The sequence below is a fragment of the Bufo gargarizans genome, chromosome 9, assembly GCF_014858855.1.
Source record: "Bufo gargarizans isolate SCDJY-AF-19 chromosome 9, ASM1485885v1, whole genome shotgun sequence".
Lineage (NCBI taxonomy): Eukaryota > Metazoa > Chordata > Amphibia > Anura > Bufonidae > Bufo > Bufo gargarizans.
Genome location: NC_058088.1, coordinates 28,123,468 through 28,195,556, shown reverse-complemented (window position 1 = coordinate 28,195,556; position 72,089 = coordinate 28,123,468). Strand labels below are relative to the sequence as shown.

The following is a 72,089-nucleotide window of genomic DNA, read 5'->3' as shown; positions in this document are numbered from 1 at the left end:
ACTTCTCATCCCTCATTCCTGGGGTGGAGAGGACGAGCAAAATGGTGCAACACCAGAAGGTCCTTGTGGGAAAAATTGCTCCAAAAATTTCCAGCTGACAACGCTGGCTGCAGAGTACGCTTTGAAGGTGCTGGCTTGCCCCGCCGCCAGCGTTTTGTCAGAGCGTGTATTTAGTGCTGCTAGGCGCCTGTCAACTGAAAATGCTGACCGGTTGACTCTTATAAAAATGAACAAGGCCTGGATTGCCCCTGACTTTGCAGTAAGCAGCCCTGCAGGGTGAGGCGGATGGTAAGATCACAGGGGTAGTTACTAACCGAGGGTAGTTATAGTACTCACAGTCTTTTAATACCCTGGGCAGGCCTACAGCAGTGATGGAGAGGCTGGCACAGGGGATATCTGGGGCACTCTCTGTGTATAGGGACCAGGCCTCATGGTAGATGAGGTGCCTTGGATGTTGCAGGTGTTTTTAATGTGCCGGTGGCAAGATCCCTTTAGATTCGTGACACCAGTGCCAGTAACGGTGGCACACCGATTTATGGTAGGAATAATGGAGGAAACACGATGTTGTGGTGAACCAAAACTTCTGTTTACTGGAACAGTTAACTATATACAGTCTTTGGTCAAAGTTCCATATATAAGAAGCAGTCACAAGCAGGCTTTACATTAATGACAGGCACAATGTTCTTGCAAGATACTCAGAGGGTTAAACACTTACAGATCAGGCTGCACTTTTCCTCAGAATCCTGTCTGTCTTTATCCCAAGGCCTGTATGCCCTATTGCTGGCTTTATCCTTGGTTAGGGAAAACTTCCTCAGGTATATGTCTCCTTGCTTTAAATAAATCCTTCTGCCCTTCAGCTCTCAGGTTGGCTGGAATAATGGCTCTGCTCTGTACTCTCATAGGAACTTCAGGTTTCTCAGGAGGTAAACCCTTCCCCTGGTGACAAGCTAGAAGCCTGGGCTGTCTAGCTGCATGTCAGAAGCTCCACTTCAGCTGCTGCCTAGCTAAAGTCCACACTGTCTTCTGACTACACACAGACTCCTGACTCTCTCTCCCTGAGCCTGACTATAAATACTAGGGGGTTCCCTAGCTCCCTCTACTGGCTAGGAGGAGGAACTACACCCGAACAAGCCTGATACACAGATAACAGGAAAAATACACATAAAAACATTATATAGAATACAATGACCCTGTCCCGCACGAGGTGGGAACAACGTGGCCCAATTGACCCTTGTGTAGCGCCCACATTTACCTAGTGGGACACTACAACTTCTCTACTCCACCAGAGGAAAGCGGCTGAACATAAAGGCACTCTAAATGTGGCGTTTATGGTGTATTGAATACACTGTATTCCCATGCACCCCTTCCACCACTAAAAAGGGTATTTGGTTCAATCTCCCTTTTCTCGTCCTCCTCCTCCATCATATCAACATGCTTATTAGGCTCCCCTCACTCCTAATGTTTTAAAGGATCAGCTCAGCAGCAGGCCCTCAACCATAATGTTTTAGAGGGTCAGCTCAGCAGCAGACCCTCACCCCTAAATTTTTAGATGGTCAGCACGGCAGCAGGCCCTCGCACATAATTTTTTTTAGATGGTCAGCTCGGCAGCAGGCCCTAGCCCATAATGTTTTAGATGGTCAGCTCGGCAGCAGGCCCTCGCCCACAACATTTTTTAGATGGTCAGCTCGGCAGCAGGCCCTCGTTTACAATTTTTTTTTGATGTTCAGCTCGGCAGCAGGCCCACACCCCTAATGTTTTAGAGGGTCACCTGCAGGTCATCAATCATAATTTTTCTAGGGTGTGTATGATGCCCTCCTTTATGTGTAATAATGGGTGTATTGGAGTGCCGGTTCCTTGTAATTTTTGGCAGCCCTTTCACTTGCATAGGCTTTATGAGTGTAGGAGTCCCACTATCTGGACTATTGTACCACAATATGAACGAGGCCCTCCTTTATGTGATATACAGGTTATATCGGAGTGCCTCTTCCTTGTAATTTTTGGCAGCACTTGCACTTTATATACAAGTAAATATACAGGAAAGAATGTTTCCTAACAATTGTTCCTATTAAAATCGTTTTTTATCTTCGGTTTGGTGTTTATTAATGTCAGTCTGTAAAAGTGGCGCACTACTCGGACAACATCGTTCCCAGCAGCGACCTGGGAGTCCAAGATGCATCCAGACATCCTCCCCATGCTGTTCCCGAACCATTTCAGTGGTGTTTCCATCAATTTCTGACCTTTTCTTATGAACCAGACACCAGACACCCTCCCCTCTTCAGAGCAGGGGGTGCCTGGTTTAATGCTTGGGTTCTCCAATTGACTTCCATTGTGCTCGGGTGCCCGAGCACTTTGGTGCTCGACCAACACTAGTTATTACCACATAAAGTGACACATGTCAGATTTGCAAAAATCCGCCTGGGATTTAAGGTGAAAAGTGGCTCGGTAGTGAAGGGGTTAAAGAATTTTTGGGGATTTGTTTTGCTCTCTTTTGCCACCTGCTGTTTGTTTTTTTTGTTTTTTTGCAGATTTTATCTCCATTTTACAGATTTCATTATGCCCTTTGTAAAGGCTACAGATGACCCCTCAGAATCATATTTTTTAAATGCCCCTTTTTTGTAATTTATTGTCCTTTTTACAGTACCTATAGGCCATGGGGGGTTTCATTTTAGCAGTGTAATTACCCAATGTGGATTTAAAGCTCTCTCATTTATCCTCAGTATTATGTGACAGTAGCTGCTCCCAGTCCTGAAATGCTGCCTAAACCCGGGGAAATTCTGTGTTTTTGGTCTACCAGCCAGAGTTTGCTTCTTATAGTTCAGGGGGAATATAATTAGATTGTGGTCCCTATTACCTAGTGTTTCTTGAACAGTAACATTTCCAAGAATCTCTGCATCATTAGAAATTACCAGATCCAACAGAGCATTGCCCCTAGTGGGAGCTTCTACAAACTGGCCCATAAAGTGGTCCTGCAGCAAGTTGAGGAATCTTCTCGCCTTTGCGGTTGATGCAGAACCGTGACCCCAGTCAATGTCTGGGAAGTTAAAATCTCCCTATTATGACCACTGTACCAGCCTGTGCAGCCCGCTCTGTTTGGTTATACAGTTGCATTTCTATCTCCTCTGTGATGTTAGGGGGTCTATAGATTACACCAAGTATTATTTTTTCAGTTTATTTCCCTTTGTAATTCCAACCTTAAGGTTTCAGCATCCTCACCATCCTCACCCACAATTGCCTCTTTCACACGCGGCTTCATATCACTCCTCACATACAGGCACACGCCACCACCTTTTCAGCGTGATTTAATGCATGAATCCCCATGCTGCGCACACGCCACATGCACATAGAACACATGTTGCACATACCACTTACACTAACCATGTTACATAGAAGAAATCACACATACAGTAGTATTCATTGTATTCATGCCACACAACAAATCACACGTACTGTATTTTTGGTCCATGGTACAAAAGAGCAGCCCTCTTATTCAAAAGTGTGAAAACATTCAAAAGTTTTTGTCACCGAAGGTAAGGGGATGAATTGTTATTACTCCTCCTGCCTTTAAGGTACGATTTCTATATGTTTCCCTTTAATAGATGTTTTATTGCTATTGCCTTGCACATGTAATGTAAATATAATGTATACATGCACAGTATGTTAAAGGATAACTGTCACACTTAGACCCTAATTTCAATTTTCATATATGTAGTTACTAATAACATGATATTCCAGAATCAGTAACCATTAGACTGACTTACCCCATATTTAATAAAATTCAGCCCTTAGCAACCAGTCTGCATAAAACTGCAATCTCACTATTCAATTAAGATGGCCGCCACTGCCCTCACCCTGAGGCTAATCCCGCCTGCCCTCACTAGCCAGTAACAATAGCCCCCCAAAAGTGTCAGTAACCAGAGCCCTCCCCCCCTAAAGGGTTAATCTCCTGCAGCACAAAGAGGTCCTCTTAGCACACGTTGCTTTCATTTATACACTGGGCAGATGGCAGATCTCCCTTCCCTGGTCTGCGCTGCTGCAACTCTGCATTCTCCAGCTCTGCTGAGTGAGGGAGCGTCTGCCAAGCGCAGGGACAGGGAGAAGTGCACACAGCCCAGGCACTGTTATCAGCTGCTGGGGAGGACCTGGCTTTAATCATTTACTTACAGTCCCTGGCTGTCAGTAATCTGACCTTGCACGCTGCGTGCTTCTGCGTCCTCCATCCTTCAACAGATAGACGGACCTGCCTAGCAACCTTATTTTAAGCACAGGTAAAAGTAGGCAGTACAGAGAACAAAACTGTGGAATTAAGGGGTAATTGAATACACAGTGAAAAGTTTAAATAGGGCCACCAAGGAGATATTAATCACCACAATCCAATACTCCCAAAAAAAAATATACGACATCAATATCTGTAGGGGTCTGACACCCAGCAACCACATTGATCAGCAGCTTTCCGCCAGTGCTGGAAACTAAACAGTAGACAGAATAAAAGGGGGTCAGTCAGCACATCCCAATGCGCAGATGCACACTGCCATGGCTAGAAACACAAAGAAAAAAATATAGAATGCAAGAGCACTCTGCAAACCAAATAAAGTACAATAATGCCATAGTTATAGAACATTTTCTCGAGGTAATGCTACGCTTATTTAGAAAATATGAGATTATTGGCAAATACATGTTGTACAAAATTATTTGGGCCCGTCTGCCAAACATCAAGGTGATCTCTGTAAGACGGGAACCTATCACTAAATACTACCTGTTATGTGCTATAACCGCCACAATATAATTCAGGGAGTGCAGGTTCTTCATGCATGCTGGGTCCACTCTGCTTTTTACCATTTTTGGTGCCATAATGGCCTCCATGGTCTCATTTTAATTAGTGTATGTATGAAGCTGTGGCCTGCTGTCATTGCATTCACTGGAAGCCATCTGCCACCAGGAAAGGTATAGAGTAGGCTCAGCATGCATGTTGGTACCTGCATTCCCTGAATTTAATGGTGGGCATTATAGCTGTCACGACCCTTGGTCATGGTCGTGACTCCTTGGGAGCCGCATGCAGTTACCCGCGGTTTTGGTGTGGTGTCAACCGCAGCTGGGGGCACTTAGGGGTTTGCCTCAGGTGCGGTTGCCGCGGATAACAGGCATGCGTGCGGTTGCCCTTGGCAACGTGTTTTATGTGCACTCCCTTTGTCTGTTTGTGGTGCACTAGGTCATGTGTTGTATGCACGGAGACACCTTCCTTCACCTGCGGTTGTCCCCGGCAACGTCTGTTGCTGTGTGCATGTGGTGACAGGGTCTCGGCCTGCTGGCTATTCCCCAGAACATGGTTGCCACGCAAGGTGAGTGATGTGTTGGTTCCATTTGCCTGTCACTGCCATAAGGTGTTTTCTGTTTCCCCTTGTTGCTTGGCCATTGAGACTCCTGCTCCTCCGTGCCAAGGAGGAGTAGGTCGTCTCACCCAGCTCCTAGGTCAGGGATCTGCGGAGGGTCAGCAGGGATCCGAGGTTCCTGAGTATGGGCCCTCCTACCATCAAGGTCGGCCCATGCAGGTAGGAGACAGGGTCAGAGTTAGGGACGCAACAGGAGGTGACCTGCTCCCTAATTCATGTGTTGTTTGGCCAAGTGGTAACCCTACTATCTCCTGGCACCGCACGGCTGGGGGTTTCCCCCACACCCAGCCGTGACAGTATGACCAGAATGGCTCCTCACCTGGTCTCCCTCGAAAGAGGGTGAAGCATGCATCGCCATAGGCCGATGGGGTGCATGCGCGTTCTCCGGAGGGAGAGCGTTATGGGGTTCACCGTTAACGGCGCGGTTGGTGGCTTTTCCCCGCCACCTTGCTAACCGTGTCCGTGTTGGTGACCCCTCGTCCCTCTCAGGGTTCCTATCTCTGGTCGTCTGCTGGCAGCATTCCTTTGGTGTTCCGGCAGGTGTGCTGGTTGGGGAGTGTCTGCTGGCAGCGACCTGGAGTAGGAACGTCCTCCTGAGTTGGACGCGGTGTCCAGTGTTCCTCCTCCAGACTGCTTTGTTGGCTGGCGACCTGGGACTGTTGTGTACGGTCCAGGTCTGTTGGCGGCAGTTCTGGGGGGAGATACGGGCATCTGTCTGGCAGTGCCTCCAGAGTTCTCTCTTCCAGTCTGCTTTGTTGGCTGGCGACCTGGGACTGTTGTGTACGGTCCAGGTTTGTTGGCGGCAGCTCTGGAGGGAGACACTGGTGGTTATCAGGCATTGCCCCTCCCCCCCTCCCTGTTGTTTGGTCCCACCAGCTTCCCTTTTCGGTTGGGGGGGGCTTTGAGGGGAAGGAGTGTCACGACCCTTGGTCACGGTCGTGACTCCTTGGAGCCGCATGCAGTTACCCGCGGTTTTGGTGTTGTGTCAACCGCAGCTGGGGGCACTTAGGGGTTTGCCTCAGGTGCGGTTGCCGCGGATAACAGGCATGCGTGCGGTTGCCCTTGGCAACGTGTTTTATGTGCACTCCCTTTGTCTGTTTGTGGTGCACTAGGTCATGTGTTGTATGCACGGAGACACCTTCCATCACCTGCGGTTGTCCCCGGCAACGTCTGTTGCTGTGTGCATGTGGTGGCAGGGTCTTGGCCTGCTGGCTGTTCCCCAGAACATGGTTGCCACGCATGCCGTTGCTGGCGGTAACAGGTGAGTGTGTTGGTGTGTTTTATGGATTGTGTGTACTTCCCCTTTTAGTTGGTGTTTTCCCTTTCCTGTGGTGCTGGAAGGGTTAATTCTTTTCCCAGTGTGTGTGATGTCACTGGGTGTGTTCTGACCGGTGGGTGTGGCCACTTAGGCCTATATAGCCTCGTTCTCTGGCTTGGCTCAGTAGGTTGCTTTCAGCCAGGCATGGCTGGAGCAGCCTCCTGTGTGTTACCATCTACCAGTGGGGGCCTCCCTTCTGGTCATAAAACTATGTTTCACGGTGTTATGAAGGTGTGTGTGGGGTCTACTTATTATTGCAGCTTATGGTCCTGGGTTCCTGTGTGATGTCTGGTGTGTGCTGTGTCCGTTGGTGTTCAGAACTGCAGCACCTGCACATGGGTTCCAGGGTTTGTTGTCTGTGGCAGGTGAGTGATGTGTTGGTTCCATTTGCCTGTCACTGCCATAAGGTGTTTTCTGTTTCCCCTTGTTGCTTGGCCATTGAGACTCCTGCTCCTCCGTGCCAAGGAGGAGTAGGTCGTCTCACCCAGCTCCTAGGTCAGGGATCTGCGGAGGGTCAGCAGGGATCCGAGGTTCCTGAGTATGGGCCCTCCTACCATCAAGGTCGGCCCATGCAGGTAGGAGACAGGGTCAGAGTTAGGGACGCAACAGGAGGTGACCTGCTCCCTAATTCATGTGTTGTTTGGCCAAGTGGTAACCCTACCATCTCCTGGCACCGCACGGCTGGGGGTTTCCCCCACACCCAGCCGTGACAATAGCACATAACAGGTAGAATTTAGTGTTAGGTTCCCATCTTACAGAGATCGCCTTGACGTTTGGCAGACGGGCCCAAATAATTTTAAACAGTAGATTGAGCTGTAAACAAAAAGCTACTCCCACTTGTGTAGTGGCTGTGTCGCTGTACCGCAGCTCATCTCATATACTGCTGAACTGCAGTATGCTTGGTGAGTGTGGATAGGTATAGATAGATAGATATAGGTAGATAGATAGATAGATGTAGGTAGATAGATGTAGGTAGATAGATTTCATTTATTACATTATTTTAGTAACAATAAGACAGGCAAATATTAGCCAATTGATCATTTTATTTAATTGACAAAATCACAAAATATAATACATATATCATTATTCTAATACATGATCAGACTCCCCAGGGACACTGGTTTGCCCTTACAAAATAAAATTCTTAAAAAAAATCTATATAAAACCATTTTTAACTGGATTTGTCAGGTCTCTTATATAATATATGATCTCATTCAGAATATTTTCATGCAAAAAAATGAATATTTATAATTAGGGTTGAGCGAACGAATTGACTTTGATCCGAATTTCCCCAAAAATTGGATTTGCCACAAAGCCGAATTTCTTAACGCTTTGTGGTAACAAATCAATTTTTTCTGAAATGGTGGTCAGTAGGGATGAGCGAACTCGAACTGTATAGTTCGGGTTCGTACCGAATTTTGGGGTGTCCGTGACACGGACCCGAACCCGGACATTTTCGTAAAAGTCCGGGTTCGGGTTCGGTGTTCGTCGCTTTCTTCGCGCTTTTGTGACGCTTTCTTGGCGCTTTTTGAAAGGCTGCAAAGCAGCCAATCAACAAGCGTCATACTACTTGCCCCAAGAGGCCATCACAGCCATGCCTACTATTGGCATGGCTGTGATTGGCCAGAGCACCATGTGACCCAGCCTCTATTTAAGCTGGAGTCACATAGCGCCGCCCGTCACTCTGCTCTGATTAGCGTAGGGAGAGGTTGCGGCTGCGACAGTAGGGCGAGATTAGGCAGATTAACTCCTCCAAAGGACTTGATTAACTGATCGATCTGCAGCTGTGGATCATTGAGCTGCTGATCCTCAATTGCTCACTGTTTTTAGGCTGCACAGACCGTTTGTCAGTCTCATTTTTCTGGGGTGATCGGCGGCCATTTTGTGTCTTGTGGTGCGCCAGCACAAGCTGCGACCAAGTGCATTTAACCCTCAATGGTGTGGTTGTTTTTTGGCTAAAGCCTACATCAGGGTGAAGCTGTCACACCAAGTGCATTTAACCAGCAATAGTCTGTTCATTTTTTGGCCATATACAAAATCAGGGGCAAGCTGCGCCTGTCACCAAGTGCATTTAACCCTCAATGGTGTGGTTGTTTTTTGGCTAAAGCCTACATCAGGGTGAAGCTGTCACACCAAGTGCATTTAACCAGCAATAGTCTGTTCATTTTTTGGCCATATACAAAATCAGGGGCAAGCTGCGCCTGTCACCAAGTGCATTTAACCCTCAATGGTGTGGTTGTTTTTTGGCTAAAGCCTACATCAGGGTGAAGCTGTCACACCAAGTGCATTTAACCAGCAATAGTCTGTTCATTTTTTGGCCATATACAAAATCAGGGGCAAGCTGCGCCTGTCACCAAGTGCATTTAACCCTCAATGGTGTGGTTGTTTTTTGGCTAAAGCCTACATCAGGGTGAAGCTGTCACACCAAGTGCATTTAACCAGCAATAGTCTGTTTATTTTTTGGCCATATCCCAGTCTAATTCTGTCACTAAATCCATACCGGTCACCCAGCGCCTAAATACTAGGCCTCAAATTTATATCCAGCTAAATCTGTCCCTAGTGCTGTAGCTGGGCGAGTTATTTAGTGTCCGTTCAAGCACATTTCTTGTTCTGGGTTGAAATACAATTCCCAATTTAGCAATTTCATAATTTAGTGGTTCCTGCTATATCAGAGCTATTTGAAATCTATCCCAAAAAGGGTATATAATATTGAAGGTGCACATTGGGTCATTCAGAATAACTTCACACACACCCGCTACTGTGTATTTCCAAGTCTAATTCTGTCACTAAACCCATACCTGTCACCCAGCGCCTAAATACTAGGCCTCAAATTTAAATCCCTCTAAATCTCTCGTTACCGCTGTACTGTTGTTGCTGGGCAAGATATTTAGTGTCCGTCAAAGCACATTTTTTGTTCTGGGTTGAAGTACAATTCCCAATTTAGCAATTTCATAATTTAGTGGTTTCTGCTATATCAGAGCTATTTGAAATCTATCCCTAAAAGGGTATATAATATTGAAGGTGCACATTGGGTCATTCAGAATAACTTCACACACACGCTTCTGTGCATTTCCAAGTCTAATTCTGTCACTAAATCCATACCGGTGACCCAGCGCCTAAATACTAGGCCTCAAATTTAAATCCCTCTAAATCTCTCGTTACCCACCGCTGTACTGTTGTTGCTGGGCAAGATATTTAGTGTCCGTCAAAGCACATTTTTTGTTCTGGGTTGAAGTACAATTCCCAATTTAGCAATTTCATAATTTAGTGGTTTCTGCTATATCAGAGCTATTTGAAATCTATCCCTAAAAGGGTATATAATATTGAAGGTGCACATAGGGTCATTCAGAATAACTTCACACACACGCTTCTGTGCATTTCCAAGTCTAATTCTGTCACTAAATCCATACCGGTGACCCAGCGCCTAAATACTAGGCCTCAAATTTAAATCCCTCTAAATCTCTCGTTACCCACCGCTGTACTGTTGTTGCTGGGCAAGATATTTAGTGTCCGTCAAAGCACATTTTTTGTTCTGGGTTGAAGTACAATTCCCAATTTAGCAATTTCATAATTTAGTGGTTTCTGCTATATCAGAGCTATTTGAAATCTATCCCTAAAAGGGTATATAATATTGAAGGTGCACATAGGGTCATTCAGAATAACTTCACACACACGCTTCTGTGCATTTCCAAGTCTAATTCTGTCACTAAATCCATACCGGTGACCCAGCGCCTAAATACTAGGCCTCAAATTTAAATCCCTCTAAATCTCTCGTTACCCACCGCTGTACTGTTGTTGCTGGGCAAGATATTTAGTGTCCGTCAAAGCACATTTTTTGTTCTGGGTTGAAGTACAATTCCCAATTTAGCAATTTCATAATTTAGTGGTTTCTGCTATATCAGAGCTATTTGAAATCTATCCCTAAAAGGGTATATAATATTGAAGGTGCACATAGGGTCATTCAGAATAACTTCACACACACGCTTCTGTGCATTTCCAAGTCTAATTCTGTCACTAAATCCATACCGGTGACCCAGCGCCTAAATACTAGGCCTCAAATTTAAATCCCTCTAAATCTCTCGTTACCCACCGCTGTACTGTTGTTGCTGGGCAAGATATTTAGTGTCCGTCAAAGCACATTTTTTGTTCTGGGTTGAAGTACAATTCCCAATTTAGCAATTTCATAATTTAGTGGTTTCTGCTATATCAGAGCTATTTGAAATCTATCCCTAAAAGGGTATATAATATTGAAGGTGCACATAGGGTCATTCAGAATAACTTCACACACACGCTTCTGTGCATTTCCAAGTCTAATTCTGTCACTAAATCCATACCGGTGACCCAGCGCCTAAATACTAGGCCTCAAATTTAAATCCCTCTAAATCTCTCGTTACCCACCGCTGTACTGTTGTTGCTGGGCAAGATATTTAGTGTCCGTCAAAGCACATTTTTTGTTCTGGGTTGAAGTACAATTCCCAATTTAGCAATTTCATAATTTAGTGGTTTCTGCTATATCAGAGCTATTTGAAATCTATCCCTAAAAGGGTATATAATATTGAAGGTGCACATAGGGTCATTCAGAATAACTTCACACACACGCTTCTGTGCATTTCCAAGTCTAATTCTGTCACTAAATCCATACCGGTGACCCAGCGCCTAAATACTAGGCCTCAAATTTAAATCCCTCTAAATCTCTCGTTACCCACCGCTGTACTGTTGTTGCTGGGCAAGATATTTAGTGTCCGTCAAAGCACATTTTTTGTTCTGGGTTGAAGTACAATTCCCAATTTAGCAATTTCATAATTTAGTGGTTTCTGCTATATCAGAGCTATTTGAAATCTATCCCTAAAAGGGTATATAATATTGAAGGTGCACATAGGGTCATTCAGAATAACTTCACACACACGCTTCTGTGCATTTCCAAGTCTAATTCTGTCACTAAATCCATACCGGTCACCCAGCGCCTAAATACTAGGCCTCAAATTTAAATCCCTCTAAATCTCTCGTTACCCACCGCTGTACTGTTGTTGCTGGGCAAGATATTTAGTGTCCGTCAAAGCACATTTTTTGTTCTGGGTTGAAGTACAATTCCCAATTTAGCAATTTCATAATTTAGTGGTTTCTGCTATATCAGAGCTATTTGAAATCTATCCCTAAAAGGGTATATAATATTGAAGGTGCACATAGGGTCATTCAGAATAACTTCACACACACGCTTCTGTGCATTTCCAAGTCTAATTCTGTCACTAAATCCATACCGGTGACCCAGCGCCTAAATACTAGGCCTCAAATTTAAATCCCTCTAAATCTCTCGTTACCCACCGCTGTACTGTTGTTGCTGGGCAAGATATTTAGTGTCCGTCAAAGCACATTTTTTGTTCTGGGTTGAAGTACAATTCCCAATTTAGCAATTTCATAATTTAGTGGTTTCTGCTATATCAGAGCTATTTGAAATCTATCCCTAAAAGGGTATATAATATTGAAGGTGCACATAGGGTCATTCAGAATAACTTCACACACACGCTTCTGTGCATTTCCAAGTCTAATTCTGTCACTAAATCCATACCGGTCACCCAGCGCCTAAATACTAGGCCTCAAATTTAAATCCCTCTAAATCTCTCGTTACCCACCGCTGTACTGTTGTTGCTGGGCAAGATATTTAGTGTCCGTCAAAGCACATTTTTTGTTCTGGGTTGAAGTACAATTCCCAATTTAGCAATTTCATAATTTAGTGGTTTCTGCTATATCAGAGCTATTTGAAATCTATCCCTAAAAGGGTATATAATATTGAAGGTGCACATAGGGTCATTCAGAATAACTTCACACACACGCTTCTGTGCATTTCCAAGTCTAATTCTGTCACTAAATCCATACCGGTCACCCAGCGCCTAAATACTAGGCCTCAAATTTATATCCCGCTGAATTTGAATACAATACATTGGGCCAAATAATATATTTGTTGTTGTGGTGAACCATAACAATGAGAAAAACATCTAGTAAGGGACGCGGACGTGGACATGGTCGTGGTGGTGTTAGTGGACCCTCTGGTGCTGGGAGAGGACGTGGCCGTTCTGCCACATCCACACGTCCTAGTGTACCAACTACCTCAGGTCCCAGTAGCCGCCAGAATTTACAGCGATATATGGTGGGGCCCAATGCCGTTCTAAGGATGGTAAGGCCTGAGCAGGTACAGGCATTAGTCAATTGGGTGGCCGACAGTGGATCCAGCACGTTCACATTATCTCCCACCCAGTCTTCTGCAGAAAGCGCACAGATGGCGCCTGAAAACCAACCCCATCAGTCTGTCACATCACCCCCATGCATACCAGGGAAACTGTCTCAGCCTCAAGTTATGCAGCAGTCTCTTATGCTGTTTGAAGACTCCGCTGGCAGGGTTTCCCAAGGGCATCCACCTAGCCCTTCCCCAGCGGTGAAAGACATAGAATGCACTGACGCACAACCACTTATGTTTCCTGATGATGAGGACATGGGAATACCACCTCAGTATGTCTCTGATGATGACGAAACACAGGTGCCAACTGCTGCGTCTTTCTGCAGTGTGCAGACTGAACAGGAGGTCAGGGATCAAGACTGGGTGGAAGACGATGCAGGGGACGATGAGGTCCTAGACCCCACATGGAATGAAGGTCGTGCCACTGACTTTCACAGTTCGGAGGAAGAGGCAGTGGTGAGACCGAGCCAACAGCGTAGCAAAAGAGGGAGCAGTGGGCAAAAGCAGAACACCCGCCGCCAAGAGACTCCGCCTGCTACTGACCGCCGCCATCTGGGACCGAGCACCCCAAAGGCAGCTTCAAGGAGTTCCCTGGCATGGCACTTCTTCAAACAATGTGCTGACGACAAGACCCGAGTGGTTTGCACGCTGTGCCATCAGAGCCTGAAGCGAGGCATTAACGTTCTGAACCTGAGCACAACCTGCATGACCAGGCACCTGCATGCAAAGCATGAACTGCAGTGGAGTAAACACCTTAAAACCAAGGAAGTCACTCAGGCTCCCCCTGCTACCTCTTCTGCTGCTGCCGCCTCGGCCTATTCTGCTGCTGCCGCCTCGGCCTCTTCCTCCGCCTCTGGAGGAACGTTGGCACCTGCCGCCCAGCAAACAGGGGATGTACCACCAACACCACCACCACCACCTCCGTCACCAAGCGTCTCAACCATGTCACACGCCAGCGTTCAGCTCTCCATCTCACAAACATTTGATAGAAAGCGTAAATTCCCACCTAGCCACCCTCGATCCCTGGCCCTGAATGCCAGCATTTCTAAACTACTGGCCTATGAAATGCTGTCATTTAGGCTGGTGGACACAGACAGCTTCAAACAGCTCATGTCGCTTGCTGTCCCACAGTATGTTGTTCCCAGCCGGCACTACTTCTCCAAGAGAGCCGTGCCTTCCCTGCACAACCAAGTATCCCATAAAATCAAGTGTGCACTGCGCAACGCCATCTGTGGCAAGGTCCACCTAACCACAGATACGTGGACCAGTAAGCACGGCCAGGGACGCTATATCTCCCTAACTGCACACTGGGTAAATGTAGTGGCAGCTGGGCCCCAGGCGGAGAGCTGTTTGGCGCACGTCCTTCCGCCGCCAAGGATCGCAGGGCAACATTCTTTGCCTCCTGTTGCCACCTCCTCCTTCTCGGCTTCCTCCTCCTCTTCTTCCACCTGCTCATCCAGTCAGCCACACACCTTCACCACCAACTTCAGCACAGCCCGGGGTAAACGTCAGCAGGCCATTCTGAAACTCATATGTTTGGGGGACAGGCCCCACACCGCACAGGAGTTGTGGCGGGGTATAGAACAACAGACCGACGAGTGGTTGCTGCCGGTGAGCCTCAAGCCCGGCCTGGTGGTGTGTGATAATGGGCGAAATCTCGTTGCAGCTCTGGGACTAGCCAATTTGACGCACATCCCTTGCTTGGCGCATGTGCTGAATTTGGTGGTGCAGAAGTTCATTCACAACTACCCCGACATGTCAGAGCTGCTGCATAAAGTGCGGGCCGTCTGTTCGCGCTTCCGGCGTTCACATCCTGCCGCTGCTCGCCTGTCTGCGCTACAGCGTAACTTCGGCCTTCCCGCTCACCGCCTCATATGCGACGTGCCCACCAGGTGGAACTCCACCTTGCACATGCTGGACAGACTGTGCGAGCAGCAGCAGGCCATAGTGGAGTTTCAGCTGCAGCACGCACGGGTCAGTCGCACTACAGAACAGCACCACTTCACCACCAATGACTGGGCCTCCATGCGAGACCTGTGTGCCCTGTTGCGCTGTTTCGAGTACTCCACCAACATGGCCAGTGGCGATGACACCGTTATCAGCGTTACAATACCACTTCTATGTCTCCTTGAGAAAACACTTAGGGCGATGATGGAAGAGGAGGTGGCCCAGGAGGAGGAGGAGGAGGAAGAGGGGTCATTTTTAGCACTTTCAGGCCAGTCTCTTCGAAGTGACTCAGAGGGAGGTTTTTGGCAACAGCAGAGGCCAGGTACAAATGTGGCCAGCCAGGGCCCACTACTGGAGGACGAGGAGGACGAGGATGAGGAGGAGGTGGAGGAGGATGAGGATGAAGCATGGTCACAGCGGGGTGGCACCCAACGCAGCTCGGGTCCATCACTGGTGCGTGGCTGGGGGGAAAGGCAGGACGATGACGATACGCCTCCCACAGAGGACAGCTTGTCCTTATCCCTGGGCAGCCTGGCACACATGAGCGACTACATGCTGCAGTGCCTGCGCAACGACAGCAGAGTTGCCCACATTTTAACCTGTGCGGACTACTGGGTTGCCACCCTGCTGGATCCACGCTACAAAGACAATGTGCCCACCTTACTTCCTGCACTGGAGCGTGATAGGAAGATGCGCGAGTACAAGCGCACGTTGGTAGACGCGCTACTGAGAGCATTCCCAAATGTCACAGGGGAACAAGTGGAAGCCCAAGGCCAAGGCAGAGGAGGAGCAAGAGGTCGCCAAGGCAGCTGTGTCACGGCCAGCTCCTCTGAGGGCAGGGTTAGCATGGCAGAGATGTGGAAAACTTTTGTCAACACGCCACAGCTAACTGCACCACCACCTGATACGCAACGTGTTAGCAGGAGGCAACATTTCACTAACATGGTGGAACAGTACGTGTGCACACCCCTCCACGTACTGACTGATGGTTCGGCCCCATTCAACTTCTGGGTCTCTAAATTGTCCACGTGGCCAGAGCTAGCCTTTTATGCCTTGGAGGTGCTGGCCTGCCCGGCAGCCAGCGTTTTGTCTGAACGTGTATTCAGCACGGCAGGGGGCGTCATTACAGACAAACGCAGCCGCCTGTCTACAGCCAATGTGGACAAGCTGACGTTCATAAAAATGAACCAGGCATGGATCCCACAGGACCTGTCCGTCCCTTGTCCAGATTAGACATTAACTACCTCCCCATAACCATATATTATTGGACTCCAGGGCACTTCCTCATTCAATCCTATTTTTATTTTCATTTTACCATTATATTGCGATGCTACCCAAAGTTGAATGAACCTCTCCTCTGCCTGTGTGCTAGGCCTAAATATATGCCAATGGACTGTTGCAGTGGTGGCTGACATGAAGCCTGATTCTCTGCTATGACATGCAGACTAATTCTCTGCTGACATGAAGCCAGATTGTCTGTTACGGGACCTCTCTCCTCTGCCTGGGTGCTGGGCCTAAATTTATGACAATGGACTGTTGCAGTGGTGGCTGACGTGAAGCCTGATTCTCTGCTATGACATGCAGACTGATTCTCTGCTGACATGAAGCCAGATCCTCTGTTACGGGACCTCTCTCCTCTGCCTGGGTGCTGGGCCTAAATTTATGACAATGGACTGTTGCAGTGGTGGCTGACGTGAAGCCTGATTCTCTGCTATGACATGCAGACTGATTCTCTGCTGACATGAAGCCAGATCCTCTTTTACGGGACCTCTCTCCTCTGCCTGGGTGCTGGGCCTAAATTTATGACAATGGACTGTTGCAGTGGTGGCTGACGTGAAGCCTGATTCTCTGCTATGACATGCAGACTGATTCTCTGCTGACATGAAGCCAGATCCTCTTTTACGGGACCTCTCTCCTCTGCCTGGGTGCTGGGCCTAAATTTATGACAATGGACTGTTGCAGTGGTGGCTGACGTGAAGCCTCATTCTCTGCTATGACATGCAGACTGATTCTCTGCTGACATGAAGCCAGATCCTCTGTTACGGGACCTCTCTCCTCTGCCTGGGTGCTGGGCCTGAATATATGCCAATGGACTGTTGCAGTGGTGGGTGACGTGAAGCCTCATTCTCTGCTATGACATGCAGACTAATTCTCTGCTGACATGAAGCCAGATTGTCTGTTACGGGACCTCTCTCCTCTGCCTGTGTGTGTGCTGGGCCTAAATATATGCCAATGGACTGTTGCAGTGGTGGCTGACGTGAAGCCTCATTCTCTGCTATGACATGCAGACTGATTCTCTGCTGACATGAAGCCAGATCCTCTGTTACGGGACCTCTCTCCTCTGCCTGGGTGCTGGGCCTAAATTTATGACAATGGACTGTTGCAGTGGTGGCTGACGTGAAGCCTGATTCTCTGCTATGACATGCAGACTGATTCTCTGCTGTCATGAAGCCAGATTGTCTGTTACGGGACCTTTCTCCTCTACCTGGGTTCTGGGCCTAAATTTATGAAAATTGACTCTTACAGTGGTGGGTGACGTGAAGCCTGATTCTCTGCTATGATATGAAGACTGATTCTCTGCTGACATGAAGCCAGATTCTCTGTTACGGGACCTCTCTCCTCTGCCTGGGTGCTGGGCCTAAATTTATGACAATGGACTGTTGCAGTGGTGGCTGACGTGAAGCCTGATTCTCTGCTATGACATGCAGACTGATTCTCTGCTGACATGAAGCCAGATTCTCTGTTACGGGACCTCTCTCCTCTGCCTGTGTGTGTGCTGGGCCTAAATATATGCCAATGGACTGTTGCAGTGGTGGCTGACGTGAAGCCTCATTCTCTGCTATGACATGCAGACTAATTCTCTGCTGACATGAAGACAGATTCTCTGTTACGGGACCTCTCTCCTCTGCCTGGGTGCCGGGGCCTAAATATCTGAGAATGGACTGTTCCAGTGGTGGGTGACGGGAAGCCAGATTCTCTGCTATGGAACCTCTCTCCAATTGATTTTGGTTAATTTTTATTTATTTAATTTTTATTTTAATTCATTTCCCTATCCACATTTGTTTGCAGGGGATTTACCTACATGTTGCTGCCTTTTGCAGCCCTCTAGCTCTTTCCTGGGCTGTTTTACAGCCTTTTTAGTGCCGAAAAGTTCGGGTCCCCATTGACTTCAATGGGGTTCGGGTTCGGGACGAAGTTCGGATCGGGTTCGGATCCCGAACCCGAACATTTCCGGGATGTTCGGCCGAACTTCTCGAACCCGAACATCCAGGTGTTCGCTCAACTCTAGTGGTCAGGGTAAAAAAAAATACATACTCACTTTATCCATTTGTTCGCGGAGAGTCTGCTTTAATCATCTTGATAGAAGAAACTATGTGAAATCTTGCGCAGGGTGACATTTGATGTCACCACATCAGTGCACTGGCGGGGTGCGGTGACATCATCAATGACGGCCTCTCCACAAGAAAATGGATAAGGTGAGTATGTACTTTTTTTTGCCCCTGATTTACCCCTGAAAGGCCTCAATTTTAATGTCAGATGCCGCAATCAGCAATTAATGCAGAATCTCAAGGGGTTCAATGACAGGTGGGGCACAGCGATTGCCATTCCCCGTGAAATTCGGTAAAGCAGTCAAATCAAATTTTTTAGAACTTCGCTCATCTCTGTTTATAATCTATGATTACCCCACAGCTTCCCTATATAATATTAAAAGTTTTTAGTTTTTTTTTTGGGGGGGGGGGGGTGCAGTATTCTACCACTTCCTGAGACTACATTAGTCTATTGACACTTTTCTATCTGTTAATATTCATTAATTGCAGCTGCTATAAACCACACAGACCCTGCTACACTGTCTGGGTCTGTGTGGTCAAGGAAGAAAGTGTGTGCCACCAAAATTGTCAAGCCAGGAAAGTTCTCAAAGTGAAAAATTCAATAACATTAACATTTAAAGGATAGGTCAGTATCTCATTGGTGGGGGTCTGGCTCCTGGCACCCCCACTGATCAGCTGTTTTAAGAGTCTGTGAAACTCAGGTGACCACCACAGCCTCTTCTGAGGTCAGTGACATCACATTCATCGGTCACATGGCCAATGTGGGTATCAGTCAAGTAAATGGATCTGGGATGCAATACCAAGCACAGCCACTATGAGATTCATGGCACTGTGCCTAGTATGCTGTGAGATCGTAGCCTCTCTTAAAACAGCTGATCAGTGGTGGTGTCGGGTGTCAGATCACCACTGGTCAGATAATGATGACCTACTGTAGCCTGAGGCTAGGCTATCAATGTTGAACTCCAAGCAAACACCTTTAAAAAAAATCTAAACACACAATTTCTCTTCTACAGACTTACATTTAATTAACAAAAACAAAATCAAAAGACACATTCCCTTTCAGGAAAAGTGGATATAGGAATAATATGTTATATATGTACATTTTCTAATATATACAGTACAAGTGCAAATATTCTACATGTATGAGACCTTAAGAAACGCAGGATAAAATCATATATCATGAGGATATAATGGTCATGTTCAAACAGTTCTTGTGCTTTTTGCTTAAAAGAAAAGGTTTGGAGTAGGCAAGCTTAAAAATTTAGCTCTAAATATCACCCAGTCTCCGAGATTCATGCCCAAGGCTACTCTTATCTCTTCATTTTTGCTGTAAAGAAGAGCCTTTCCATCCAGATTATGCTTCTCAATCTTCTCTATATAGTCTTCACAATGTTTTAAATTAAGCTCTTTCATCTAAAATAGAAGGAAAAAACGTACATGAGGTGAATGAAAAATGTTTTCAAGTTACCTTAACCTGTTATTCTAGAATATCATATAATTCAGGACATCAAAAATGATTCCTCAGTCACACCCTCCAGACAACGCTGATTACAAACTGTTTAGTGGGGATGGTGCTTGACATAGGAGTCCTCCCTCTGAATCCTTGGTATGCCTGGCCTAAGAAAAAGTTTTTTAGGCCAAAAAAATGAAATCCGTCCATCCAGTTCAGCCTGTTATCCTCCAAGTTGAACCACTGGCTCTGCTTTTGACCTCTTTTTAATATTGGCACCACACTTGCTATGCGCCAATCCTGTGGAATGCCCCCTGTCAATATAGAGCCCTTAAATATCAGAAATAAGTGTCTGTCTTTTACATTACTTAATGCTCTTGGGATATAGGGGGTGTATGCCATCTGGTCCCAGTGATTTGTCTATTTTAATCTTTTTAAGATGTTGCTGCCCTTCTTCCCAGGTGAAACAGGCCACTTTTATTTGGGAGTTTACTTTTACATTCTGCATTTTATCTGACAGTTTATTTTCCTCAGTAAATACAGTGGAGGAAAAAAAAATATTTACCTTTCTCCTCATAGCTCTCTGCAACTCCTCCTTTATCACTCTGTAAAGTGCCAAAATTTTCAGGTTTAAATATTCTACCATTTATATAATTGAAGAACAATTTAGGGTTAGTTTTACTCTCTTTGGCAATGAATCTCTCTGACTCCAGCTTGGCTGCTTTTTTCTATCTTTTACATATTCTCTTTTTTTCTTATAGTTTTTCAAGGATTCCTCACAACCCTCCTGTTTTAGTGATTTAAATGCTTTCTTTTTGTCATTTATTGCTTCCTTTACATTTCTATTTATCCACATAGCTGTTTTCTTGTTCCTTAACCCTTTATTCCCATAAGGTATGTACCTTTCACAATTAGAGTTTAGGATGCTTTTAAAAATATCCCATTTTGTGGCTGTATTTTTATTTTTGTGGCTGTATTTTTTTGTTATTATTTTGTTATTTTTTTATTTTATTTTTGTCCCAGTTAGTTAGGCTAATGGCTTCTCTTAGCTGGTCAAATTTTGCTTTTCTGAAGTTTGGTATTTTTGTGCCTCCCTGAAGAAGCACTCTTTTGAATGACAATTGGAAGGTTATTACTTTATGGTCACTATTTCCCAGGTGTCCCCCGACCTGCACATCTGTTGTTCTATCAGGTCTATTGGTTAATACTAAGTCCAGTATGGCCGTCCCTCTAGTCAGATCCTGGACCAGTTAGGAATTGTAATTGTCTTTGGCTATTGCCAAGAACCTGTTTCCTTTATGAGATATACAGGTTTCAGTTTCCCAGTCTATATCTGGGTAGTTGAAGCCCCCCATAATAGCAACCTCTTGATTTGCCGCCTCATATATCTCATTTAGTAGTAGATTTTCTGTGGACTCTGGTATATTAGGTGGCCTATAATAAACTCCTATTAGTATTTTATTATTGTTTTTGGCTCCATGTATTTCTACCAACAGTGACTCCACATGTTCATGTCCCTCACTTATATCTTCCAGGAGTGTCGGCTTTAGACAGGACTTTACACCCTCTCTGGTGTTCAGACTCTTTTTTTAAACAGACTGTAACCTTGTACATTAACCACCCAGTCATAGCTATCATCCATCCAAGTCTTAGTTATTCCCACCATGTCATAGTCCTCCTTAGTCATTACTAATTCCAGGTCACCAGTTTTATTAGACTTCTGACATAACACAGTACATATCCTTTGTTTTTATAGTTGAATGTCTTAGTGTTTTTAAAATGTTTTTATTCTAGACAATCCCTTTAATAAATGAGGTCCTAGTGTACAACAGCATTGCAAACGTGTCTGCAAATTTCAGTGGCTGCACCCTGACCCTTTCTCACCACCAGCAATCACTTTTAACCACATAGTTGTGACTGATATTCATCATGATTGAGCATCAACACAACTGAATGTGACTGCACCCAACCCGATAATGCAATGTGGCCACAACTAGCCATAAACACCACCAAATGTGCACATGGCCAACTGTCAGATGATGTCACAGACATGGCGGTCATAGTTGGTTACATGCATATTAGGTTGTGTTTCATGCTAGTTGTGTTCACATTTCATTGCATTAGCAGGTAGGCTGCAGTCATATCCAGTCGTGTTGGTCGGTCATGCACAGCAGACATATTGGTTGGTCATGGTCACAGAACAGGACAGGGATTAAAAAGCTACCAGCCAACCAGAAGGAACTTGCCGAATACAGATTTACGCATCCCCATTGGTTTCAAATAGAGTTATTCAGCAGAACACAATGAGATCTGTATACAGTATTCAGCATATACATTTTGTTCTATTTAGACTTGGGAGACAAACCCAAAATGTTGGATATATATACACAATTTTTTTATTTTATTGTAATACTGCAAACAAAAATAATGACTAACCTTGTCACAGACTTGACTTGTGCTCATTTTCAATAAATTCATTCTAGTCAGCGATTTTTCCTTCTTGAACCTCAAAAAGTTAAAACTACCTTGTAGGAGTTCAATCTTCCTTTGAATGGTGTGATCTAAGTTGACAGTGTATGTTCTTAACTTGTTTGCATCTTCCACAGTGAAATCAGTATACTCTAGTAGTTTGCAGAAGGTATCTGGATCCCCATCCAACTCCAGAAGCTGTTTGAGACTCTCCCTATTAGCATGCAAAGCATCCAGGGACATCTCATAAATGTCCCACAGTTTTATTTTTTCGTATTGAGAATCTTGGCCTTTTCTACTCTGCTGCTCATCTTCAATGCACTGTAGTATCCAGCTGAAGGAACACGGCCATTGGGCAGCCATTATCACCCACTTTGATACCTTATTTGCGCTTATTTCTTGATATTTATTATCTCTGGCCATCAGTCTGAGAGTTATGACAATGGAGTTCACAATCCTCCTCATGTTGATAACATTGTCAGTAATATATTCAAGACATTCGTCAGATTTCAGGTGCTCCAGTGCCTCCCGTATTAACTGATTTGCTCCTTCATCTTTATTACCTTTGCCTGTTTTAACCTCCAAGAGTCGATTATTTTCAGAAGACCTACTTTTATCTTCAGTTATTTTTCTTCTTAAACTATTTTTACTGTCAATTATATAACTCAGATGACCGGACTTAGTATGGTAATTCATCTGGGGGATAGAAAAGGGTAATGTGACAACCCGGTTTAGGAACAGATAGCCATTGTTCGCCATGCCTTTCAGTAGGTCTGACTTTTCAACACATTCAACAATGATACCAGGGTCTACAGCCAAGATGGATATAAATGGTGCATCTTCATTAGAAAGCAGTATATTTATAGCGTTTAAGACTTCGACCACTCGGTTTGGCATGCAGTTGTCCAGTTTAGTGATTTCTATGATGACTCTTATTTTCGTATTTTGGAATATTTCCATCATTTGAAGGTAAGAAGTGATAGTGTCAACCTCCTTCTTGACATCAGCCATGAAGCCCATCTGAGAGCTCATATCTTTCCTCTTCAGTTTTTTTAACACTTTGACTTTCTGAGTCAAAATTAAATTTCTTGTCACTTCAAGGGTCATTATAAACGGTTTTACTGTACAAAGACCAAACATAGATACAAAACTGTATACGAAATATATAGATATTTTATCGTTAGATATCACAGTATTTAAAATCAATGCAAAAACCAAGACTCCCATGAGGAACACACATAAAGTAAGAAGCCACAGTGGGATTTTTAGAAACTCCTTAGAAACCCATTTCTCAGAGCCTTTACTATTTTCAATTTTCTTGTTCTTGTATAATGCACGATAAATACTAAGAGGTATCAGCCCAAATTGATGCTCAACCCCATCACAAAGAGCTGTAACCAGGCCAGCCCATAGTTGGTCACTACCTGTGCATTCCCAGGCACTGAACCTTACGAAGACAAAATGGATACTTTTCAGATCTTTGTGATTTTCTGTGATGACAGGCTTATAAAATAACAAGCGCACAATTATTTTGAAAAGATGAATTCCTTTTAATAGCTTAATTTGCTCATTGACCTTTTTATTCAGTTGAGATATCTTCAGGTGGGCTGAAATACAAATAAATGTATACGTAATCCCTTAATAGATGTAAAGGAAAGACAATGAAAGTTATCATTAGGACACAATTTATTAGTTAGTCAGAGGGTTCATTCAAAGATTTGGTATCAGACGGAAACCCCACAAGTAATGTGTGTCAAACAGGATGAACTAATATACATGGCATTTATAGTTGGTTGATGGGCTGCAAGGGTAGTGAAGAACACAAATCCACTGTAGAACACTCCTGTATTCTATGAGGTCTTTTTGCTTTATAAATGTTTTGTTTGCTTTTTGGATGCGATTTGAGTGTCTGCAAGGTCTAGATGTTAGTGTGTCTCCAAAATTAATTTCTGGGTGAAACTTTGTTGAGTCCAACTTCTCACTGTATTTCTTGTATTGTGTTCGATATCCCACTGGCTGTGTATGGAGTAGGAGGTCCCTAGTGGCTACGCAGGGCTAGCACCACCCTTCCTCTGTAAGAGAAAGTTTCTAGTCAATCTTGTGTGGGCTGCAGTCTGTGTGCAGCTGGGAAGGCAGTGTAGAGCAGAAACCCAGGGAATCTTTCTACTCTATGGATTGGAAAAGCTGAAAAGGACAATTTATCTGCAAGTTCTTGGGAAAGAGACTTTTCATAAAGTGTAGTGGCCATACTAAAACGGATTGTAGAATATTCCTGTTGGAGAAAGGTAAACCCCCTGACACCAGTTTTCCACCACAGCAAAGAGGACAGAAAGGATCTACTATCTAGAAACGGTATTCCACTCAGGATACTGGGGTATCTAAGTATATCCAGAGAAACAGACTGTTGAGGAAGGGTTGAGACGTATGCATATATATACATATACGCATGCAAACACGTGCATGCATGTATGATATATATGCATGGCATTAATGGTCACTTTATAGGAGGATGTGCTCAGATGTGCCCAGCATCTGCGCACATCTGCCCTTAGTGGCCCACAGGGGCTCATGGTGGCCCCTGTGGGAAATATGTGGTCCCTGGAAGGTGTGCCCCCTTATAATGTAGGGGCTGTGGCCCCTTATAATGTAGGGGCTGTGGCCCTTATAATGTAGGGGCTGTGGCCCCTTATAATGTAGGGGCTGTGGCCCCTTATAATGTAGGGGCTGTGCCCCCTTATAATGTAAGGGCTGTGGCCCCTTATGATATGTATATAATCATCGTGCCCCCTGTAGATATATAACTGTGGCCCCTTATAATATATATCCATCCGTGCCTCCTTATAGGATATTCCCCCCCCCCCCCTTATACCTGAAACCAGGTGCATCAGTGTAAATGTGCCCCAAGCATTCACACTGATACAATCTGGTTAATTGCATCAGAATGACCGGACTAAGGTCCGGTCATCCTGAGAACTACAAAGAACTCAGATTCAACAGAATCTCAGTTCTTTGTTGTAATTATCTCCAGCGCTGCTGGAGATAATTATGCATGATAGAAGGGAGGGAGAAACCTCCCCTCCTTCTATTATGCACATTCCGGCATTGCGATTACTATCGCGCTATCCGGAATGCAAGGTGCTGCAGGCGGGAGATCAAAGACTTCTCCCGCCTGTCAGCAAGTTGCGGCCCCGCTGTGCGTGTGCAGAGACGCGCGGGCTGGCGCGGTGACGTCATATCACCGCGCCGGCCCACGTGTCTAGGCCCGTGGAGCGCGCGCACAGCGCATGCGCCGCGACACGGGAGTGCGGGCTGCAGGGTATAAAGCCCGGCAGCCCTGCACTATGAGGGAGAGCCGTGCCGCCCCCCCAGAAGAAAACCGACACCGGCTCCCCCCTGAGAGCGCGATCGGCGCTCAGGCAGAAGAGAGCGGACCCCCCCAATGAAGAGACCTCTAGCGGAGACCCCCCTGATGGGAGAGCGCGATCGGCGCTCAGGACGGAGCGGCCCTCCCTCCGGCTAGAGGACCCTGACCGGCCCCTCTGAAGGAGAGCGCAATCAGCGCTCAAGAGGAACGGAGCGACCCCCCCTGGCTGAACTAAGTATCCCCTCCTTCTTTCCATATCCCCTATCCCACCAACGAACCCCTATCCCACCAACCCTTACACCCTTGATCCCCTAACCCTTACACCCCTGAGCCCATACCACTACACCCCTGACCCCCTACTATTAACCCCTGCATAACCAAACCCCTATTCCCCTGGTTAACCCCTGATCTCTAAACCCCTACTCCCCTGGATAACCCCTTGTTACTATATTTGCAGGGTATTAACCCTTGCATTACTGTGTAGCCCTGCAATACTGTATTTGTGTCGGTGGCCTGCATACACCCCTGCAGTGCCACCGTTAACCCTCGTCATACCTTAGGGATAGAATTAGTCAGGTGGGGTGGGCTGCTAATATTTGTATGTGAGTGTATTGTATAGTTAGTTTGTGGGTGGAATTTGGGAATTGTGTGGTGTAGTTTAGTGCTGTATTTATAGTCCTGTATTGTTAGTGTATTGCGTGCGTAGTGTATTGTTGGTATTAATAAATACTATGGTTTATATATAACTATCTGTGTAATGTGTGGTTATTAGCGATAGTTTAGTAAGGCGCATGCAGCTAGTTTAGTGATTAGTGTAAGGCAAAGTATAGTGAAAATATTGTGTTATTGTTATATAAAGGTATAAATAGGCGGAGTCATCAATAGACGGCTCCTCCTATTTATGAATATTAATTATTGATATTTGCATAAATATTGATGATAATATTCCCCCTTTACACAGACATTGCAACTCTTAGGCCAGAGAATTCACAGGTCTGATCAATAACCATCAGAAGGTCCAGTAGTTTATGATCGTGTCACCTTAATGTAATTTACAGGACCATCACCATCTAAGACGTAACCTTTATTAGATATATCGAATAACATCAACATAATTCCCCACAATTATTGTGTATATGAATCAAGGACTGGAATGCAGGGGTTAATAATCATTGGGGGGGGGGGGGAGAAAACTCTATCCCTATGTCTGACCCTTCAAACTTGGCCCTTCCTACAAAACGGAACACCTGCCCCGATAGGGGCGATCTTGGGTCAGGAACCTCCTAAATAACCCTGGGGTTACCTTGACAAAGGATTGATACCTTCACAGTGTAACATCAGTCCAATTTCAATAGTCCATTTGTATGATAAGTCCAAATAAATAATGGAAAATAAAAAACAGTAAATACAAGAAGCAACTAGTATCATTAATCTATATCTCCATTAGATTACACGAGAGCCATAATTCGGTCTGCTACTATTGGGAAGATGACCCTACATTTCAGCAAAGTCAGTACACTTCAATGTGTAAAACAAGAGGAGAATTCACTAGTAATACTCACTCCTAATTTTGTCAAGAAGATCGTCCTTGCATCTACCCCATGGTATATACAGACCAATAGTCAAAGGACATTTGTCATGGTAAAGAGCTTTGGCCAGCGCGTAGCAGTACTCTTCATCTTTATTCTCTTTTGCTTCAAAATAAAGACATTTTCTTTGAAATTAATGAGTAAGAGCAAAGTGCATTATTGTAATTTGTATTACTACAGATGATTATCGATCAGATGTCTCCATATTTATAATAATAATAGTAATTATTTTTATGAGCTTCATGCTGTTGTTAAGCTACTTCTGGAATAACTTTCATCTGTGTGTTAAAATTACAACCCAATTCTCTTCATAATCTCAGCCATTTGTATTTGTGTTGTAGACGTAGACCATGCAGCTGCTATGGGGCTAATTAAAAGAGAGGGGCCCAGGGATAGTTGATGTTATGTTCTTTTCAATTGGTTTTTACGAAACGATGTAGGCTCCCCTCTACAGGGAAACTGCATGGCTACAAATTAAGAGAGTGAAGAATTGGCCAAGGGCCTCCAAGAGGCATGGGAATGGAAACAAACACCAGTCGATTCTTTTGAAACACAACAGGCATTACTGACCCAACGCCATGTTTTCGGTTTAGGATGAAGGACTTCCTCGTAGAAATTCTTATGCCTGTGGAGAGCAATAGACTTCCTTGTTAGTATGACCAGGTGTTAGAGGTAAGAATAGTTCAGGTTTGATTGATTCAGAATGACTGACCTTACATCCAAACCCACACAAAAATGGACAAGCTTGTATTGAATTTACTTGTAGAGAAGCAAAAATTTTTCGATCAAGATGATCCACCTATTGTGACCCATTCCCTAGATTTTAGCTGTCTCTGGTTTTAGACCAATTTATCATCTCTGTTCTATATTTTTTTGAATGCTGCACAGTTATTATACATTTCCAAACCTATCATAGAGAATCTCTTTAACCTTGATATCAATTTCGAATGTTAGTTGGTTTATCCATCTGTTATACATTGGAGTAAACTTGAAAAGGGCCATCTATGTACCACAATTAGAAAATCAGTTTCTCCACTAGAATGCTTTGTGATATGAGCTCATTAACACGCTGATGTAATTAGGGGTGCATCTAGTACCCATGGCTGTACCCCAGTGAAAAAATTTGATGGGCTACCAAAATGTTAGTGGGGTAAAGGGTGTAAATCGCCCAAGGGGTACTAATGTTCAAGCTCTCTAGGGTTCCACCACAGGAATGACTTCAGTGGTGTCCAATGACATCTGTCCTGGGTTCTCTGTATAATAGATTGATGGATGGATTTTTAAACTGCAGAAAAAAGCAGCCTATGGGTAGGGTCACACAAAAAATTTTTTATTATTTTTTACTGCTGGTGATTTAGCTCCATTCATTGGCGCTAAACCGAGAGTGGGACCGCATCATAAAAAATGAAAAACTCTGTGTTTTTTCCATGAGATATGCTTGGTTGTGTGAACATACCCTTAGGCCAAATTCATATATGTAAGTAGTTTTTGGTGCAGTTAGTTTTCAACCAAAACCAGGAGTGGATGCTTTGATCTAAAAACAAACAAACCGATCTATAATCAAAGCTGAGGTAGTTGCACACATATGCTCGGTTATACCCTTTAAGTTTTATATCATTTAATCTATCAGAGCAACAGCAGCAATGAATGGGAAGATTTCTGCATCTGTGTGATGTACAGGGCTGGTTCTAGCTTTGTTAGATGTTGCTATGTACTCAGGGGTGCACCTAGCCTTTCTGCTGCCTGAGGCAATCCCCCAATGCCAATTTCTTAACCTAACCCCTTTGCCACAATGAAAGCACTCATTGCCCATCGCCCTTACGCTGCCCCCGTCTTGCCCCTACCTTGTGCTGCCTCATCTGGCCTCATTGGTGGTGCACCCCTGTATGTACTACATGTTTGTCTAATTTTCATTATTTACCTCACTCATGGCATAACCTTTTTAAAGGGAGTCTGTCAGCGTTTTGATGATGCCAAACTGCTAACATCACTAGGTAGGGGCTGGGGTGAACAGTCCAAATATACCTTTTGTGGAGCTTTTACTGTTAGGAGTAGTTTGAATGTGAAGTATTTATTCAGCCAGATTCTGCTCCTGCAAGTGCCCAGGGCACAGCTTCACTGTAATGTGCTCTCTGCATTGAGCTGCTTCAAATCCCCTCTCCATTGCTCTGAGTGACACCTCATCTGTAGCATCCAACCAGGAGACCACTACAGCCAGGGCCGCACCGCCAATTAGGCAAGGTGAGGAGATTGCCTCAGTCAGTGCAGCCGTGGAGATAGGTGGGAAGAGGTGAAGGAGGCGCAGGGCAGGGAGAGATGAGCGCTTCCACTGTGGAAGCACTCATCTCTATATGACAGCGATACAGATGGATGCGGCGGGGGTCAGGGGAGAGGCGTCACCCCTCTCCGTTCCTATGATAGGTTGTAGCCTATCAGAGGCCGGTGCAGACAGCATGATGACGTCATAGCGCCGCCTGAGTTATACAGTGCGGGACACAGCCCGGAAGAGGCCTGCATCGCATCGCTGCCAGCCTCACGGAGGTTTTTATTTTTGTATGGCACAATGCAGAAGAGGAGCATTATGGAGGCATCTAGGAAGGGGCATTTCTTACTGGCACATTATGGGGGGCACTATGGGGGGATCTAGGGGCACTAAGAGGTATTTCTTATTGGAACATTATGGGGGCACTATGGGGTCATCTAGGGGCACTAAGAAGGGGCATTTCTTACTGGCACATTATGGGGGCACTATGGGGGAAAGGAGGACAGAAGCACTATGGAAGTACATACTGAGGGCACAAAGAAAGGTTATTTTATATGTGGGGCACTATGGGGAAGGAGGGAGAGGAACACTATGGGGGCATCTATTTGGGTCACTAAGAAAATTGTATTTTATACTCACACATTATGGAGGGCACTATCGGGAAGGGGGAAGTGGAGCACTATGGGGGTATCTACTGGGGGCACTAAGAAGGGGTATTTTATGCTGGCACATTATGGAGAGCACTATGAGGGCATCTACTGGGGGCTCTGTATAGGGGCATTGTATACTGGGGACACATTATGGGTACTACAGGGAAGGGGGTAAGAAGAGCACGATGAGGGCCTCTACTGAGGGCACTAAGAAGAAGTACTTTATACTAGCACACCTTCTGGGGGCACTGAGGGCATCTACTGGGGCACTATATAGGGGCATTTTATACTGGTACATTATGGGGAGCACTATGAGGAAGAGGAGCACTATAAGGGCATTTACTGCGGTCACTATATAGGGGTATTTTACACTGGCACATTATAGGGGCACTATGGGGAAGGGGGAGAGGAGCACTATGGGGGCATTTTATATGGGTATTTTATACTGGCACACATTATGGGAACATTAGCTCAACTGGGGGCGCTAAGAGGGTATTTTGTGTACTGGCAGACGGAACAGGGGCATTTTTGTACTAGTGCACATTATTAGGGGGCATTTTTTGTACTGGTGCTCATTTTAAGGGGGCATTTTTCTACTGTCACATTATAAGGAGAAATATCCCTACTGGGGGGCATTATGGTCAGCTTTATTACTACTGGGAACATGGACTATAGGGAATATGGGCACTATGGAAGCATTATTACTTCAGGGGCGCAGTGGGGACATGTTGGGAGCCCTGTTGTCTTTTTGTCAAAGTGCAGAGACGAGAGATGGGTGACAAATCATCATGGCGGCCTGGTCTGAATGAAGAAGATGAGAAAAGAGAACATCTACATCAGAGGAGATGTCACTGGATGTAAGAAGTATGGTGCGCTGTATTACCCTGTATGTTTTGTAGTGATACACGTAATGTTAGGAGGGAAGGGGTTACGTTGAGAATTTGGTAATGGAAATGGGAGGGGGGGGGGCACTGATTAAATTTTCACCTCAGGCAGCAGAAAGGCTAGGAGCACCCCTGTCTACAGCTGTCAGTCAGAGCAGAGGGGATGGGCTGTGAAGAAGATCAGTGCAGAGAACATCTCACAGTGAAGCCCCTAGTCACTTGTACTGTTCTCCTTAGCCCCTAGCCACAGCTGTCAGAAAAACTGCTGAGACCCTTTAAAGCTTTGGTAGAATTACAAAAGCCTTCTTAAGACATGTCAACAGCTGTGATTGGTGGGCCCAGCACATCCTTGATGGCTACAATGAGGGCTCTATCGAGCATCCTGCTTTTTCTTTGTAAAGTGTTATTCTTATACTATGGATTATCCAAGCATTTTTCTGGGACCTTGAGGAATTTATAGACATTAACACAGACAGTCAAACAGTTTCCATCTGCACCTGTAGGACCTCTAGCTGGGTCCAGCAATTACCTCTGATTGCTGGGGGTTTCTGAAGCCCATAGCATTCAGACGATCATCGGACTGACCACAGTTTAAAAAGGAGCTGTGTTAACGAGACAACCCCTAATTATATTAAAGTGGAGATTCCTTTTAAAGGCTATGGACACCTTTGGGAGCATTTTTTAAATTATATTCTACTCTGTTTTGAAGAAAAATTATTTTGAATTGATTTTTATTAAAAATGTTCAACAGTTTTTGCTCAACAGCTTTCTCTATCAGGGCCTCTGCATACTGTTGCTTTCCTCTTCTCAGTATTTCTATCAGAGAGCAGCTCTGATGGCTCGATCTGTACTTTCCAGACAGCTCATAAACACTCATTATAGCTAAACTATCAGTTTGCTAAGAATTTAGGTTAAATGAGTGTTTATGAGCTGTCAGGAGTTAAGAGATAAGTGCTACAGATCAAGCCATCAGAGCTGCTCTTTGATGGATATATGGTGAAGCAATCCACTGCTGACAGTGAATGCTGAGTGAAGAAAAAAAACATGGCATTTAAAAAAAAAAAAAGTATTGATAGCCCAAAATGATCATCAGTACGCATTGGCAAAAAACTTGCCCCCAAAAGGTGTCAATAGCCTTCAACTAGAGATAAGCAAATTTCAGAAAAATTTTACTTGGCCAGTTTCGGTTTTCCGCAAAAATTTGGTTCGATACTAATTTATTTGTGGCGAATCACGTTAAAAAACAGCTGTTTCCTTGCTGCAAAGAGCCTTTTTTAGTGGTGTAGAACACTGTGCCTTGCAGTAACAGGCATAGGGAGTCTACTGTGGTAGTGAAACAATACTGTGGATCAGTATGACATGCAGATGACAGGGGTCGCTCTTAGAATCACTGCACACTTCACTTATTTGGACAGTTACGGAGCCAAAACTAACCAAATAACTCAAGTATGAACTCAGCCTTACAGGTCAATGTTAGAGCCAGGTATAAAGAACCGTGCAGAGGCCCAAGAACCTACTATAGCATGAAAGAGCGCACTCCTTTTATACTAATTCACTGATTCCACATACAGTGGATATAAAAAGTCTGTTAAAATGTCAGGTTTCTGTGATGTAAAAAAAGGAGACAAAGATAAATCATTACAGAACTTTTTCCACCTTTAATGTGACCTATAAACTGTACAACTCAATTGAAAAACAAACTGAAATCTGTTATGTAGAGGGAAGAAAAAATATAAAAATATAATAATATGGTTGCATAAGTGTGCACACCCTTAAACTAATACTTTGTTACAGCGCTCAGTCTTTGTGGGTATGAGTCTATCAGCATGGCACATTTTCACTTGGCAAGATTTGCCCACTCTTCTTTGCAAAAACACTTCAAATTTGTCAGATTGCGAGGGCATCTCCTGTGCACAGCCCTCTTCAGATCACCCCACAGATTTTCAATGACATTCAGGTCTAGGCTCTGGCTGGGCCATTCCAAAACGTTAATCTTCTTCTGGTGAAGCCATTCCTTTGTTGATTTGCATGTATGCTTTGGGTCGTTGTCATGCTGAAAGATGAAGTTCCTCTTCATGTTCAGCTTTCTAGCAGAAGCCTGAAGGTTTTGTGCCAATATTAACTGGTATTTGGACCTCTTCCAGCTGAAGAAAAACAGCCCCTTGGCATGATGCTGCCACCATCATGCTTCACTGTGGGTATGGTGTTCTTTTGGTGATGTGCAGTGTTGTTTTTGCACCAAACATATCTTTTGGAATTATGGCCAAAATGTTCAACCTTGGTTTCATCAGACCATAACACCTTTTCCCACATGCTTTTCGGAGACTTCAGATGTGTTTTTGCAAAATGTTGCCTGGCTTGGTTGTTTTTCTTCGTAAGAAAAGGCTTTTGTCTTGCCACTCTACCACATAGCCCAGGCATATGAAGAATACGGGAGATTGTTGTCACATGTATCACACAGCCAGTACTTGCCAGATATTCCTGCAGCTCCTTTAATGTTGCTGTAGGCCTCTTGGTAGAATGCTAGACCAGTTTTCTTATTGTCTTTTTATCAATTTTGGATTGACGTCCAGTTCTTGGTAATGTCACTGTTGTGCCATATTTTCTGCACTTGATGAGGACTGTCTTCACTGTGTTCCATGTATATCTAATGACTTGTAAATACTTTTGTCCCCTTCTCCTGACTGATACCTTTTAACAGTGAGATCCCTCTGATGCTTTGGAAGCTCTCTGTGGGCCATGGCTTCTGCTGTGAGACGCGACTAAGAAAATTTCAGGAAAGACCAACTAGAGCAGCTGAACTTTAGTTAGGGTTAATTAGAGGCACTTTAAATGATGGCCGGTGTATGCTGACTCCTATTTAACATGATTTTGAATGTGATTGCTTAATTCTGAACACTCCCCAGTTATAAGAGGGTGTGCACACTTATGCAACCACATTATTTTTGTTTTCTTCCCTTCACCTAAAAGATTTCAGTCTGTTTTTCAATTGAGTGGTACAGTTTATAGGTCACATTAAAGGTGGAAAAACTTCTGAAATTATTTATCTTTGTCTGATTTTTTTACAGCACAGAAACCTGACATTTTAACAGGCGTGTGTAAACTTTTTATATCCACTGTAGATTTCTACAGAACCCGTTCTCTTAAGCTCTTATACAAGTAGAGCCCCTCCATCAGAGTGGGTGTCAGCAGTAAGTTTGTGTTGACGTCACTGATTATTTTGCCCTTCCTCTAATCCGTCAGAACAATAACCCCCAAAAAACTGATCCTGTCTGTGCAGCATCCACCTTCACTCGGTCAGCATTTGGTCAGTAGGCCATCAATATTGCTAAAGCCAAAAAAACTGGAGTGGATCCAAAACAGACATGACACGTGAATGGACCTCCCACTGCTGCCACCCTGCCTACTCCCTGCCACGCTAGCGACTTGCTGGCTCCGCCGCTGCCTTACTAGCAAGCTTCCACCCTCTTCTACTGATGATGATGAAGCCCCTAATTGACCCGGCTCCCAAGTGCGATCAGCTACATTCTCATTATCGAGTACTGTCTGCCTGTCACTGATGTCCTCCTCAATGGTCTCTGGGTCAGGAGCCTGACCACTTGCAACACCAGCTCTCACGCCACTCTCCTCATCACTACTTGCCCGCCTACCAGAGGAAGCGGCAGATGTCTCCTCCACATCTTGGCTGGCCAGTAGCTTCTGACTGTCCTCTAGTATCTCGTCCTCGCTGTATAGTGGAGCTGAGCGCACAGCATATAATACTTCTCTGGCTGAGGGAACAGAAAAGGACAGAGGCAGGTTGAGGACAGGTGAGGGCACAGGGCCTACTCCAGCGCCATGCCAACTAATGGTAGTGTCTGATGAACCCACTGACTCTTTGCTGGGGGTGTCTGATGTCACTTAGGACGAAGTGGATGACCGAGTCAACCATTCAAGAACCGCTGGGTTGCTGGTCAAGACAGGACTGCTAGATGACACCAGGAGCTCAGGCCTTTTGCTGCGACTCCTGCTGCCAAGCCCCTTTACCCTGCTGAGACCTGTGCCTGCGCCAGAAACATTTAGGCCTCTGCCACTCCCCTGACACTTCTCTGTCTGACATACTGTTAGATCAAATAAAGAAATAAATAAAAAGGAAATTAAAACACCCCAAAAAAGTAATTGTAATTTTCTCACTTTACCACACAATGGCTAATAAGCCCTATTTTGTCCACTAATACATGGCAAAAAATGCTTTAGAACATATAGCTGCACCACTGAACGGCAAATATTATATATTTTTTTGACACTAATACACGCCAAAAAGGGCTTTAGAACATATAACTGCACCGCTGAACAGCAAATATATATTTTTTTGCCACTAATACACAGCAAAATGGGCTGTCATTTTCTCACTTTACCACACAACGGAAAATACTTTTTTTGTGCCACTAATACATGCCAAAAAATGCTTTAGAACATATAACTGCACCGCTGAACAGCAAATAATATTTTTTTTCCCCCACGAATACACGCCATAAAGGGCTTTAGAACATATAACTGGACCACTGAACGGCAAATAGGCCCTTGTTTTTTTCAGCTTATGCACGCCACAAAAGGCTTTAGAACATATAACTGCACCGCTGAATGGCAAATAATATATATTTTTTTGCCACTAGTACACGCCAAAAAGGGCTGTCATTTTTTCACTTTAAAACACAACGGCAAATACTTTTTTTGTACCACTAATACACGCCAAAAAGAGCTTTAGAACATATAACTGCACCGCTGAACAGCAAATAGGCCCTTATTTTTTTCCACTTATACAATCCACAAAAAGCTTTAGAACATATAACTGCACCGCTGAACGGCAAATAATATATATTTTTTTGCCACTAATACACACCAAAAAGGGCTGTAATTTTCTCACTTCACCACACAACGGCTAATGAGCCCTTTTTTCCCACTAATACAAGCCAAAAAATGCTTTAGAACATATAACTGCACCGCACAAGGGCAAATAAGACGTAGAAATATCTCCTTGTAATTATCACAGACTACCACCGTTTAAAACATAGCCTTTAATTATATCCATAAATCTAAAAAAATAACCCATATATCACTGTAAATATAGGCAAACAAAAAAAGAACAAAATAACAATAATAATAATAACAAATAATAATAATAACAAATAATATTATGACCGAACTCAGGAAGTATATAAACAATGGTGTAGACTGATGAGTATTTGGGGTACCAAAAAGAAAAGTACCAAAAAGAAAAAAGTCATATATCAGAATCCTATACCTCATGGAACCAAATGTGTATAATAAGAATAGGTGAAGAAGATTAAAAAAAACTTTTAAAAAAACGAAAAAAAGTGTATAAGAAAAATTTGATCTTAATAGTTGCTATATCCCCAAATCATATAAAAATAATGTCCCTGTTCAAACGCGTTTCAACCATTTAATGAAGAGGGCTCATCAGGGGACCAAAATCAAATGTATATATCTAAATGGATAAACTAATGCCGCTGAAATTAATCAAGGAACCAAATGTGTATAATAAGAATAGGTGATGAAGATGGCGCTACACCATCGTGGACGTAACCTCCATCTGCCCCCCCCCCCTCTTTATTTTTGGCTACTCGTGACCACTGAGTCCTTTCTAAGTTATCATACTCAGGGGCACGCAAGTATACTCTTGCTATACATCATGACTCAGCAAACTTGCATAGCAGTTATATTTTGTACCTGAATGAGGGAGGTACCTGACTATCTTTTCTTGCTGATAGTTTACCATTGTGCCTCATGGAATATACTATCTTGGTATTGACAATATATAATTATATGTCCACTTTATGTTCGCTCATTTGGGCAAAACGCGTTTGAACAGGGACATTATTTTTATATGATTTTGGGATATAGCAACTATTGAGATCTAATTTTTCTGATACGCTTTTTTTATTTATTTTTTTAAATCTTCTTTACCTATTCTTATTATACACATTAGGTTCCTTGAGGTATAGGATTCTGATATATAACTTTTTTCTTTTTGGTACTTTTGGCAATTTCTTTTTCCGTTTGTCTATTAATTTGTTATTTACCAACCTATAATAGTTGGCTTCCATTCCCCTCATCAGGGCCATCCTAAGGTATTTAGGAGGTTCCTGATACGGGATCGCCCCTATCGTGGCGGCCATTCCGTTTATAGGCAGGCTATTATATAAATAGGGTGAGACTCAGGAAAGTACCCCAAAATACTCATCAGTCTACACCTTTGTTTATATACTTCCCGAGTTCGGTCATAATATTATTTGTTTCTTGTTATTTCGTAACTTTTTTTGTTTTCCTATTTATACAGTGATATATGGGTTATTTTTTATTTATTTATGGATATAATTAAAGGCTATGTTTTAAATGGTGGTAGTCTGTGATAATTTGTTTTTCGATATACCACTAATTATACAACCAATTGTCTGAGCTGTGAAAAAACTTGTAATAAACCCTGTTAATGACTGTATCAAACAGCACTTGCACCCCAATAACAAGAACGGTTTGCTGGAATTACAGAGCTGTATAACGGCAATTTGGATCCGCAGTCAGTGCAGCAAGGTGTAATAGGATTGTTCCTATTACCTAGGCTGTAACCTCCCCTACTGAACCCTGTTCTGCTTCAATACTGTGGAACGATTCCTCCCTATCCTGTCCCTGAACTTCTATTTAGCAAAATAAAAGTTTTAAAGTATTTTCTACCACTGTCCTTAGCGCCTGCTGACGTCTCTCCCTGCACTAAGTACACTGGAAAATGACTGAATCCAAGATGGCTGCCGCTATTTACTGTATAGGGCTGCGACATGACAGGGCTGGCTGCTGATTTGCATGCCTGGTATTGTGGGTGATCCCTCGTTCCCAGAGTTGCTTGCTCTATGTCCTAACACGTGCAGGAGCCATTTTAGGGAAATATGCGATTCATTACCACAAAGCGTGAGGAAATTCGGATTCGGTACGAAATTTGGATCGAATTCTGCTTTGTCAACTTCGATTCGCTCATCTCTAAATACAACTATTATGTAACCTATCACTCATTAGAGTACACATTACTCAGGTGCACAAACTACGGTAGATGCACAAATAACTGTATGCTTCCGAGTATAATACATGTTTATACTTACAGTCCACATGGAGTGCAGAATTGACCTTGGAAAAGCATAATGCTGATATCAGTAGAGCCTACATTTATATAGCAAAAGAACCTCCTATAAAATGTGTCTACTGTAAACACCCCTAGGGTGTGAATTTCCAAGGTACCTATTACTATATCTCTGCTCTAAATTATTTTGTCTCGAGCTGCCACTTTTTATGCCAAGATTCTTTTTTTATTTTCTTGTGTATAGACCATAAATCTGGACTAGACTGAGGTGGAATTATACTACATGTGCCATACATGTCAACTCTGAGTAGATACAGGGCAGGAGAAGCTCTCCAGCACTTAAAGGGGTTGTCCGGGATTGGGAAGATCGGTGTGTGTGGACAACAGTGCCCTAAATTTTACACTCACGACCCCTTTAGCAGCTAAAATAGCCTGGCAGCAAACACGACAGAGCTGTACTTAGAATGGAACTTTCCATTCCATTCTAACCCCCCTCTGTAGGGGATTAGGCTAGTCCTACTTCCTGCTGGAAGGGTGGGGACCAGTTAGAACTAGTCTAGTTGACCCCCAGCTAGGGGAAGGGTGTGCAGGGGCACATCTCTGCTGGACGTGCCCACACCAGCCAGAGCACCTTAAGCTCTGCTAGCCATGGAGGCTGAAGCATAGAAGCCTCAGCAGCCAGGAGTAAACTTCCTGAGCTAAAGATAAGTCTGAATACAGAGTGAAGTGCAGCATAAAGAAGAAGCCAAGTTATTAAGTCAGCTTGTCAATACAGCAGAGTGAGAGAAAGATAGAGCAGAGTTGAGTTTGCCTGCCAGATTAATGCTAAAGCCTGCTGGAACCCAGACAAAGCCTCTAACTGTTGGAAGAAACGTTTATTCAAAGTAAAGCTGCTGTTAACTTGAGTCCAGACCTTGAGATGAAGTTCTTTCCAATCCCTTAATTATTCCTCCTTTTCATTGCTTCGGAGCCAAAGCCTGGGGTCCAGCAGTATCCAGGTAGGAGCACCATGACACATAAAGAGACATTTAGGCCGCACTACACCACTCAGCATTTCCTACACCTGGGAGGCGATTGAGAGGGCTCTGGGGGGAGGGCCCTTCCCAACATCTGCCGTACTTGTATGGTTGATATTGGGTCTTTAAACATGGTACCCGCTTACATGCTGCTACACAGCAGACACCGGCCGGGAATGTCCGCGATTGGAGACAAATCCAATCATGAAAATTTAACGCCTCAAATGCCATGGTCAGTTGCAACCATGGTATTTGTGCTGTCATTTACTTTGAGTGGGCAGCTCCTGGTGACTGAACAAAAAGATCCAAGTCCCCATTAATTAAGTTTAAAAAAATATAAACATAATTGGAATAAAACGTGCTAAAAAGGCGTACATAGCCCAAAATGTATCAATAAAAATCGCTCCACAAAAAAAGAGCCCTTACACAGCTCAGTAAACAGAAATATAAAAAATGTTATGGGTGTGGATAGGGGGATAAGTTAAAAGCTTGGCACATCCCCTTTAAATGGTGCCATTAGAAAGTACAACTTGACCTGCAAAAAAACAAACCCCTGTACGGCCTGTGAACTGCAAAATAAAAAAGCGCTGCAAAGCAAAAAAATATATACTTTTTAAAATTTTTTGGGGGGTATTAAAACATAACAAAAAGTATGTAAATCTTGTACTGATGCACAGAATAAAGATTATGGGGGGCATTTTAGACTGGTGAAGATAAAACAGGTGTAGAAAATGATAAATGAGAAGGGCCTGCCCCTTTCCCCACCTAATGCCCCCCTTTTTTAGACCTGATGTGAGCAGGGAAAAGTCACAGATTGTGTCGCACATAACCCTTGTGCTGCAATCTGCGACAGATATAGGTCAGCGTATACCAGTTTGTAAATGACCCCCTATGTGTCATTATTACCACACAGTGAATTGCTTTAAAAATATAACCCATAAAACAATGGCGCAATTCTGCTTTATTTCCAATTCCACCTTAATAATAATATTTTCCAGTTCTCCAATATATCACATGGAATATTAAGAGGGATGTGTCAAGTTTATAGGGAATAACTAGCTGATCATTTGGGGTCCAGCTGCTCGGACCACCACTGATCGCGAGAATGAGGGTCTCAATGCTGCTCCATTCATTTTGTATGGGAGCGCTGGAAATAGCCGACACTTCTGTGGAGAATACATAGAGTGGCAGTGTGTATGCACGACCTGCCGCTCCATTAGAACGGGGGATAAGAGACTCCCATTCTCATAATCGGTTTGAGTCCCAGCGATCAGCTAATTAGCCCTTTTTCGGTGTACAGGGAATAACTTTGAAAGTACAACTGCACCTGCAAAAAACAAGTCCCTGTATTGGAGGGAGTAGAAAACTAATATAGGAAATGGCTGCTGCAGGGGCGTCGTTAGGTCAGAAGATTCGGGGCTTGAGCCCCGGATGCTTTGTCCAGTGCCCTGAATGTTATGCTGGCCTGGTAGCATTTTTTATTTATTTGGCTATTCCAGGGCACTTTAATATTGATTGGAACTGGGCAACCCACCACAGATGATCCCCCCCCCCCCCTTGTACTTGTTCCGCTGATCCGCTACTTGCGGGCTGCGCGGGCAGGAGTTCAGTTACTTTAGTGCGTAATCCTGTCCTGCGACGCGTGATCCCGCGAGACCTGCCGTGGGAGGTCACAGGATCACGCGCCGCAGGTTGGGATTGTGCACTGAAGTGACTGAACTCGTGCCCGCGCAGCCCGCAAGCAGCGGATCAGTGGCACAAGTATAAGGGGGGTGGGGGGGTCATCTGTTGTGGGTTGCCCAGGGTCCACAGCCATCAATACTAAAGGGCCCAAGCAAAGATTTCTGCAGTGGTGAGGAAATGAAACATAACAGATATTGGAAAGTTACCGAATGTTGTATTATATAATGTCTGCAGTCTGCACTTCATTTGCGTAAACCAGAACACCCCTTTAAGCATGCCTTTAATGTGCAATTTCAACACAGTGGGCTTGTGCCCCGGATGTTTTCAGATCCTAGCAACGCCCCTGGGCTGCTGTAGGAAGGGTTATACAGCAGCTATCAGCAGGATCAACCCTATTAAACTAAGCATACAGTCTGGTATAGTTTACCCTGCTGATTAAAATGCAACCTGTTTTGTAAAAATCGTTTGGGGCATTCTATAGAAAAAAAGACTTTCATTTCTTATGCAAATGAGATCTTCAGTGCACTTAGGGGTGTGGTCAGCACTGGAATGCTGAGTATCATAGGTGCACCGAAGGGCTAGGCCCCACCCTTTGATGCACTTAAATGGCCCTTTTCTCGGGAATATCGCAACCGATTTTTACAACACGTGTATCATTTTAATTAGCAGGAGCAACTATACCAGACGGTAGGCTTGGTTTAATGGGGTCGATCCTGCAGACAGGTGCTCTTTATTACCATCCATTTTTATGAATAGCCAGTCATCATTGAGACTCTTGGGTGTTTTTTTTTATTTTTTATAGGGGTATTCAATATAAAGTGATGGCATATCGCTGTAATGTGCCATCACTTTATGATTGCTGAGGGTTCAGCTCCTGGGAATCCTGCTGTAGGGCCGTCTCTGCTGAGCTCCTGGCCATTCTGTACAGGGAATGTGCAGAGGATGCAGCACTGCACCAGAGCATTCGCCATTCATCCTCTATAAGTATAATGGATAGTTTTACATGTTTTTTACTATGATAATGGATTTGTATAAAGCGCTATGTAGACATAATAAAACCATCTACAAGAAACAGAGATTGCTATAAAATGAATTCATTGCTAAATTATTGCTACGGATTCTAGAGTTTTCAGAATACACTTTATTGCAGATATCATGTTGAATATCACGTGTGCACATACTTAAAGGGCTTTCTACTGATTATTATAGTTTTTAACAGATACAGTTGGAAGAAAAAGTATGTGAACCCTTTAGAATTATATGGATTTCTGCACAAATTGGTCATAAAATATGATCTAATCTTCATCTAAGTCACAACAATGGACACTCACAGTTTGCTTAAACTAATAACACATAAATAATTAAATGTTACCATGTTTTTATTGAACACACGATGTAAACAGTCACTGTGCAGGTGGAAAAAGTATGTGAACCCCTAGACTAATGAAATCTCCAAGTGCTAATTGGAGTGAGGTGTCAGACAACTGGAGTCCAATCAATGAGATGAGATTGGAGGTGTTGGTTACAGCTGCCCTGCTCTATAAAAAACACACACCAGTTCTGGGTTTGCTTTTCACAAGAAGCATTGCCTGATGTGAATGATGCCTCGCACAAAAGACCTACGATTAAGAATTGTTGACTTGCATAAAGCTGGAAAGGGTTATAAAAGTATCTCCAAAAGCCTTGCTGTTCATCAGTCCACGGTAAGACAAATTGTCTATAAATGGAGAAAGTTCAGCACTGCTGCTACTCTCCCTAGGAGTGGCCGTCCTGTAAAGATGACTGCAAGAGCACAGCGCAGACTGCTCAATGAGGTGAAGAAGAATCCTAGAGTGTCAGCTAAAGACTTACAAAAGTCTCTGGCATATGCTAACATCCCTGTTAGCGTATCTACAATACGTAAAACACTAAACAAGAATGGATTTCATGGGAGGATACCACAGAGGAAGCCACCGCTGTCCTAAAGAAAACATTGCTGCACGTTTACAGTTTGCACAAGAGCACCTGGATGTTCCACAGCAGTACTGGCAAAATGTTCTGTGGACAGATGAAACCAAAGTTAAGTTGTTTGGAAGAAACACACAACACTATGTGTGGAGAAAAAGAGGCACAGCACACCAACATCAAAACCTCATCCCAACTGTGAAGTATGGTGGTGGGGGCATCATGGTTTGGGGCTGCTTTGCTGCGTCAGGGCCTGGACGGATTGCTATCATCAAAGGAAAAATGAATTCCCAAGTTTATCAACACATTTTGCAGGAGAACTTAAGGCCATCTGTCCACCAGCTGAAGCTCAACAGAAGATGGGTGTTGCAACAGGAGAACGACCCAAAGCATAGAAGTAAATCAACAACAGAATGGCTTAAACAGAAGAAAATACGCCTTCTGGAGTGGCCCAGTCAGAGTCCTGACCTCAACCCAACTGAGATGCTGTGGCATGACCTCAAGAAAGCGATTCACACCAGACATCCCAAGAATATTGCTGACCTGAAACAGTTCTGTAAAGAGGAATGGTCAAGAATTACTCCTGACCGTTGTGCACGTCTGATCTGCAACTACAGGAAACGTTTGGTTGAAGTTATTGCTGCCAAAGGAGGTTCAACCAGTTATTAAATCCAAGGGTTCACATACTTTTTCCACCTGCACTGTGAATGTTTACATGGTGTGTTCAATAAAAACATGGTAACATTTAATTCTTTGTGTGTTATTAGTTAAGCAGACTGTGATTGTCTATTGTTGGGACTTAGATGAAGATCAAATTTTATGACCAATTTGTGCAGAAATCCATATCATTCCAAAGGGTTTTCTTGCAACTGTATACTCATGTACTTGCTTACCTTGTGTACATCTCCCCCATGCTTTTTATCTTTCAATCTGGATTCTCCTGACTTGTTTTCCACAGTTGGGCACTACCATTCTCACACCTATCTGCTGACTTTGGTTGCTGGCAGAGAATGTCATCTGTGTATTTGGTTCCTAATCCTCTTGTACTGTGCCTTAATAATGTATTATGCAACTGTTATTACATATAATGTGCCTAGTTTGGCAGTGTATCAGAATAGAACTTGCCTTTCCATTATCCCCCCTTTTGGGTGGAAGTGGGCTAGTCCTGCCTACCTACCAAGTGAGGGGTCGTAGGAAGCTATAGTGGAGTTGGGCGTTCGAGCGAGAGAGTGAAGCAGTATGCAGTGGTGAGAGAGTATTTTCCCCTCACTACTGCAGAAGCTTTGGGAAAGTATCTCAGAGAGCAGCACATACCTGATATATAAAAGGACTTACGTACCTCTGAGTGCGAAAACGGTGCCAAAGACACCCTACTATACAAAACACTAAACAAGAATGGATTTCATGGGAGGATACCACAGAGGAAGCCACTGCTGTCCAAATAAAACATTGCTGCACGTTTACAGTTTGCACAAGAGCACCTGGATGTTCCACAGCAGTACTGGCAAAATACAGGGAGTGCAGAATTATTAGGCAAGTTGTATTTTTGAGGATTAATTTTATTATTGAACAACAACCATGTTCTCAATGAACCCAAAAAACTCTTTAATATCAAAGCTGAATATTTTTGGAAGTAGTTTTTAGTTTGTTTTTAGTTTGAGCTATTTTAGGGGGATATCTGTGTGTGCAGGTGACTATTACTGTGCATAATTATTAGGCAACTTAACAAAAAACAAATATATACCCATTTCAATTATTTATTTTTACCAGTGAAACCAATATAACATCTCAACATTCACAAATATACATTTCTGACATTCAAAAACAAAACAAAAACAAATCAGTGACCAATATAGCCACCTTTCTTTGCAAGGACACTCAAAAGCCTGCCATCCATGGATTCTGTCAGTGTTTTGATCTGTTCACCATCAACATTGCGTGCAGCAGCAACCACAGCCTCCCAGACACTGTTCAGAGAGGTGTACTGTTTTCCCTCCTTGTAAATCTCACATTTGATGATGGACCACAGGTTCTCAATGGGGTTCAGATCAGGTGAACAAGGAGGCCATGTCATTAGTTTTTCTTCTTTTATACCCTTTCTTGCCAGCCACGCTGTGGAGTACTTGGACGCGTGTGATGGAGCATTGTCCTGCATGAAAATCATGTTTTTCTTGAAGCATGCAGACTTCTTCCTGTACCACTGCTTGAAGAAGGTGTCTTCCAGAAACTGGCAGTAGGACTGGGAGTTGAGCTTGACTCCATCCTCAACCCGAAAAGGCCCCACAAGCTCATCTTTGATGATACCAGCCCAAACCAGTACTCCACCTCCACCTTGCTGGCGTCTGAGTCGGACTGGAGCTCTCTGCCCTTTATCAATCCAGCCACGGGCCCATCCATCTGACCCATCAAGACTCACTCTCATTTCATCAGTCCATAAAACCTTAGAAAAATCAGTCTTGAGATATTTCTTGGCCCAGTCTTGACGTTTCAGCTTGTGTGTCTTGTTCAGTGGTGGTCGTCTTTCAGCCTTTCTTACCTTGGCCATGTCTCTGAGTATTGCACACCTTGTGCTTTTGGGCACTCCAGTGATGTTGCAGCTCTGAAATATGGCCAAACTGGTGGCAAGTGGCATCTTGGCAGCTGCACGCTTGACTTTTCTCAGTTCATGGGCAGTTATTTTGCGCCTTGGTTTTTCCACACGCTTCTTGCGACCCTGTTGACTATTTTGAATGAAACACTTGATTGTTCGATGATCACGCTTCAGAAGCTTTGCAATTTTAAGAGTGCTGCATCCCTCTGCAAGATATCTCACTATTTTTGACTTTTCTGAGCCTGTGAAGTCCTTCTTTTGACCCATTTTGCCAAAGGAAAGGAAGTTGCCTAATAATTATGCACACCTTATATAGGGTGTTGATGTCATTAGACCACACCCCTTCTCATTACAGAGATGCACATCACCTAATATGCTTAATTGGTAGTAGGCTTTCGAGCCTATACAGCTTGGAGTAAGACAACATGCATAAAGAGGATGATGTGGTCAAAATACTAATTTGCCTAATAATTCTGCACTCCCTGTATTCTGTGGACAGATGAAACCAAAGTTGAGTTGTTTGGAAGAAACACGCAACACTATGTGTGGAGAAAAAGAGGCACAGCACACCACAAGTAAATCAACAACAGAATGGCTTAAACAGAAGAAAATACGCCTTCTGGAGTGGCCCAGTCAGAGTCAATAACTCAGAGTTATGAGAGAGATGTAACAGAACCAGGGCGGCCCCATGGCACATTTCTCCAGCAGTGCCAGCACATGCACAGACATCTCTCTCATGATCCCCCCCCCCCCCCCATGCACATTTCTCCAGTCCACACAGAACCAGGGGCGGCCGCGGCCCCATGGCACATTTCTCCAGCAGTGCCAGTACATGCACAGACATCTCTCTCATGACTCTGAGTCATTTGCCCCCCCAATGCATATTTCTCCAGTCCAAACAGAACCAGGGCGGCCACATGGCACATTTCTCCAGCAGTGCCAGCACATGCACAGACATCTCAGACATGAGAGAGATGTCTGTGCATGGGCTGGCACTGCTGGAGAAATGTGCCATGGGGCCGCGGCCGCCCTGATTCTGTTTGGACTGGAGAAATGTGCATGGGGGGGGGGGGGGGGGTTTCTTTTATTCGCCCCAGGGCCCCATTTCACCTAGCAAAGCTGGAGAGGGCGTGTACATCTCATATCACCCATATTTCCTCCCACTATTAGGAACCTTCTCCTTCCAAACGTCGGAATGTGCTGCGTCACAGCAGGAAGCGACGAGGGTAGTGAAAGTTCCCAGGTAGGGAAAAAAATTGGGCTCTTAAAAGAAATTTCAATCGCGGTTTTGTTGATATTTGGCTCAGTTGACTAAAAAGTTTGCCCACCACTGCTCTAGCCCAACATACCACACTCTCACCTACAGTGGAAAACTTCCAAAGAAACCTGAAAACTCACCTGTTCAGACAAGCCTACAACCTACAGTAACCGTACTTTTACTATACCACCATGACCAGCTTTACCCTCATCTACTGTGTCCTCCTCCCATCCTTTGTAGACTGTAAGCCTTCACGGTCAGGGTCCTCACTCCTTCTGTACCAGTTTATAACTCATCTTATTCATGCTTATTATACTTGTTTTTTATTATGCAGGTGTACCCCTTTTCTTATGTACAGCGCCATGGAATGAATGGTGTTTTAATAATAAAAAAATAATACTAATGAAATAATAATAATAATAATAATGTTCCAACCACCACAACAACACATAGGCCCAGATTTAATAATGTGTCTGCATCCAAAGTCTGTCTAATAACTGATTTTCATTGGTGCAATTAGGCATATTGGGTTGGACTCAGCAGGAAGGGGTGTGGCTTTAATTGAAAGGGGAGTGGCCTAATGCTAGTTTTATACTAATGCTAAAATCTTCCGGCAGATTGTTTCTTATACCCTGATAGTGTCTCTCCCTGCCGGAGGCCAATCACTATAATGAGACCCTGCGGGCATCCAGCCTGTTTCAAGTATTAGTGTCGGGATTCGGACAGACAAAAACCAGCACCCTTTGGTCCTTTCTGGCTATGCTGGATATGACGAAATCCAGCAGGGTGCACCTAAGATGCACCAAAATTGTAAAACAATTCAACTGTGATAATCTGGCTCAAAGTGAGCCAACCACAGGAGCACAGACTCAACCAATAGTCGAGTCTGAGTCCCGGTGATAAATCTGGTGCAGGTCTAGATAGCCGGTCTATAGGATTAGTAAATCTGGGCCCCGGCCATAGTCCTCAGTGTTGGACACGTAGTAACATCATGCCTCAAGCTGCGGTTGAAACAACAACCCAAACCGCTGGCAACAGCACGCGGCTCCCAAGGAGCCACGGCCAAAACCGTGGCCGTGACACTCCCACCCCTCAAAGCCCCCCCCCACCAAAAAAAAAACACGTGAGGGACTCAACACAAGGGGATGGGAGAAGGGGAGGTCCACTCTCAGACACGGTTCACAAAAAGTCGCTGTCAGCTGCATCCTCTCCCAGCACACAACACAGCCAGTCCGACGAGGCCTGCAGCCCGCACCAGCGACACAGGGTAGAGAACCACTGAGAGATGGACGAGGGGACACTCCACTCACGTCCGCACTCCAGTCGCTGCCAGCAGACACTCCTAACCGGCACGCAGCCGGACCACTAACGGAATGCTACCAGCAAACGACCAGAGATGGGAACATGGAGAGAGACGAGGGATCACCAATACGGACGCGGAAGGTAAGGTGGCGGGGAAAAAGCCACCAACCGCGCCGTTAACGGTGATCCCCGAAGACGCTCTCCCTCCGGAGAACGCGCATGCAGGCCACAAGAGGATGGCACAGCATGCTGCACCCTCTTACGAAGGTATGCTTACCGCACACCAAAGAAACACCACCGTGCATTAAAATCAGAGGGACGCCAGACGAGGCAACGGTGAAGAGATGGCGGGGAACGCCACTCACCGCGCCGTCAGAGGCGAAACCCCCAGAACGCTCTCCCTCCGAAGAGCGCGCATGTACCCCTTCCGCAGACGGCGGTACATGCTTCACCCTCTTTCGAGGGAATCCTCCAAGCAAGGAGCCGTTCCGGTCATACTGTCACGGCTGAGGATGGGGGAAATCCTCAGCCGTGCGGTGACGGAAGATGTCCAGTCGCTACTCGCCAGGAACACAGAATTAGGGAGCAGGCCACCTCCTGTTGCTCCCTAATTCTGTGTTCCTGGCGAGTAGCGACTGGACATCTTCCGTCACCGCACGGCTGAGGATTTCCCCGATCCTCAGCCGTGACAACTGTACAAACTTATATCTGCAGAGTGCCTGTGTAGAAGCGGTGTCTACCTCTAAATTCTATCTACCACTAGCATTTTACGGTGGTAATGTTGGTCTTTGTATAGTAACAGTTTTATGGTGGTAACATTCAAACTCTATGTGGGTATATGTGGTAATATGTAGTCATGGTGTGGCGGTATTATTGGTAAACTGGTTTAGTAGTTCCATTTGGTAACTGTACAACTGTATTATTTAGAGGTATATCCTCATTTACAACATTGACTTAGAACATGTTTATAGCAATAAAGCGATGTCACACATTTAGTTTGGATTCAGGCTTCCATAGAAGCAGTAAGATTACGCTTTTAGTGTCTAAGGGATTAATGGTTGACTTATAAACAACACGCGTAGCCAGATATCTGCTGAAGGTCCAATCACAGCTCTTTATTTTAATTTACCTATTACTGAACATGAACAATAATGAACTACAACATTGTGAGTTCTGTGGAATATCATGTCAACCATGGTACGGTGCAATCAGGACCATACCAAACACCAGACACGGGATATTATACAAATCTGGAATCCTGTCTATAAGGAGGATATTTCTGAACTAGAGTGGATGCAGAGGAATGTGACCAACAGAACTGTACATTCAGGCTCGGACTGGCCCACAGGGGTGTAGGTAAATCCCTTGGTGGGCCCCTGAGCAAGATGGGCCCCTAGTCTCCCACCCCCTGGACAAGTGGCACATTACACAGTAGACTTACTGCACTACATATATATATACAATGTACAGCACCTAAAACACCTGATGGATTATGTAAGAAATTATTATTATAGACAGGATCAGATAGCTGAGATGACTTCTAGGTATAGAGGAAAGCTAGCCAGTGTCCTCTTCTCCCCAGGACCTACCTTTTCAACGTTGCTCCAGGGACCCCCGCGTTCAAGCATCTTGCTGCTGTTGAGCAGGTAATATGTGAGAGTATCCGTATGGTGGGCCCCAAAAATAAATTTTACTGGTGGGCCCTTGACACCCCAGTATGACACTGAGTACATTGCATTACCAATAAGGCGCAGCATGGTGGCGCACAGTGCTGGGGTCCTAGGTTCATCTGACCAAGGACATCATCTGCATGGAGTTTGTATGTTCTCCCGTTGTTTCTGTGGGTTTCCACCCACTGTCCAAAGGCATACTGATAGGGAACTTAGATTGTGAGCCCCACTGGAGACAGCAAGCGATGATAATGTCTGTACTCTACAGTATATACAGTATTTTAGGTGATTCAGCTTGGAAAAAAGACGGTTTATTCAGATCTAATTGAAATATAGAAAATATATGACTGAACAGTACAAAGATCTTGCCGAAGATCTAAGCCTGTCACCATGACAAGATGACACCCTCTACGTCTAGAGGAAGGAACGTTTCGTTGGTATCATCATAGATGGGAATTCTTTACAGTAAGAGCAGTGGGTCTATGAGGGTCTGCCACATAATGTTACGTCTGATTCATTGTAAATGTTCAAGAATATATGCTATTGTCAGATTGGTGCAAGTCCCACCTCTGTGACCTGCTCCTATTTGCAGGACTGGGGTCCCTGAAGTTAAGGTTGAGCAGCCATCAATGTGTGGCCAACCTGCATTTGCTGCTATGAGAGTTGAGCTCTGGCTTACCTATTTCCAGGGGTCCATTAGCGGTGAATGGATGGGTGCTCGCACTTGCGATGCTTGCTCTCCAATCACCACTATGGGACTTCTGAAAATCGCTGAGCTTGCTTGGTTATGTACAGAACTTTCTCAGCAGTAAATGGGGAACCAGCCATGCATTTTCCTCCATTTCCCGGGGACTGTTCTGGGCATAGGAACTAATTCTAGTCTCTAACTTTTTTATCCCTCTCTCCAAAATTCATCCAAATCGAACCACCAAAAATTAGAATTAGATGAAACACAATAGTTTTTTTACAAAAGCCCAGTAGAATTGGATTATTTGCTCATCTCTAACTATGAGCAGTTCCCTGCATATGCAGTCAATGTCGACCCACAATGTGGTGTAAACTTAGCCTAAGAAAATAAGAACCAAAAATACTTAATTTTACAACCCAGATCAAAATATGTTCGGCTTAATATGTCACAGACCATTTACTTTTGCATGCAAATTGTAGACTGTCCGCCTTATTCAAAGAGTAGCACACTCACACATTAATGGATCGACTTGCTCTCTTTTCTACCCCTAAATCATTATCAACAAAAAGACACAGGGAATCACAGTATAAGGGCTCATGCACACGACCATACGCCCTCCGAGACATACGGTCCGTGAGCGGGCCATATGTCCCGGAGCGGCATACATCGCGCGCACGGGAGCGCACAGCATAATAGGTTACTATGATGCAGTGCGCATCGGGCCACCCGTGGGACTATGGTCCTGCACTCATAAGATCATATGAGTGCGGGACAATAGCCCCGCAGGCGGCCCGATGCGCACAGCATCATAGTAACCTATGATGTTGTGCGCTCCCGTGCGCGCGATGTATGCCGCTCCGGGACATATGGCCCGCTCACGGACCGTATGTCTCGGAGGGCGTACAGTCGTGTGCATGAGCCCTAAAAGCCTTTATTATACACAATTAAAAGTTACATAATCTTAAAATTCATGGTAGCAATGTCAGGCATATATTCAAGTAACTAATGAGCAGGAACATACAAGCCCCAGTTGGAACCAAATCAATAGTATGTTCAGGTAGCCAGAATTGTATATCAATACAATATCCCATCAGCAGCTCTTAATCTAAAGTGCAAGTGCCATTATAGTAACATCAGATTGCTGTAGTGGTAATCATCAGCAGTACACACAAGTAGCAAACAAGAACTGGATGTGATGAACATGTGCCTAATCCTGGAACACAAGCTGCCAGATCATATCTACAAAACGTATGGTGCATGTAACACAGCAAAAAAGATACAGTATACGCTACATACGATAGCAATATAGTTGAACCTGCGTTCCACTGTGAACCTCAGTACACGCGCACCTCCATACATGACATGCGCCGTGAACTGCACCACACAGCGGAAAAACCAAAGGGCCTAACCCCAAGAAAAACATTAGATGATAGGTCCTACAGTGCAATTGAAGTGTCCGTGCAGAACGTGCTGGAGTAAAATAGGTTCCAAGTGCAAAAATTAGAAAGGAAAAAGTGTCACAAGAAATGATACATTGTAAACAGGTATATAAATTCATAATTACACAGTAAGTGTTACATGTCAAATAATACTACTAATAATAATACTAATAATATTATAATATTTAAATATTTTTTTATTGGCTCCTTCAGTGTCCCACGATGGTCTTGTAGCTGAAAATGAAAAGACATGTCCTCTCAAGGCAGCAGTGAACACACATCAAATAGACAAAAAAAAATGAAAAATAAAAAAATAATTAAAACCCATACAACCTAAACTAAAAACAAACCGTGCAATATAGATTAATCACCCTATCAACTATTCGTCAATATACAATTATAGTAGGCCAACCTTTAAAGGAGGGATGGCCAACTTGAGGCTCTCTAGCTGTTGCAAAACTACAACTCCCAGCATGCCCAGACTGCCTATAGCTATTAGCCTTAAGCAGGGCATGGTGGGAGTTGTAGTTTTACAACAGCTGGGGAGCTTCAGGTTGGCCAACCATGCTTTAAAGGAAGGGCACAAAACTGAATCCCTAATTGAGACCTTCCAGAACAGGATAGGTCATCAATATCAGATCAGCGGGGTTCTGACACTCGGGACCCCCCCTGATCAACTGTATGAGGAGATGGCGCACGCAGTGTGCACGTGCCGCCTCACTTCTCTCTCCCTGTCTGCTGCTGCTGTCTATGGACAACTCCTTAAAAATAAAGAGCTGTGATTGGACCTTCAGCAGATATCTGGCTACGCGTGTTGTTTATAAGTCAATCATTAATCCCGTAGACACTTTAAAGCTTAATGTTATTGCTTCTGTGGAAACCTCTAATATCATATCCAAACTAAATACGGGATATCGCTTTATTGCTATAAACATGTCTCTAGGTCAAAAATCTGTTCTAAATCAATATTGTAAATGATGATATACCTCTAAATAATGCAGTTGTACAGTTACCAAATGGCGCTACTATTCGTTTATTTCACAAAATTCTGTTTACCAATAATATCGCCACACCATGACTACATATTACCACATATACCACATATACCCACATAGTGTTTGAATATTACCACCATACAGTTACAATACAAAGACCGTAAAATGGCAGTGGTAAATACAATGTAAAGGTAGATACCAGACACTCTGCAGATACAAGTGCATACAGTGTGTGAAAGACATACACAGGCGATACCTTCTTACATTGTAACTTTTGCTTATCCTTTTGTTCTCCATAACGGCAAGACCACCATGAAGACATCTTCTGACCACCACTTATCTCTGCAGAATTTAACACACAGACATCTTGCCTGTACAGCACCCTCCCCACATTTTATCACCCTCTACCTGTATTGCTGCAGTAATTAAGCCGGTCTTGTGTTACCCATCTGTCCCACCAGATCCAACACCCCGCAGAGCCTCGCTCTCTGTCTCCGACCTGCTCCGTCACTCCTCTCTGGTGATGTCAGCCAACTGGGTTTTTTTAAACTCAGCTCAGGGAGGTGACCCCACCTGATTATACAGGTTGTTCACTGCGTCCCCACACAACAGCCATCCAGCTGCGCTATACCAGCCATCCAGCTACTCTACATTGGCCCTCTATGCTGGCTGTCCAGCTGTGCTACTTTGCCCCCGCAGCTCTGCTATAACAAACATAAAGCTCTGCTACATTGACCATCCAGCCTACTGGTTTGATTGATGGCCCTCCCACTCTGCTACACTGGTTCTCCAGCTCTGCTAAGCTCTTAAACTTCAACCCTGAAGTTCGGCTATATCGGTCATATGGCTCTGCCACATTCGAGTCTACAGTTCGGTTACTCAGTATTGTCTACAAATTTGCTATATCAGTGGTGATTAATCTCTTTGCCTAGTTATGCCGCTGTGTCCTACCAGAGCTACTGCAAGATCTACAGCTCTACCAGATAGGTGGCATAGCGGACCCACCTCACCACGTGATAACATAACACTAAGCACTGTTTCTATGCTTGTGATACTGCCTTCTAAGCTGTCTGGCCCTACTCTGTGAGACACTGGCTGCTTAGCCGCTGTATCTAAACCGTGTCCAACACTGAGGACTATGGCCGGGGCCCAGATTTACTAATCCTATAGACAGGCTATCTAGACCTACACCAGAAGTATCACAGGGGCTCAGACTGGATGATAAATGTGCAGGGATGGACACTTTTCTCTGACTCTATACTAACTATTGGTTGGCTTACTTGGAGCCAGATTTTCACACATCTTAGGTGCACCAAGCCAGAGTTCGTTGTGCCTGAGCACCGCTGCTATCACCGTTTTTTGTCCGGCCAAATTCAGTGAATACCGTATGTTCCATTGACTATATTACAATTCAGCGCTGCCACCTACAGTCAGGTCCATGAATATTGAGACATCGACACAATTCTAACATTTTTGCCTCTATACACCACCACAATAGATTTGAAATGAAACGAACAAAATGTGCTTTAACTGCAGACTGTCAGCTTTAATTTGAGGGTATTTACATCCAAATCAGGTGAATGGTGCAGGAATTACAATAGTTTTCATATGTGCCTCCAGTGGCGTACCGCCCATAGAGGCAGACCACGCCATTGCTATGGGGCCCGCGGCACTGGGGGGCCCGGAGCGCAGATAAGGCCCCGCCCACACTATTTGGCCCCGCCCCCACTGACATGCAGCTATAGCGCTATGCGGCTGCTTTTATTCTCAGCCTGCCCTGAGCCAACTATTCTTCCCCCCGGCTCCCAGGGCCCCCTCAAGCCAGGAGAAGTTAGAACGCAGCCGGCCAGCCGCAGCTGAATAACTAAAATAAGATTTACAGGGGGCGGAGCGGAGGCCGGCGAGAGGAGGGGCCCTGCGTGACGCGGCGAAGTGAGGAGGGGCCTGGGGAGCGGCTTCAGTTGAGATGCGACGCAGGACTTTTAGTCACGTACCTCACTGTGACCTCCTGCGTCGGATCTCGCGAGATGACGCGATGACGCGGCGCGGGAAGGCACAGTGAGCGATCCTGTACCAGGATGCCACAAGCTGTCCTTAGAGAGGTAAGTAATAATATTTTTTTTTTTATGTACCCTACGTTCTACCCTTATTGCAGAGGCACTGGGGCCACGAGAGGAGGACCACTGACAGTACTCAGTCAGTGGACATCATAGTATTAATAAGATGGGAGAGACGACCATTATATTAATAATAAAGAGGGGGCCATTACATTAATAATAAAGAGGGGGGCATTACATTAATAATAAAGAGGGGGGCATTACATTAATAATAAAGAGGGGGGCATTACATTAATAATAAAGAGGGGGGCATTACATTATTATTAATATAATGGCCCCCTCTTTATTATTAATATAATGGCCCCCACTTTATTATTAATATAATGACCCCCTCTTTAATATTAATATAATGGCCCCCTGGGCCCCTCTTTATTATTAATGTAATGGCCCCCTCTTTGTTATTAAAGAGGGACCATTATATTAATAATAAAGAGGGGCCCTTATATTAATAATAAAGAGGGGCCCTTATATTAATAATAAAGAGGGGCCCTTATATTAATAATAAAGTGGGGGCCTTATATTAATAATAAAGTGGGGGCCATTATATTAATAACAAAGAGGGGGCCATTATATTAATAACAAAGAGGGGGTCATTATATTAATAATAAAGTGGGGGCCATTATATTAATAATAAAGTGGGGGCCATTATATTAATAATAAAGTGGGGGCCATTATATTAATAATAAAGTGGGGGCCATTATATTAATAACAAAGTTAATATACAGGGGGAATAATATTATGGGGAATGGGGGACTATCTGTCTGGCTCTAGCACAATATTGGGGGGCAGCAGGAGGAGTTGTTGAGACACCAGGAAGGAGAGGTTTATAGTAAAGTGAGGAACCTAAAAAAAATTCTGTGAAACTCTGCAGAGACGAGAAGCGGCTGAAAGAAGGTATCATGGCGGTCCTATCTCCGAATGAAGACGTGGGGAAAAGTCTACATCGCAGGAGACGTCACTGGATGTAACAGGTATGGTGCGGCATTCTCCTGTAATAATATTATCCATGCACATATCTGTATTTTCGGTAGGGTAAGGGGTATATAGAATTTGGCCCACACTGCCTCAGCCCGGCCCCAGACTTCAGGTCACACTGTGTGTGTTCTGAATTCTGGGGCCTCACACCCATCTACAACATTATCTGTACTCAGAGAGTTATCACTGTGTTACATAGGACTGCTAGTGATCTACTACAGTATTTGTTAAAAGGGGCGTGCCCGGGTTAGGGGGGGGGGGAGTAGGAAGAAAGCACACTGTCCTGAGAATTTTGGGGGGGGCATTAGGGTTTGGGGGGGCTCATAGAGGACAGTGTGCTTTCCTCCTACACCTACTCCTTCCTAACAACCCCCCACCCCCCCACACAAACACATGCGTATATGTGCACACTCAGCAGCAAGGAGTTAAAGGGGTTTGGGGTAAGAGAAGTGATGACAAAATGGCGCAGGTAGCAAAGGGGTTAAGATGTGGGGGATGGCTTACATCCGGCTTTAGCACAGTGGACAGAGGCAGGAGGAGTGATGTGTATGCGCTCCTGCGCTGCACTCGCTCAGTTGTGTGGCATACATATTGCGCCCTGTGTCCACTCTGCTAAAGCCTGGCAAGTGACATGCCCATTGTATGAAAATATAAAAAAATAAAAATGTTTATTCCTAACAGTTTCTGTAGGTCATGTATAAATTTATTTAATAGGGGTGTGGCATGGGAGGAGCCAGGTCAGGAAGTGGGAGGGGCCATGGTGGGTAGTGGGCGGGGTTAAGGGGCCCAATTCAGATTTTTGCTATGGGGCCCAGTGATTTCTATGTACGCCCCTGTGTGCCTCCCAGTTGTTAAGTGACCAAAAGTGGCTTCTCCGCTGTTCCATGGCCAGGTGTGTATTATTCCCTCATTATCCCAATTACAATGAGCAGATTAAAGGTCCAGAGTTCATTACAAGTGTGCTATTTGCATTTGGAATCTGTTGCTGTCAACTCTCAAGATGAGATCCAAAGAGCTGTCACTATCAGTGAAGCAAGCCACCATTAGGCTGAAAAACAAAACAAACCCATCAGAGAGATAGCAAAAACATTAGCCATGGCCAAAACAACTGTTTGGAACATTCTTAAAAAGAAGGAACGCACCGGTGAGCTCAGCAACACCAAAAGACCCGGAAGACCACGGAAAACAACTGTGGATGACCGAAGAATTCTTTCCCTGGTGAAGAAAACACCCTGCACAGCAGTTGGCCAGATCAAGAACACTCTCCAGGAGGTAGGTGTATGTGTGTCAAAGTCAACAATCAAGAGAAGACTTCACCAGAGTGAATACAGAGGGTTCACCACAAGATGTAAACCATTGGTGAGCCTCAAAAACATTTAAACCCTGCAGCACTCGCGCCCGTTTTACCGCCCTGCGCCAGCCCGCGCTCCCAGGCAGGGGGATCCTTTGATCCTCCCGCCTGTGGAGATATCGCACATCTCTGGCGCTGTAATTACAGCGCCGGAGGTGAGCGGCACACAGGGGCATGGGAACTCTGTTCCCATGTCCCTGTTAGGCATAAGGGACAAAGGGCAGAGGATCTTTATTGATCATCTGTCCTTTGAAGAGGCCGAAACTGGACATAATTGTCCAGTTGTCGGTCTCTCCCCACCCAGCAGGCACATTCCAGAGGGGGGGTATCCATGGGAGCTTCTGGGGACAGTTAACTGTATATATATCCACTTATAGATGCTAGGGGCACATCTATAAGTATATACATACATATATATATATATATATAAAACACAGGGGGTCTCAATGGGCAGCAATAAGCCCACCCATACATATATTATATACATAGAGATGTATGCTGACAAAGGGGCATACATACATCTCTATGTATACACCTACTACCTGGACGGGCCCATGCAAAAGGGCCAATATATATATGCATATATGTAAGGGCATATATACATATATATTTAAATCCAACACTCCCCTCAACAGGAAGGCCAGATTAAAGTTTGCCAAACGACATCTAAAAAATCCTATGGACAGATGAGACCAAGATCAACTTGTACCAGAATGATGGGAAGAGAAGAGTATGGAGAAGGAAAGGAACTGCTTATGATCCTAAGCATACCACCTCATCAGTGAAGCATGGTGGTGGTAGTGTCATGGCGTGGGCATGTATGGCTGCCAATTGAACTGATTCTCTTGTTTTTATTGATGATGTGACTGCTGACAAAAGCAGCAGGATGAATTCTGAAGTGTTTCAGGCAATATTATCTGCTCATATTCAGCCAAATGCTTCAGAACTCATTGGACGGCGCTTCACAGTGCAGATGGACAATGACCCAAAGCATACTGCAAAAGCAACCAAAGTGTTTTTTAAGGGTAAGAAGTGGAATGTTATGTAATGGCCAAGTCAATCACTTGACCTGAATCCGATGTAGCATGCATTTCACTTGCTGAAGACAAAACTGAAGGGAAAATGCCCCAAGAACAAGCAGGAACTGAGGACAGTTGCAGTAGAGGCCTGGCAGAGCATCACCAGGGATGAAACCCAGCGTCTGGTGATGTCTATGCGTTCCAGACTTCAGGCTGTAATTGACTGCAAAGGATTTGCAACCAAGTATTAAAAAGTTAAAGTTTGATTTATGATTATTATTCTGTCCCATTACTTTTGGTCCCTTAAAAAGTGGGAGGCACATATGCAAAGTGCTGTAATTCCTGCACCGTTCACCTGATTTGGATGTAAATACCCTCAAATTAAAGCTGACAGTCTGCAGTTAAAGCACATCTTGTTTGTTTCATTTGAAATCCATTGTGTTGGTGAATAGAGCCAAAAATGTTAGAATTGTGTCGATGTCCCAATATTTATGGACCTGACTGTAAAGGCCAGAATTGTAAGATACAAGTAATAAGCCTAGAAGCCTATTACAGGTTCTGGCTCATTACTTACATGGAACGCCTTTCTGATCTCTGACCAGGGGAGGCGTTCCTGCCCGGTTTTAAGCCTCTCAGATGTTTTAGTGCCTTATTCTCTGTACCCCCCTATCATGCCTCAAGCTCTGTTTCCCCCTGTCATGCCTCATGTTCTGTGTCTGCTATAGTGTCTCATGGTCTGCGCTCCCCTATAGTGCTATAGTGTGCTTCAGAATGTTGCAGCTGTGGCATGTACCTGCCCTTCCACAGTAGTTATGCCCCCATATTGCCCCCTCACAGTAAGAATCCCCTGTTAGTGCCTGCACACAGTAGAATACCTGCCTCTTTTTACAGTAGAATGCCTCTTTAGTGACCCCATATAGTAGAATGCCCCTTTAGTAACTCCACATAATAAAAAGCCCCTATAGTTCCCCTTCAGAGTAGAATGCCCCCTTTATGTCCCTGAACAGTAGTTGTGTCCCCTTAGTGCCTCCACAAACTATTTATGCCTCCTTAGTGACCCTCATAATAGGCATTGTGTGACCACACACGCTACTTATGGCACTTAAGTGTCCCAAAACTGTAAAATGCTTCCGTAGTATCCCTACACAGTAAATGGCCCCCTTAGTGCCCACATTCCGTAGTGCTGCCCTTTTATTACCCCAAATCCAGTAGTGCAGCCCTTTTAGTGCCCCCAGTCAAGTAGTGCTGCCCTTTAAGTGCCCCCAGGTCAGTAGTGCTGCCCTTTAAGTGCCCCCAGGTCAGTAGTGCTGCCCTTTAAGTGCCCCCAGTCCAGTAGCACTGCACTTTTTGTGGCCACAATCCGTAACGACCTGCTATATAAAAATATCACATGATTTAACCCCTCAGGTGAACACCGTAAAAAAAAATTAAATAATGGTGTCAAAAAGCCATTTAGTCAACTTACATCACAAAAAGTGTAATAGCAAGCAATCAAAAAGTCATATGCACCCCAAAATAGTGCCAATCAAACCGTCATCTCATACCACAAAAATGATACCCTACCTAAGGCAATCGCCTAAAAAATAAAAAAAAAATGGCTCTCAGACTATGGAGACACTAAAACATAATTTTTTTTTGTTTCAAAAATTATATCATTGTGTAAAACTTAAATAAAAAAAAGCATACATATTAGGTATTGCCACGTCTGTAACAACCTGCTCTATAATAATATCACATGACCTAACCCCTGAGGTAAGTACCGTAAAAAAATAAAAACAGTGCCAAAAAAGCTATTTTTTTGTCACCTTACATCACAAAAATTGCAAGTGATCAAAAAAGCGTATGCTCCCCAAAATAGCACAAATCAAACCGTCACCTCATACTGCAAAAAATGAGACCCTCCCTAAGACAATAGGTCAAAAAGTAAAAAAGCTATGGCTCTCAGATAATGGAGACACTAAAATAAGATTTTATTTGCTTCAAAACTGCTATTATTGTGCTAAAGTGAAAAAAAAAAAAGTATACATATTAGCTATTGCCGCATCCATAACAATCTGCTCTATAAAAATATCACATGACCTAACCACTCAGATGAACACCATTAAAAAAAGTGTCAAAAAAGCCATTTTTTGTCACCTTACATCACAAAAAGTGTAATACCAAGTGATCAAAAAGTCATATGCACCCTAAAATAGCACCAATCAAACCGTCATCTCATACTGATAAAATGAGCCCCTATTTAAGACAGTTACCCAAAATTGAAAGAAACTTTCAGAATGTGGAGACACAAAAAAAAATTTTTTTTTCAAAAATGCTTTATTATGTAAAACTGAAACAAACAACCATATTTGGTATTATCGGATAAGTCATCAATATTTAAATGTTAATAAGTCCCATTAAAGGAGTTGTCCAGGAATGACATGTTTTTTAACCACCTCCGGACCGCCTAACGCACATGTGCGTTCCGGAGGTGGCAGCGCTGCGCACAGTCACGCATATACGCGTCATCTCGCGATACGCGAGATTTCCTGTGAACGCGCGCACACAGGCGCGCGCGCTCACAGGAACGGAAGGTAAGCGAGTGGATCTCCAGCATGCCAGCGGCGATCGTTCAATGGCAGGCTGGAGATCCGAATTTTTTAACCCCTAACAGGTATATTAGACGCTGTTTTCATAACAGCGTCTAATATACCTCCTACCTGGTCCTCTGGTGGTCCCTTTTGTTAGGATCGACCACCAGAGGACTCAGGTAGGTCAGTACAGTCGCACCAAACACCACACTACACTACACCCCCCCCCCCGTCACTTATTAACCCCTTATAAACCCCTGATCACCCATGATCACCCCATATAAACTCCCTGATCACCCCCCTGTCATTGATCACCGCCCTGTCATTGATCACCCCCCTGTCAGGCTCCGTTCAGACGTCCGTATGATTTTTACGGATCCACGGATACATGGATCGGATCCGCAAAACGCATACGGACGTCTAAATGGAGCCTTACAGGGGGGTGATCAATGACAGGCGGGTGATCACCCATATACACTCCCTGATCACCCCCTGTCATTGATCACCCCCCTGTCACTGATCACCCCCCTGTAAGGCTCCATTCAGACGTCCGCATGATTTTTACGGATCCATGGATACATGGATCGGATCCGCAAAACACATGCGGACGTCTGAATGGAGCCTTACAGGGGGGTGATCACCCATATACACTCCCTGATCACCCCCTGTCATTGATCACCCCCCTGTAAGGCTCCATTCAGACGTCCGCATGTTTTTTGTGGATCCGATCAATGTATCCATGGATCCGTAAAAAATCATGCGGATGTCTGAATGGAGCCTTACAGGGGGGGTGATCCGTGACAGGGGGGTGATCACCCTGATTACCCTGATCACCCCCTGTCATTGATAACCCCCCTGTAAGGCTCCATTCAGACGTCCGCATGCGTTCTGTGGATCCGATCCATGTATCCATGGATCCGTAAAAAATCATGCGGATGTCTGAATGGAGCCTTACAGGGGGGGTGATCCGTGACAGGGGGGTGATCACCCTGATTACCCTGATCACCCCCTGTCATTGATAACCCCCCTGTAAGGCTCCATTCAGACGTCCGCATGTTTTTTGTGGATCCGATCCATGTATCCATGGATCCGTAAAAAATCATGCGGATGTCTGAATGGAGCCTTACAGGGGGGGTGATCCGTGACAGGGGGGTGATCACCCTGATTACCCTGATCACCCCCTGTCATTGATAACCCCCCTGTAAGGCTCCATTCAGACGTCCGCATGTTTTTTGTGGATCCGATCCATGTATCCATGGATCCGTAAAAAATCATGCGGATGTCTGAATGGAGCCTTACAGGGGGGGTGATCCGTGACAGGGGGGTGATCACCCTGATCACCCCCTGTCATTGATAACCCCCCTGTAAGGCTCCATTCAGACGTCCGCATGTTTTTTGTGGATCCGATCCATGTATCCATGGATCCGTAAAAAATCATGCGGATGTCTGAATGGAGCCTTACAGGGGGGGTGATCCGTGACAGGGGGCTGATCACCCTGATCACCCCCTGTCATTGATAACCCCCCTGTAAGGCTCCATTCAGACGTCCGCATGTTTTTTGTGGATCCGATCCATGTATCCATGGATCCGTAAAAAATCATGCGGATGTCTGAATGGAGCCTTACAGGGGGGGTGATCCGTGACAGGGGGCTGATCACCCTGATCACCCCCTGTCATTGATAACCCCCCTGTAAGGCTCCATTCAGACGTCCGCATGTTTTTTGTGGATCCGATCCATGTATCCATGGATCCGTAAAAAATCATGCGGATGTCTGAATGGAGCCTTACAGGGGGGGTGATCCGTGACAGGGGGGTGATCACCCTGATTACCCTGATCACCCCCTGTCATTGATAACCCCCCTGTAAGGCTCCATTCAGACGTCCGCATGTTTTTTGTGGATCCGATCCATGTATCCATGGATCCGTAAAAAATCATGCGGATGTCTGAATGGAGCCTTACAGGGGGGGTGATCCGTGACAGGGGGGTGATCACCCTGATTACCCTGATCACCCCCTGTCATTGATAACCCCCCTGTAAGGCTCCATTCAGACGTCCGCATGTTTTTTGTGGATCCGATCCATGTATCCATGGATCCGTAAAAAATCATGCGGATGTCTGAATGGAGCCTTACAGGGGGGGTGATCCGTTACAGGGGGGTGATCACCCCCTGTCATTGATAACCCCCCTGTAAGGCTCCATTCAGACGTCCGCATGTTTTTTGTGGATCCGATCCATGTATCCATGGATCCGTAAAAAATCATGCGGATGTCTGAATGGAGCCTTACAGGGGGGGTGATCAGTGACAGGGGGGTGATCACCCTGATCACCCCCTGTCATTGATAACCCCCCTGTAAGGCTCCATTCAGACGTCCGCATGTGTTTTGCGGATCCGATCCATGGATCCGTAAAAATTATACGGACGTCTGAATGGAGCCTTACCAGGGGGGTGATCAATGACAGGGGGGTGATCCGGGAGTCTATATGGGTGATTACCCCCCTGTCATTGATCACCCCCCTGTCATTGATCACCCCCCCTGTCATTGATCACCCCCCCCTGTAAGGCTCCATTCAGACATTTTTTTTGGCACAAGTTAGCGGAATTTTTTTTTTTTTTTGTTTTTTCTTACTAAGTCTCATATTCCACTAACTTGTGTCAAAAAATAAAATCTCCCATGAACTCACCATACCCCTCACGGAATCCAAATGCGTAAACATTTTTAGACATTTATATTCCAGACTTCTTCTCACGCTTTAGGGCCCCTAAAAAGCCAGGGCAGTATAAATACCCCACATGTGACCCCATTTCGGAAAGAAGACACCCCAAGGTATTCGCTGAGGGGCATATTGAGTCCATGAAAGATTGAAATTTTTGTCCTAAGTTAGCGGAAAGTGAGACTTTGTGAGAAAAAAACCAAAAAAATCAATTTCCGCTAACATATGCAAAAAATAAAAAATTTCTAGGAACTCGCCAGGCCCCTCATTGAATACCTTGGGGTGTCTTCTTTCCAAAGTGGGGTCACATGTGGGGTATTTATACTGCCCAGGCTTTTTAGGGGCCCGAAAGTGTGAGAAGAAGTCTGGGATCCAAATGTCTAAAAATGCCCTCCTAAAAGGAATTTGGGCCCCTTTGCGCATCTAGGCTGCAAAAAAGTGTGACACATCTGGTATCGCCGTACTCAGGAGAAGTTGGGGAATGTGTTTTGGGGTGTCATTTTACATATACCCATGCTGGGTGAGAGAAATATCTTGGTCAAATGCCAACTTTGTATAAAAAAATAGGAAAAGTTGTCTTTTGCCAAGATATTTCTATCACCCAGCATGGGTATATGTAAAATGACACCCCAAAACACATTCCCCAACTTCTCCTGAGTACGGCGATACCAGATGTGTGACACTTTTTTGCAGCCAAGGTGGGCAAAGGGGCACATATTCCAAAGTGCACCTTTCAGATTTCACAGGCCATTTTTTACAGATTTTGATTGCAAGGTACTTCTCACACATTTGGGCCCCTAAATTGCCAGGGCAGTATAACTACGCCACAAGTGACCCCATTTTGGAAAGAAGACACCCCAAGGTATTCCGTGAGGGGCATGGCGAGTTCCTAGAATTTTTTATTTTTTGTCACAAGTTAGCGGAAAATGATGATTTTTCTTTTTTTTTCTTTTTTCCTTACAAAGTCTCATATTCCACTAACTTGCGACAAAAAAAAAAAAATTCTAGGAACTCGCCATGCCCCTCACAGAATACCTTGGGGTGTCTTCTTTCCAAAATGGGGTCACTTGTGGCGTAGTTATACTGCCCTGGCAATTTAGGGGCCCAAATGTGTGAGAAGTACCTTGCAATCAAAATGTGTAAAAAATGACCGGTGAAATCCGAAAGGTGCACTTTGGAATATGTACCCCTTTGCCCACCTTGGCAGCAAAAAAGTGTGACACATCTGGTATCGCCGTACTCAGGAGAAGTTGGGGAATGTGTTTTGGGGTGTCATTTTACATATACCCATGCTGGGTGAGAAAAATATCTTGGTCAAATGCCAACTTTGTATAAAAAAATGGGAAAAGTTGTCTTTTGCCAAGATATTTCTCTCATCCAGCATGGGTATATGTAAAATAACACCCCAAAACACATTCCCCAACTTCTCCTGAGTACAGCGATACCAGATGTGTCACACTTTTTTGCTGCCAAGGTGGGCAAAGGGGCACATATTCCAAAGTGCACCTTTCAGATTTTGCAGGCCATTTTTTACAGATTTTGATTGCAAAGTTCTTCTCACACATTTGGGCCCCTAAATTGCCAGGGCAGTATAACTACGCCACAAGTGACCCCATTTTGGAAAGAAGACACCCCAAGGTATTCCGTGAGGGGCATGGCGAGTTCCTAGAATTTTTTATTTTTTGTCGCAAGTTAGTGAAATATGAGACTTTGTAAGGAAAAAAGAGAAAAAAAATAAAAATCATCATTTTCCGCTAACTTGTGACAAAAAATAAAAAATTCTAGGAACTCGCCATGCCCCTCACGGAATACCTTGGGGTGTCTTCTTTCCAAAATGGGGTCACTTGTGGCGTAGTTATACTGCCCTGGCAATTTAGGGGCCCAAATGTGTGAGAAGTACCTTGCAATCAAAATGTGTAAAAAATGACCTGTGAAATCTGAAGGGTGCACTTTGGAATATGGGCCCCTTTGCCCACCTTGGCTGCAAAAAAGTGTGACACATCTGGTATCGCCGTACTCAGAGGAAGTTGGGGAATGTGTTTTGGGGTGCCATTTTACATATAACCATGCTGGGTGAGAGAAATATCTTGGCAAAAGACAACTTTTCCCATTTTTTTATACAAAGTTGGCATTTGACCAAGATATTTTTCTCACCCAGCATGGGTATATGTAAAATGACACCCCAAAACACATTCCCCAACTTCTCCTGAGTACGGCAATACCAGATGTGTCACACTTTTTTGCTGCCAAGGTGGGCAAAGGGGCACATATTCCAAAGAGCACCTTTCTGATTTCACAGGCCATTTTTTACACATTTTGATTGCAAAGTACTTCTCACACATATGGGCCCCTAAATTGCCAGGGCAGTATAACTACCCCACAAGTGACCCCATTTTGGAAAGAAGACACCCCAAGGTATGCCGTGAGGGGCATGGCGAGTTCCTAGAATTTTTTATTTTTTGTCGCAAGTTAGTGGAATATGAGACTTTGTAAGAAAAAAAAAAAAAAAAAAATCATCATCATTTTCCGCTAACTTGTGACAAAAAATAAAAAGTTCTATGAACTCACTATGCCCATCAGCGAATACCTTAGGGTGTCTACTTTCCGAAATGGGGTCATTTGTGGGGTTTTTCTACTGTTTGGGCATTGTAGAACCTCAGGAATCATGACAGGTGCTCAGAAAGTCAGAGCTGTTTCAAAAAGCGGAAATTCACATTTTTGTACCATAGTTTGTAAATGCTATAACTTTTACCCAAACCATTTTTTTTTTGCCCAAACATTTTTTTTTTATCAAAGACATGTAGAACAATAAATTTGGCGAAAAATTTATATATGGATGTCGTTTTTTTTGCAAAATTTTACAGCTGAAAGTGAAAAATGTCATTTTTTTGCAAAAAAATCGTTACATTTTGATTAATAACAAAAAAAGTAAAAATGCCAGCAGCAATGAAATACCACCAAATGAAAGCTCTATTAGTGAGAAGAAAAGGAGGTAAAATTCATTTGTATGGTAAGTTGCATGACCGAGCGATAAACGGTGAAAGTAGTGTAGTGCCGAAGTGTAAAAAGTGCTCTGGTCATGAAGGGGGTTTCACCTAGCGGGGCTGAAGTGGTTAAACACCAGCCCCTCTCTTCTGGACTGGTGAAGGGAAGTATACTTATCTGCTCCCTGCTACTCGGTTCCAGCCCCAGACCAACGCAGTTTGGTCTCCGTAGTTTGGTCTGACCAAGTAGTGACATGCCATTTGGGCACATGTCACTGCTGAGACCAGTTATTGGCTGCAGTTGTCCCCTTTTGTCCGAGGACCAAAAAGCAGTGAAGACTGCCTGGGAACAGGTAAGTATGCTTCCCTTCACAGGTCTTATGTAGTCCTTTCCTCTATCATCTTATAGAGGCAATTCAAGGGGTTGTGCAGAGCTACAGTATTGATGTCCTATCCTCAGGATTGCTCACCAATATCAGAACGGCAGGGCTGACTTCCAGGAAGTCCCCGATCAGCTGTTCGAAAGGGATGCAGCGTCCTCTTCACTGTTTAACTGCACGCCAGTTTTGTGAGATTTAAATACCGATGACCTATCCTCAGGATAGGTCATCAGTATCTGATTGGTGGGGTCCAACACCTGGTACCCCGCCGATCAGCTGTTCCAGAAGGCAGCAGCGCTCACAGTAGCGCTGCAGCTTTCCCACATCTTTTCCTAGGCTGGGTGACAACACGTTCATCTGTGACATGGCCTAGTCACTTACAAAACCTGCGCTACTGTACGTGTGACATATTTGCAAGCATATATACCATTTAATATGCGCAAGGCGAGCAGTTAGGGATGAGGAAGTGGCTGTGCTGCTGATGATGCATGCACAAGCCGTGGCCCTGGGCGCGGTGAAACTGTGTCTGCTGCCAGAGCACAAGAAACACACTTATCCACGATACCTAGCTTCATGTCCCAGTTTGCAGTGCGACACAGGAGACCACACTCAAAGTCAGACCAGTGCGACCAGGTGGTTGGTTTGATTGCAGCAGATAATGCTTCCAGTCGGTTAAGTACCACCCTGTCTTCCACAAAGTCCAGTCTCAGTAGCCAAGAGTCTTATCAACAGAATCCTCACCCTGATCCTCCTTCCTCCCACCATGGAGTCTTGGCAAACAAGTCATCCCACACTCTGATATTCCGAGGAGCTCTTTTCATCGCCATTCCTTGATTTGGGCCTCTCGACAAGCCCGCTTGAAGAGGGACATCAGGAGATATTGTGCCCTGATTCCCAAACTCTTGAGTATCCACAGTCTCAAGAAGATGACGGTGGGGAATGGCAATTAGTGTTTCACAAGGTGGATGATGAGAATGAGACACAGTTGTCAATAACTGAGGTTGTTGACAAGTCAGGAGGATAACCAGAGTGAGGAAGTGGAAGTAGTGGATGATGAAGTCACTGTCCCAACCTGGGAAAGTGGCAAGCCGAGCGAGGACAGCAGTACAGAGGGGAAGGGATCCTCAGCACCGCAACAGGCTGGAAGAGGCAGTGGGGCGACTAAAGGGTGAAGGCGGGCCACACCAAACAGGCCCGCAACTGTTCCCCGGAGCACCCCCTTGCAGCAAACTCCCTTGCCAAGGGTTAGGTGTTCCGCAGTCTGGCACTTTTTTGAGGAAAGTGTGGATGATAAAAGAATTGTCATTTGCAACCTGTGCCATACCAAAATGAGCAGGGGCGTGAACAATCAGTGTCTGCGGGTCACACCACTACCTCCTCTTCCCCTGTGTTACATGCTGGCCAATCCCCTGTCCAAGACACAGCCCAGATGTCGCCCGCCATGCACCTGGACCTTCGCAAGGACCATCAGCTAGCACATCCACTTCTGTGTCCCAGCGCAGCGTACAGATGTCTATACCCCAGGCCTTTGAACGAAAGCGCAAATACCCAGCCACCCACCCACAGGCCATAACACTAAATGCGCACCTTTCCAAATTGCTGGCCCTGGAAATGTTGCCATTTAGGCTTGTGGACACTGAGGCTTTCTGCAGCCTGATGACAGTGGCAGTCCCACTTTACTCTGTGCCCAGCCGCCAATATTTTTCACGGTGTGCAGTCCTAGCCTTACACCAGCATGTGTCCCGTAACATCACCCGTGCCCTGACCAACGCAGTTATTGGGAAGGTCCACTTAACGACTGACACATGGAAAAGTGCTTTTGGCCAGGGATGCTACATTTCCCTGATGGCACACTGGGTGAACGTTGTGGAGGCCGGGAGCGAGTCGTACCCTGGGATGGCACAGGTGCTACCAACGCCAAGGATTGCGGGCCCTACTTCTATCAGGGTTTCAGCCGCAACCTACATTAGTGGCTGGTTTCAGCCGCAACCTCCTCTGCCTCCTCCTCCACTTCCACCTCTGAATTATCCTCTTGCCGCACCAGTCAGCCATCAGTCAGTAGCTGGAAGCAGTGTAGCACTGCAGTGGGGAAGCGGCAACAGGCATCTGATCTGCTTAGGTGACAAGCAGTACACCACAGCAGAGCTGTGGCAGGGGATAAGCGACCAGACTGAGCTGTGGCTCTCGCCACTCAACCTACAACCAGGCATGTAGTGTCTAATAATGGCCGTAACTTGGTGGCGGCTTTGGAGCTCGGCAAGCATACACACATACAATGCCTAGCTCACGTGTTCAAACTAGTTTTTCAGCGGTTTCTCAAAACCTATCCCAATTTGCCTGAGCTACTGGTGAAGGTGCGCCGCGTGTGTGCCCATTTCCGCAAGTCATCGTCAGCTTCCTCCATTCTGGCAACGCTGCAGCAGCACTTGCAATTGCCAGATCACCGACTGTTGTGCGACGTGAGCACGCTCTGGAACTCGACGTTCCACATGTTGGCCAGGCTTTGTGAGCAGCAGAGGGCAGCAGTGGAATACCAGCCGCAACATGGTTGTCGCCTTTCCAGTCAGCTTCTGCTTTTCACAAGCGACGAGTGGGCATGGATGTCTGACCTCTGTGAGGTTTTACGCAACTTTAAGGAATCAACCAGATGGTGAGCGGTGATAATGCTATTAGTACACAGGGTGATAGCCAGACCACCCTCAGTTCGTCTTCTCAGCGCAAATTGGATGATGAGGAGGAGGAGCAGGAGACGGTTGCCTCCGCAAAAGAGGGTAGTAACCATGGAAGTTTTATTCCATCTGTTCAGCATGGATGGGTAGAAGAGGAGGAGGAGGAAGAGGATGAGGAGATTGAGAGTCATCCTCCTGATGAGGACAGCAAAGTCTTGTCTGTTGGGACTCTGGCACACATGGCTGACTTTATGTTAGGCTGCCTTTCCCATAACCTTGGCCAACAACGATTACTGGTTGTTCACCCTTTTCAACCCCCGCTACAAAGAGTACTTCTCATCTCTCTTTCCTGTGGTGGAGAGGAAGAGCAAAATGGTGCAATACCAGAAGGTCCTTGTGGAAAAATTGCTCCAAAAATTTCCAGCTGACAACGCTGGCTGCAGAGTATGCCTTGGAGGTGCCAGCGTTTTGTCAGAGCGTGTATTTAGTGCTGCTAGGCGCCTGTCAACTGAAAATGCTGACCGGTTGACTCTTATAAAAATACTCCACCAGAGGAAAGTGGCTGAACATAAAAGCACTGTATTCCCATGCACCCCTTCCACCACTAAAAAGGGTATATGGTTCAATATCCCTTTTCTCGTCCTCCTCCTTCATCATATCAACATGCTGATTAGGCTTCCCTCACTCCTAATGTTTTAAAGGATCAGCTCAGCAGCAGGCCCTCAACCATAATGTTTTAGATGGTCAGCTCAGCAGCAGGCCCACACCCCTAATGTTTTAGAGGGTCACCTGCAGGTCATCAATCATAATTTTTCTAGGGTGTGTATGATGCCCTCCTTTATGTGTAATAAAGGGCCTATTGGAGTTCTGGTTCCTTGTAGTTTTTGGCAGCCCTTTCACTTAGTGCATAGGCTTTATGAGTGTGGAAGTCCCACTATCTGAACAATTGTACCACAATGTGAATGAGGCCCTCCTTTATGTGATATACAGGTTGTATCGGAGTGCCTCTTCCTTGTAATTTTTGGCAGCACTTGCACTTTATATACAAGGAAATATACAGGAAAGAATGTTTCCTAACAATTTTTCCTCTAAAATCAATGTTATCTTCGGTTTGGTGCTTATTATTGTCAGTCTGTAAAAGTGGCGCACTACTCGGACAACATCGTTCCCAGCAGCGACCTGGGAGTCTAAGATGCATCCAGACATCCTCCCCATGCTGTTCCCAAACCATTTCAGTGGTGTTTCCATCAATTTCTGACCTTTTCCTCTGAACCAGACACCTTCCCCTCTTCAGAGCAGGGGGTGCCTGGTTTAATGCTCGGGTTCTCCCATTGACTTCCATTGTGCTCGGGTGCCCGGTAGAGCGCCAGGGCATCCCGAGGTGTTCTACTCGAGCACCCGAGCACTTTGGTGCTCGACCAACACTAGTTATTACCACATAAAGTGAAACATCAGATTAGCAAAAACCCACCTGGGATTTAAGGTGAAAAGTGGCTCGGTAGTGAAGGGGTTAAATAATTATTTGGGCTTTGTTTTGCTCTCTTTTGCCACCTGCTGTTTGTTTTGTATTTTTGCAGATTTTATCTCCTTTTTACAGATTGTCATTATGCCCTTTGTAAAGGCTACAGCTGACCCCTCGGAATCATATTTTTTAAATGCCCTTTTTTGTCATTTATTGCCCTTTTTACAGTACCTATAAGCCATGGGGGGGGGGGGGGGTAATTTTAGCAGTGTAATTACCCAATGTGGATTTAAGCTCTCTCATTTATCCTCAGTATTATTATGTGACAGTAGCTGCTCCCAGTCTATGCCCTGAAATGCTGCCTCAACCCGGGGAAATTCAGTGTTTTTGGTCTACCAGCCAGAGTTTGCTTCTTATAGTTTAGGGGGAATATAATTATATTGTGGTCACTATTACCTAGTGTTTCTCGGACAGTAACATTTCCAACAAGCTCTGCATCATTAGAGATTACCAGATCCAACAGAGCATTGCCCCTAGTAGGAGCTTCTACAAACTGGGCCATAAAGTGGTCCTGCAGCAAGTTGAGGAATCTTCTCCCCTTTGCGGTTGAGGCAGAACCGTGACCCCAGTCAATGCCTGGGAAGTTAAAATCTCCTATTATGACCACTGTACCAGCCGGTGCCGCCCTCTCTATTTGGTTATACAGTTGTGTTTCTATCTCCTCTGTGATGTTAGGGGGTCTATAGATTACTCCAAGTATTATTTTTTCAGAGTTTATTTCCCTTTGTAATTGCAACCATAAGGTTTCAGCATCCTCACCATCCTCACCCACAATTGCCTCTTTCACACGCGGCTTCATATCACTCCTCACATACAGGCACATGCCACCGCCTTTTCAGCGTGATTTAATGCATGAATCCCCATGCTGCGCACACGCCACATGCACATAGAACACATGTTGCACATACCACTTACACTAACCATGTTACATAGAAGAAATCACACATACAGTAGTATTCATTGTATTTATGCCACACAACAAATCACACGTACTGTATTTTTGGTCCATGGTACAAAAGAGCAGCCCTCTTATTCAAAAGTGTGAAAACATTCAAAAGTTTTTGTCACCGAAGGTAAGGGGATGAATTGTTATTACTCCTCCTGCCTTTAAGGTACGATTTCTATATGTTTCCCTTTAATAGATGTTTTATTGCTATTGCCTTGCACATGTAATGTAAATATAATGTATACAG

General features: G+C 44.7%; 1 protein-coding gene across 1 annotated transcript; it reads right to left on the bottom strand.

Annotated features, from left to right (window-relative positions):
- Nucleotides 1–19,437: 19,437 nt before the first annotated feature.
- Nucleotides 19,438–53,047, bottom strand: LOC122919747 (NTPase KAP family P-loop domain-containing protein 1-like). The gene is made up of 5 exons (XM_044268932.1): nt 53,005–53,047; nt 27,656–27,710; nt 27,059–27,190; nt 22,100–23,739; nt 19,438–19,626 (listed from the first exon to the last, which is right to left on the bottom strand). Exons 2-5 carry the CDS (start codon nt 27,663–27,665, stop codon nt 19,438–19,440), a joined length of 1,971 nt encoding a protein of 656 aa, XP_044124867.1. The 5' UTR covers nt 27,666–27,710; nt 53,005–53,047.
- Nucleotides 53,048–72,089: the final 19,042 nt, after the last annotated feature.

Coding starts and splice junctions, on each gene's coding strand:
- LOC122919747 (XM_044268932.1), bottom strand. Junction 23,740..27,058: donor TCTTCTTGACAAAATTAGGA/GTGAGTATTACT, acceptor TTTGTATTTCAG/CCCACCTGAAGATATCTCAA. Junction 19,627..22,099: donor CAAGTCAAGTCTGTGACAAG/GTTAGTCATTAT, acceptor CTTCTATTTTAG/ATGAAAGAGCTTAATTTAAA.